Genomic DNA, 72089 nt, shown 5'->3' on the forward strand with positions numbered 1-72089 from the left:
CTGAAAACATTCTACGACGAGTGTTTGGAGTTCAGAGAAACTAATTTTCTGTCGATGTAAGGTCTTCCTTAAACATTTCTCGACAGTCCCTATCATACGTTCGTAGAACCCACCTTGCTAGGGGGCTCTGGGAGCTATAAATTTCCAGTGGAATTGTCGTCTCTGCATGACAGATTGCACTTCTGGATGATGTCATATCTCTCGTAGGCAGGCTTCTCCTGCCACAAAATTTGAACCATTATCGGATATCATTAGTTTGGGACAGGATCTGCGAGCTGCAAATCTACAAAAAGCTTGGATGAAGGCTTCGGCACTCATGTCAGAAGTCTCTTCTAGATGTACGCCTCGTGTGGTAGCACACGTGAAGAGGCAAATATAAGCTTTCGCTGGTATCTTATCTGGAGTGCCAGTGAGAAGCAAGGCTCCTGTGTAATCGACACCAGTGGTCTCAAAGGGACGAAGATGGACTACTCTCTCCTTAGGGAGTGGTGGAGGTCCTGGGTAAGGACACACTCGAGCGTCATATCTTTTGCAGATTACACAGAACTTAATGAGGGATTTGACAGTTTGACGACCTTGATGAAGCCAATATTTTTGTCTCAAGTCGGTGAGTGTGTCCAACACTCCACCATGCAAAGTACCATATTGATGATGATGTAAAACTAGAAGTTTTGTAATAATGTGGTGACGTGGTAGAAGGATCGGATTCTTTGTATCCAAATCAATTTCTGCATGAAGCAGACGTCCTCCACACCTTAATTTATTATGAGTGTTGGTATCATACCAGATACCTAGAGACTTAGTTAATTTATCTGGAAGATTTTCATATTCACTTCCATACGTCTCTTGTGCACGTTTGATCCAGTAGAGGATAGGATTGGGAAACTTATGCCTGATTCCTATCTTAGCAAGAAAGTCAAACACATGTGCTGTCACTCTTAATAACTTACTCGAGTTGGAATAATTGTGAGGATTAATGGCTGAGATTTGATGAGGTTCTGGGTCTTTCATGGGAGTAGTGATACTGGTCACTATGACTTGTGGTTTCTGTTTGGGTCACTGACCACTAACAAGCCATGAAGGTCCATTAAACCACATCGAAGACTTGATTAGTTGTTTTAAGGTTAACCCTCTTGATAAGTAATCTGCAGGATTGTCCTTAGTGGGGACATGTTTGAATTTATATCCAGCAGATAATTCATGAATTTCCCTAACACGATTACTAACGTAGGGAGTTTTATTGTTGTTATTTCTTACCCATTATAAGACTGCCTCATTGTCTGACCACACGACGATTTCACCAAAGTGAATATTATTGAGTGTCTTGGTCAGGCAATGAGCTAATCTTACTCCCACCAGCAATGCAGTTAACTCCATTTGAGGTAAAGATCTCTTCTTGATTGGAGCAACTCTTGCTTTTGATGTGAGTAAAAATGATTGTGCACTATTAACTAAGTAGGCTGCAGCGCCATACGCTTTGCCAGAGGCATCGCAAAAAAACGTGCAAATTTGTGGGCAAGTTTTGTCCTGAAGCATTACGAGGAAATTTCAAAACACCTAATTGATTGAAATCCGTTGCAAGTATTTGCCATTTATCTTGCAACTCATTTGGCAACGGATCATCCCATCCCATATGTTTCTGCCAGCATTCCTGCATGAGAAGTTTGCCCCTTATTAATATAGGGCTAAGTAAGCCTAAAGGGTCAAATGGTTGACTGACATACGAGAGTAATTTTCTCATGGTAAGGGATGAATTATTGGTTTGAACTGACTTGACATTCATCTCGTCAGTACCTGTGTTCCATTCCACGCCCAGAACTTTTAATTGATTAGGCACCTGATAACCCGGAAATTCTTTCTCGATTATCTGGTTTAATGATTTATTGTTTGAGGCCCATGATTGAAGTGGCATATTGGCTCCTAACAACTCACGGTTAGCATCATGGTAGATTTCTACCAATTTGAATATGTCATTAGTAGTTCCCTGGAAATTATCGACATACAAGTTGTCACTTATCTCCGTTTTATAAGTGTTATTTGACTTCTTCAAATGTGTATCTAATGTGGCTTGAAGTAGAAACGGTGAAGAAGTCGCTCCGAATAGCACAGAGGCAAACCAGTAGGTTATGACATCACTGTCAGGATCCAGTGGGTCCTTAATCCAGAGAAATTTGGTGTAATTACGATCCTCCTCTTGCAAGCCTACTCTAAGGAAAGCTTTACTGATATCAGTAGTATAAGCGAAAATACCAGTGCGGAATCTTAATAATACATCATGTAGCCTTTGTGTTAGGCTAGGTCCCGTTTGGAGACATTCATTCAAAGACACGCTGTTTGCCTTCAATTTGGCACTACAGTTGGAGACGATACGTATTGGCGTGGTCAATGAATCTTTCACCACAGCGTGAAGGGGTAAATAGTGACCTGTTTTTCGGTCATCATTATCAACAACTTCGATAAATTTACTGTTGAGTTGTTGTTGAATTAATTGATGATACATGTTCAATTTATCTGGCCGTTTCTTCAGCCGTATTAATTGAGATTGTAATTGAGAGGCTGCCATAAAATAATTAACTGGAAGTTGCGGATGATTCAACTTCCATGGCAGTCTCACCCTGTTATGGCCCTACTGGGACGCAACCGGGTTCTTCTCTGATGGTAGTAGAGTTTTGGGAATCCGGCCCCAAGTTAGTAAAGGCTTTCAAGGGGTGAGCTCCATAATACAAGTAAAATTAACGGGGAAGGTATACAAGTACACTAAATTATGAGAATTTTCCTTCAAATATATTTGCCACCACCCTATATATATATATATATAAAACAAGTCACACACGGGGATTATAACTACACAGTGTGTAGTTATAATCACACTGTGATTATAATCACACTACACAGTGATTATAACTATACAGTGTGTCTTCCTCCGAAGACACTGGATACTCGGCGATGCTCACTCTGGGTAGCCCTGGTTCCTTCTTCCGTGGCTCACGATGAATCCACGCTGACTACCCTGAATCTACCCTGGCCACAGGCCAGCCAAATCAGTCCCACTGGGTGCTTCGTCGTGGAGGCCTTCAACCACAATCCAGCCTGTAGCTGGCAGGTACCGATCAGCTCCGCTGTATAGGCCACTCCACGACCAATACTAGGGTTGCGAGCCCTAGCCAGGAGCCTCGTGTGACTCGCTGGTCACTCTCCTCATACAGCATCCCAGTGGGTGGTCTCTTCCACCAGCCAACCCCGGGTAAGGCGATTCCCGACACTGCCAGTCCTCAGGCAGGCTATTATACTCTCAACAGAGTTCGTCCGGGGGTGGCTCACAGCTTCTTCAAAGCAGACTGATGAAGAGACCTTGGCTGCCTTGGGTAGACTGACTCATCGTCCAACACTGCAGTCCCAAGTCGACTCTGAAACCAGACACGTCATTAATACTGGGACGCTCTAGGAAACATCACTCGCTTAGACAGAAACGTCCACCTCTTCACTCCATAGATGGCGTTCACTGTCTAAGCACTACCTCACCAGAGGTCAGCAGCGGCTACTCCACTAGTCAATTAAGACAGGAATCCAGCTCCTATTGCCAGCATATCCTGTCACCACTAGATGGCGTCGTCCATTTGGCGGGGGTTTCGGGAGCGGACTCACAGATGGCGTTGTCGTCCCTGCTCCGTGCTCCGACGATGGACTCGGGTCCGTAACACACCCAGTATTGTTTGTCTTTATAGACAACTGTGTCCAGATATTGCTTGTAACACCCAGGACCCCCCCCCCCTTAGAGTTCACACCCAGGGAAGCCTTCTCCAAAAGGTCAGCCCAGATGACCTCCGGTTTATCTTGTATATTGATTAAAAATTCCTGGGTTAGTCTTAGTCAGCATAGTTTCAAGTATGTAATATTTCATGCAAGGAAATTAGACTCCAGATTCTTATGTGTAAACATCCCTGGATCTCCCCCTTTTGGCCAGGTCAGAGGTCAGTCACATGTAATTAATAACTCCTCTCTTAAAGAGTGTAGGGTGAATGTCAAACAAGCTTTTTGAAATATTTCTTGAGTGTTTGTACACTTTTGGTGGGTAGCAACAGCAGATCTCCCCCTCCCCCTGTGGGGGTTGTATATAGAGGTCCTTTAGGGACTTAGGGAACGCAGAGTGCGGTACGCCGGGATCGAGAGTGGGTCTGTGAAGAACATCTCAGCCAGGGAGAGACAGAGGTCTTAAGGTAATGTGTGTGATCTCTGAAGTTTTGTTCCATGTCCAAATTTCTTAACTTTGCCCGTGTTAGAGTAGGATTTATAAGTGGTGATTGACATAATTTTGGTCTCAATAAACTTTTGTTAAATTTCCCGTCTGTGTCAATTGTTGAATCCTCTTAGCCTTTTGGATATAGTGGCTGACAACCGTTTTCATAATTAATGACAGTCATAGAAAGTACTCTCCAAGTCAAGCAATGTTTCTTGCCTCGTTGCTTGATATAGTTTCAATGGTCAAAGGCAGATGGTGGCAGCGTATTTAATCCTGGTGTTAGCATTTCCTTATTGGCAGTGTAACTTTTGGTTCCGGTGTAACCATCATATGTCAGCTCACATTACTGTGTTTCATAACAGTGTCATCAAGTGCAACCGATGAGGAAGTGTTACTCAGGATAAGTTGTGTTCCATTATAGTGGTGTTCCATAGAGCAGTGGGGCATTAGGGTGGTTTTACAATGGTGCTAGCGGTGGTCCAATAAATTGTGGGTGTGTTCACACTTTATTGGAGTCCTGCGCGCCGGCTGCTCAGTGGCCACGTCGTTGTTTGTTAGTTTAGGCGGGCTCGCGATTTCGTTGCTCCGGGCCGCACGTATTTTAAGTGTTATGATTAGTGCGACATACGGGAAACTAGATGACAGTTTGGGGTATGCTCTCCGCTCTGAAATCTATGGACAGAAATTAGTTCTCGTTTCTCTGCATAGCTTCCAGGGGTGTACAACCCAGTTATAGGTTGTACAGCAATCTGTTCGGCAGGTTGTCTAGGAAATTATGAGTGAAGGACGCTTACTGATATATTTCTGAGGTACATGGAGTTGCCTCGAGTTCTAGATCTTAACGATAAGGCCGCAGACGGTGCTCCGTCACCTAGAGTGTAGCTGAGTTATCATCATAGAGGGGGTCATGTTGGCAGTGAGACTGACCTCAAACATTCTGGTCGTGAATTGTGTCTTAGGAAGGACGGCTGCTAGTGTTGGATGTTTTTCCCCAAGGGCGGGTCAGACGTAGTTAGCAGGCGTAGCTTACCGAGGAACAATCGTAGATTTAATCACCACGAGAGTAGTCTTACAATTAGTTAAGGGAATTCATAATTAATTATACTATAACTTTTTGTTTTATTATTTTACTCAGATTTTTTTATAAGTGTAAGGAATTTCAGTGTCGATAAGGTTGTATGTGCACCTGACCGTCTCTTGTGTGCACATATGTGTACATGTGTTTCTCATGCGCCGATCTGAGAGATTGTTTATACTAAGTTATCAACACCTGTTTCATCTTGGGCGCGCAGTCATAACTCTTGTCCACTCAGGAAGGGTACTGTCGTATGTCCCTTCATCTTTCTGCAGACGCTCCGCGCGGTGTATATTGTGTTTACAGTGAGTGTGCGTTTGTTCTGATTTACTTTTTAATGTTCATTCGTTACATAGAACATTGTGTTCAATTTTCATGTTAATATGACGCTCGGTGACAAAGTTACAGATATTGTGTTATTTTGTGGAATTATATCATTATTGGCAATTTGTTTGATTTTATATGTCCACTCCGATGTTATCGGAATGGAAGGGGTTCTCCATAGGGTTGCAATCCCCCTCTATTCCCTCTCAGTTCCCGCCTCAAGTTCCCTACACCTACCCCACCCAGTTCCCTCCCACCCTACCCGCCCATGTTCCCTCCACCCACTCTGCTCCACTTCCTCCCACCGTCCCCACTATCCCCACTCAAGGTCACTCCACCCACACCTTGCTTGTTCAGCCCCTCCCCTCTCAGTATTGTCCCACTCCACCCGTCCACCCTCACCCTCCTTCCCCTCAGTTTCCACTCCTCCCGCCCCACCCCGAGTCGGTGTCACTCATCCACGCGCCCTCCACTCTCCCTCCACTTCCATCCTCCCCGCCCTGCGCCCAGTCCCTCAACCCCCCACTAGCCCTCCCCGCCTCCCTCATACCTCCTGCCATAACCACCCCCTCCGACATTCCCCACCCCCACCCTGCTTCCCCCGCCCATCCCCCCAGTGTTGCCTCCCCGGGGGTAGTTTGTACTTGTGGTAAGATTTCTTATACATTAAGTAGTATTAGTAAGGAGAAGTGTTGGACCTGTCATGGAAAAGGTAATTTTAGGAAAGCGTGTACGAGTGTTCGGCTTAAGGAAGTGCCGTCACCAGATTACTTTAAGGATGGTCGCCCTACTTTTGAAGTCAAGGTTGAGGGTGAGATTTTGATTGCGTTCTTGGACACGGGTAGCCAAGCAACACTCATTAAGAGTTCAGCCTTCAGCAAATTCAAACAAGCACGGATTAAACGTTGTTATAAACAGCTCACAGCAGTTAATGGGGGACAAATTGACATCTTGGGTCAGGCCACAATTAATTTTGAAATAGGTCATGATGGGTCGTACCCTCACACTTGTACAGTGGTTCAGAACCTTGCTTATCCGGGAGATATCTTGATTGGCATGGATTTCTTACACAGGTTTTCATATTCTCTGTCTGCTGAGAAAGGGGCGAGACATTGCCGGTTGAAATTAGGAACTATATCCTATCCGGTGACATTGACTGACCATCCCCCGGTTGTAGCTTCCATCCAGCGGAAGCAGAAACATCATGCCAATCACGCGAAATTTTTGTTTCAGTCTCCTCCAGACAATAATAAGAAGTCGTGTATTTTACATGCTTTTGACAAGCAGACTTGCCTACCACGATCATTTAGGTTCCTTAGGGTGGCCGTGGGTCGTCATATCCAGCCTGGTACTACCCTTCTGGTGGCCGGCAGGTTTGATAAACTATTAATTCCCCACCACTTAATTGTTGTCCTGGACAAAGGTGCTCTCATACCTGTAGTCAATCTCTCGCACAAGACCTACCGCTTCAGAGTGGGTGATCGAGTGTCTCAGGGTATTATCTTAGAGGAGACATCGATCTTTCAATCAGATCCATCGGAAACTATTACAGACACTAAACAATGTGGCGCTCTTAATGTTAGAGACACTAGTATGACTGCGGAGCACGGCACAACGGTGCTCACGCCACCTGGCGATACCAACAATTTGAATAAATTAATATCAGCACTAGACTTACAGCACATTCCACAGTTAGAGAGGAAACGGATGCGGGAAGTTTTGCGGATGTTCCCCAAATTATTTGCAACGGACGACGATCAAATTGGGTTGTTAGACAGAATTGAGCACACCATTCCAACAGGTGATCACGAGCCCGTGTACACGAGACAATGGAGGCTCCCGGAACAGGCTAAGAAAACTATCAGAGAGGAGTGTCAGAAGATGTTAAGACAGGGAGTTATAGAACCAAGTACTTCACCATGACTGTCTCCGGTGGTGCTGGTGCGCAAACCGGATGGTAGTTACCGGTTTTGTGTCGACTATCGGAAAGTTAATGAAATTACAAAGGGGGACGTGTACCCCTTACCTCGGATTCAGGAAATTATAGATCAGTTCGCGGCAGCTAAGTATTTCTCCACTCTGGATGCTAAGTCAGCATATTGGGCCATTCCGGTGGCAGTTAAGGACCGTGAGAAAACAGCATTCTCTGATGGGGTTCACCAGTTTCAGTTTAAGCGCATGCCTTTTGGGCTCAAGACAGCCCCTTCCTCATTTCAGAGGGCTATTAACTACATCCTCAGCCCTGTGCTAGGTAGGCATTCATTAGCATACCTGGATGACGTGGTTATCTATTCCAGGTCATTTGAGGAGCACCTGAGGGACTTGACTGAGACACTGTCATTGTTAGACAAGGCAGGGTTCAAATTGAATATCCAAAAATGCACTCTGGCATCTCAGAAATTCAAATTTCTGGGGTTCCAGGTGAGCACAGATGGCATCCGCCCTGACCCAGACTCATGCCGCGCCATTGGTGAGATGCCCAGGCCTAGGTCAGCAAGGGATGTGCGCCGGTTTCTGGGAGCAGCCGGATACTTCCGCCGCCATATTGAGGGATTTGCTAGTATAACAGCGCCTTTAACTGACCTTGTAAAGAAGAATGCTAAATTTATGTGGACCTTAGAACACGATGAGGCTTATACTAAACTCAAAAGTCAATTAATTACCGCCCCAGTATTAGCTGTGCCTGACTTTGATAAGGAGTGGGAGGTGCATACAGACGCTAGTGGTATTGCCATAGGAGGGTGCTTAATGCAGCGTGATTCAGAGCACCATCCTCACCCTGTGGCGTATTTCAGCAGAAAAGTGAAGGGACCTGAAGTTAGATACTCAGCAACAGACAAGGAAGCACTTGCTGTGGTCGAAAGTGTTCGTTATTTTGAGCCTTACCTATTCCAACGTCATTTTGTTATTTTCACAGATCACAGAGCCCTCACATATATTTAAAAAGAAAACAAAGTGTCCCCGGATGTCCCGTTGGTCTCATGAGTTGTCAGCTCACTCGTTTCAGATCCTTTATAAGCCTGGACCATCTCACGTTGTGCCAGACACGTTGAGTAGAAACGTCGCGTCAGTTAACGTAAATGTCAACATTGAAACTATTGCAAGTGATAAAATGAGAGGATTTCAAATGGGAGAACAGCGATGGAAGGAAATAATTGAATATTTGGAGGGTGGTAAATACCCTATGAAGAAAGGTAACTTTCCCCTGCAGCATTTTGACCTGCAGAAAGGTGTCCTATATTATGTTAACGACATGAAAGATCGTGCAGTTTACCAGTTAGTCATCCCCGACGTGTTAAGATCCTCAGCCGTGAAACTTGCGCATGCATCTAAGATCGCTGGTCACCCTGGGGTCTTTAAGACCTATATGAGAGCTAAAACGTTATTCTATTTTCCTAGAATGTTATCTTATATCACTAAGTTTGTCAGATCGTGTCCGAATTGTCAAAGGAGAAAAGGTACCCCTAAGGTACAGGCGCCACTACAAGAGTTCCCTGACATTTTTGAGCCTTTAGATCGAGTGGGAGCGGATTTGATTGATTTACATAGTAGTCATTCTGGTAATCGCTACGTGTTGGTGCTAGTGGACCATCTGTCCCGGTTCACTACCTTGGTTGCTCTTCCTCGTAAGGACGCGCAGACTGTTGCAGACGCTTTCTTAAGTAAATTTGTCACTGTGTTTGGACCACCTAAAGTATTAATATCTGACAGAAGTCAAGAGTTCGTTAGTAACACTTTTAAAGAGGTTTGTAAAATTTTAGAAACAACAACAGCCCTCACGACTGCTTACCATCCGCAAGCAAACGGTATGACGGAAAGAACCAATCGTACAATTAAGGATATGCTAGCAATTCTTGCAGAGAAAGATGCTGCCACCTGGGACGAACAACTCCCCTATGTTCAACTAGCCTTGAACACTGCCATTCATCAGTCAATTAACACACAACCACTGCTGCTTTTCACGGGGCGCTCATGTAACTTCCCATCAGGTCTGCTTAACAGACACGAGGTTGTGTACGGTGAGGATTATCCTTCAGAAATCCTCTCTAAAATGAGAAATGCTTGGAGGATTGCTGCTGAGGCTTCTAAGACAGCGAGGAGCCGGTATGCGCACTATTATGATAAGAAGGTTCAACCGTTGACACTTAGAGAGGGAAGCTTGGTTATGAGGTTAAATGAAAAGACTCCTGCCAATCAAAGTAGGAAGCTAGCACCTAGATGGCGTGGACCATATAGAGTAATTAAGAAGCTTGGACCAGTTAATTTTCTGATCAGGGGAATCTTTGATGACCAGAGTGACACAACTATTCATGTCAACAAATTAAAGTGTTACGTTGCCAGGGAGGAACTGGAACTGCCTTCAGCGATTCCCATTCCTGACCCTTCTGAGTTGACTGACCCAGCTGGGCGTACCCAGGATGGGGAGGAGGACCTTCTGTCAACTCTCATTGGCACCCAGGGTCAGCCTTGTCACCCTATGTTAACGAGGTCACGGGCGAGGCAGGGAGAGTTTCAGTAAGCTGTCTCGTCCCTTAGTAGTTGTTTTTTTTTATCAGAGTTTTTAAACTGGCAATTGTTTTGAGATTTTGTCATGGTTGTATTCAGAGAACATGCCTTACCTACCCTTGGGCTGTACCCTGTCACCAAAGCCCAGGGAAGAGTCCTTGCTTCCGCCAGTCGGAGAGTTATTCTGTCTTCCCCAGGTCTGCTTGTCCACACCGCTCTGTCCCCGGTACCAGCTACTCGTGAACCAACATTGAGGCCAGAGAGGTCACCCCTCTGGTACATTGGTGAGGGGGTTACGTTACACCCCACCCCCCTCCCAACACTCCCGGTAACCCCACCACTCGGTTACCTGGGACGGTGATAATGACACCATTCACCCAGCCGACACCTCCCACCACACGAGGTTGTCCAGGCCAGAGTTCCTGCCAGCAGAGCACAGCTGTCCAGATGTCAACGTATCATGGTGGGCCCCAGTCTTGCAGTTCATCATCAGAGGCACCCACCTGCCTGCTGCGACACACCGTGCAGGCACACCGGAAGTGGAGGCGCGAGGTCAACAAGCGGGTATGCCAGCAGCAGTCACCTACCAGTTCCCCCTCGTCCTTGGGGATGCCACATCACTGACTCCACCAAGATGCGCAACGAGGCGGTCACATTCCAACGGCACCTCCCTACTGAGTGTGCTTGACTCGCCAATAGGGTGCACGTTTCGCACCATCGGCCCAAGGTCAGGCACATTAGGGCATGCGCGATAAGGCGTACCGGCTCAGTAGAATGTGACACAAGCAACGCCTGTGTAGTGATGGGCCCCAGGAGCTGAAGTCGGGATCCACCTGGCCTGCCGCCACGCCACCCACGCCCCAACATCTGCACCTGCTACTTCTATTGGCAAGACATCGTCGACGTCACACTCTCTGCCCTGCTGTCACGACTCCTGCTATGTAGCTGCTGTCACTCATCATCGACCGTCAGCTTCAAGCAACTGGAGGTGAGATGTGCCTCCATACATCTCTCCTAACACCGTTCACCTGTGACCGGCCAAGTCCCTGGCCGCTGTCACTTGCCGCTGCTCTTCACACCACCACCTTCGAGCAGTTTGATAGCTTGACGAGGAGTCTGTCACCAGTAGACTCGCTCTGTCACCAGACGTACCCCCAGAGCTGTTACAAGAAGATCTCAGGGTATATCCAGGCATCATCGACGGGCAGACGCTGGACCAACATCTGGTCTCCAACATCGGGACCTCCAACATCGTTTCCAACATCAGGTCTCCAACATCGGGTCTCCAACATCGCCACCAACATCACGTCTCCAACATCAGGCCACCACGCGAGAGTATAACGGATGCACGATAGAAAACGCGTATATAAACACGAACATTAATGTGTCAAGATTTACGAATGATGGTTCAGAGAAATGACTATTATTAACGGTGTCAAATAGTTTTGTCTAATTTTGTCTAATTTATGGGGATATAAAGTCACTAGGTCTAGAAAAAGTGGTCCTAGACAGTGTTCGTAGCTAGATGACTTGGGTCTCTAGCACAAACTTTTCTTGAAATTTATTTTGTTTCATGTATGTATCTATTTTATTTTGTTTCATGTATGTATCTATTTCATTTTGTTTCATGTATGTATCTATGAGATAAGTCTGTCCTGGTGATGAGTGTCCAGGTTCCCTATTTGTTACCAGTGTATGGGTACATAATTTTTTTATATTTGCATGTCTTTTTATTTCATTAAAATGTTGTAATGTTAAGTAATGTTTCTGTTGTGGTAAGAGGTAGTCTTACTTTCAGTGTGTGCAGGGTGCATGGAGATTGACCCTGGCACTATTGTCTTGTGCGGTATATGGATTGGCCCACAAGTATTCTGTTAACGTACGGTTCTATTGATGAGTCTTCATGTCTATTGTTGTATTTTTACCATGTTTTATAACTTGTATAACTCATACGTTTGGCTGTGGGTCATGAGGTACCCAGCAGATGTTTGGAATATGCTCACTTAGGTATAATGTTTCCTGTTATTTTTAATTAGTTAGATTTAAATGTTAGAGTAGGAATATTACTTATATATATTTTTTTTTCATGTTGCTGTTCATTTTTTTTGTATGTTTTGTTCCTTAGACCTTCTGAGGAAGGCTTGCTAGCCTGCCTAGTGTGCAGGCAGGATATGTCATTGTTTCATAGTATTCGTTATTGCCATGTATTGTCACTCAGGGTTGTATTATGTAGCCTTGTGTTATTCCTTGTATTTTGACATTATATTATCTTTAGTTACTTGTAATTTTCCTGTTCCATTAGGAATTTTTTTTTTTTTTATGTCATGCTAGTTTTAAGGCGATTTTTTGTTTTGGTCTTCCAGCCTTCTGAGGGAGCCTTGCTGGACTGACTCGGTGCAGTCGGGATTTGCGATTTTTTTTTTTCATTGATATACCTTATTGTCATATTAGGATATCAGACTTGTATCATGTGTGAGGGTATCATTGCTGGTTCTTTTGCCAGGATTCTTTTTGTACTTTTGTGTCTCATTATACATTTATGTTTTGTTCTTACTGCAGTATAACTGTATAATGTACTTTGCTTCATGTTAATTTAGTTAGCTTACTTTTCTCATTGTCACTGGCAATTTTTTTTTCTTTTAGGGTTAGTTGTGGTATTTTGGATGAGTTAGGATAAGACAAAATTGGGCTTAATTAGCATACACCCGATTTTGTCTTAACTCCGGGGAAAGGGAGCTGTAACACCCAGGACCCCCCCCCCCCCTTAGAGTTCACACCCAGGGAAGCCTTCTCCAAGAGGTCAGCCCAGATGACCTCCGGTTTATCTTGTATATTGATTAAAAATTCCTGGGTTAGTCTTAGTCAGCATAGTTTCAAGTATGTAATATTTCATGCAAGGAAATTCGACTCCAGATTCTTATGTGTAAACATCCCTGGATCTCCCCCTTTTGGCCAGGTCAGAGGTCAGTCACACATGTAATTAATAACTCCTCTCTTGAAGAGTGTAGGGTGAATGTCAAACAAGCTTTTTGAAATATTTCTTGAGTGTTTGTACACTTTTGGTGGGTAGCAACAGCAGATCTCCCCCTCCCCCTGTGGGGGTTGTATATAGAGGTCCTTTAGGGACTTAGGGAACGCAGAGTGCGGTACGCCGGGAACGAGAGCGGGTCTGTGAAGAACATCTCAGCCAGGGAGAGACAGAGGTCTTAAGGTAATGTGTGTGATCTCTGAAGTTTTGTTCCATGTCCAAATTTCTTAACTTTGCCCGTGTTAGAGTAGGATTTATAAGTGGTGATTGACATAATTTTGGTCTCAATAAACTTTTGTTAAATTTCCCGTCTGTGTCAATTGTTGAATCCTCTTAGCCTTTTGGATATAGTGGCTGACAACCGTTTTCATAATTAATGACAGTCATAGAAAGTACTCTCCAAGTCAAGCAATGTTTCTTGCCTCGTTGCTTGATATAGTTTCAATGGTCAAAGGCAGATGGTGGCATCGTATTTAATCCTGGTGTTAGCATTTCCTTATTGGCAGTGTAACTTTTGGTTCCGGTGTAACCATCATATGTCAGCTCACATTACCGTGTTTCATAACAGTGTTATCAAGTGCAACCGACGAGGAAGTGTTACTCAGGATAAGTAGTGTTTACATTAGTAACCATTTTTTATGTTCCATTATAGTGGTGCATTTTAGTGGCGGTGTTACTTTAGAGCGGTGTTACATGCTGATAAGTCCACATATCATCAGGGCTTGGTTTATCAGGGACAATACCTAAAGTGTCTAAATCCCACAGACGATGTACAGGTGGATCAGACTCATTATCTTCAGATATTTCTCTGAAATGTAGGGGTGACTGTTCCAAGCCTAGTCACGCCACTATTGAATTGTTAGTTTGTTTGTTGGTTGACGCTGTTTGTTGTTGGAAAAGCGCCGGTCCAGTGAACAATTTGCCTCCAGCAGATGACAACAAATTCATTCCGTGTTGTCTGGTGCATCCTGTTATAAATTTATAATAATAGTCAGCGCCTATTAGGATACCAACATCTGTGAGGCAGTCAGAATTTATTTTGTGATCTGCTAGCTTCATGCGGTTACATTTGAGATATCTCGCAGTGCGAGCTAGTCCTGTGACCTGCAGGTCTGAAAGAAGTTTATCTACTACTACTGCTTGTATTGGACTAGTGGAAGATCCAAGTCTCACTAACACCTTGACTACTTGGTATTCACGAGGTCCACTATTAGTCAAGAACCCAGAAATATTCAGTCTCACTCTTTTGGCAGGTTTTAATTTCAACTGCTCGACTAATTGTTGTGTGATGAAGGTTTTCTGTGATCCTTGATCAAAGAGACCTCTAGTGTTAACTCTAGACTTCCTATCAATTAGTTTAAGTTGAGCCGTAGGCAAAATAGTATTATTGCCTGACTCAGTAGCAAGTACATTTATTTCTTGGTGTACCTTGCAATATTGTAATGTGGTAGAATTCATAGAATCCTCCCTAGGTGTCACAGATTGTGTAGAAGTTTTTCTACATAAGGCATAATGATGCACACCTTTGTTGCATCTACTGCACAACCGTAGATGCACTACACATTTACTGGGATCATGAGAACCCATGCACTTGGTTCATCTGTGTAATTCTTGTAGCCGTTTAATCCTGGTATTAAAGTTAGGATAAACATTGCATTTGTAGGTGACATGTTCTTGATCACAGAACAGACACTTTCTCTGGCTGAGTTTGTCCCTTTAGTAGACATATCAGTTGTAGCGTCAGAGGGAGATACAGAATAAATACCTACACTACCACTCCTTTTTCCAGTGGATGAAGTAGTCTTAGGTTTGGATTTATTGGACTTATTCAAAGTCGATTTGGGTTTGACTGAGTTGTCAAGGTTAGGTTGTTTAGACTCAGACTTAATCTTATCATGAGTCTTCAACCTGTTAACCGTTATTCTCAGTACCTCGAATATTTGCTCGAGAGTGAGAAACTCGGTTTTATAGTGTGAGCAGATTTCTGCTAAGATATTTCGAGGTAATTTCCTCTGAAAAAGTAACTTAATTGACCATTCTGAGGCTGGTACATCAACTTTAGTACCTAAGGCCTTCACTAGAGACTCTACTTCTAGCCTGAAGCTTTGAAGTGAGTCTGGTCAGTTACTTGGTGCATTCAGATCCAGCAACTGATAATACAGGTTAGCTATACTCAACTCCTTGTTGCAATAGTTCAACTTTAGTAGTTTTATAGCTTCCTCATAATTACTCTCAGTGAGAGCTAGGTTATTTATGACCTTTTGAGCCTCCCCTTTGAGAAGACTATTCAGGTAAGAGAATTTAGAAATTCTGTCAAGAGAAGATTTTTTATGTATATGAACTTTAAATGAAGTCCAAAATGTGTCCCAATTTTTTTCATCCAGCCCTGCAAATGTAGGTAAGTCTAAAGTAGGCAGACGAACCTCAGGTAATTGATTACTGGATTCAGACATAGTAGTATTTGCATTGTATTTATATTGATTTACTATATTGGATAGTACATCAAGTTTATCTTGAGTCTCATCTTCATACTGAGAAATATCTGCTAGAATTTGATCTATTTCATCATGATCAGTTTCAGTTGCATTCAGTAGGTTGAGATAAGACTGGCTTGTAGATCTGACTTGATCAAATTTGAGATCAGCTACTCTCAATGATGTTTCTAGTTGATAGTAATCAATGGGAGTTGCTTTAGACAAAGTATCAGACTTATTAAGTAGTCTGGTTAAATGACCTTTAAGGGTTAAGGAAAATATAGGTTCTCCTTAATTGTTCAGGAGTAGCCATGTTGGCTTTAAGTCCAAGTTTCATAGGACTTGAATAAGTATTACTAATGAAGCTAGGGTACTTGCTCATTAGTTGACAAGTAATATTGAATATAGACTAAATTAATCTAGACAAATTACACTCTACCTCACTCTAGGTTAAATGTACCTACCTAACAATAAGTAGCTAAGGATTTTGAGCAGTGCTTGAAGGTCACCATTAACTTTCTTCCGGCTAGCTCTTCTTTATCACCATTAGATTTAATAGTGATCATTCAGCAGCACTCAAAATTCATACACACAAATAATTGATATGGATATACAGGCGATGAGTCACAATAACGTGGCTGAAGTATGTTGACCAGACCACACACTAGAAGTTGAAGGGACGACGACGTTTCGGTCCGTCCTGGACCATTCTCAAGTCGATTGTGATGAGGACAGGTAGGGACAGGCAATAAATAGGCAAGAGAGAGCTGAGGAGGAAAGTAAGGTGTAGGGGATAGTAGTAATAATGAGAACTGCAGAAGGCCTATTGGCCCATACGAGGCAGCTCCTATTATAACCACCGAAGGGGAAGTAATGGGAATAAGAAGAGGATAGCAAGGGAGCGTAGGAGAAGACAATGCACAGAAAAGGGGAGAAGAGAGAAAGAAAAGGAAAGAGAAAAAGAGAAAGATAAATGGAAGGGGAAAGCTTATCTTAAGTCACGTTTGTTAGAAAGATTAGAGCATTTGAGTATATACTGTGAAAGGGAAGAGTCCACAGCAACAAAGCCAGGACTCAAGTTCATGTTGGGTACTTTGTGTATAAGAGCCGATTCTACAAGACGGCGTCTGTGTAGAGTAGAGGCAGGAAAGATTATTTTGGAGGAAGACCAATCAATGGGATGATTAGAATCCCTCACATGTCAGAAGAGAGCATTGTTAGTGTCTGCAGACTTAACACTTCTCTTGTGTTCTTTAAGTCTGTCATTCAGTGTACGGCCAGTTTCGCCAAAGTATTGGAGAGGACAAGAAGAACAGGAAATAGAGTAGACACCAGCAGCATTAGAAGCAGGAGGAGCAGTGTGAACTAGATTGCTACGAAGTGTGTTAGTTTGTCGAAAGGCGAGTTTCATGTCAAGAGGACGAAAGGTATTGGTAAAAGTTTTGAGTTCAGATATGAAGGGAAGGCATAGTACAGTGCTACTAGTGTTGGAAGCAGGTTTAGGATAAAAGAAATTTCGTTTAGCTTGAGAGTGGGCAAGGTTGATGAAATGCAAAGGATAACCAAGGCGAGAGAATGATTTGTAGATAAAGGCAATTTCAGAATCAAGAAACTGAGGGTCGCTGATGCGTAGAGCGCGGAGGAAGAGAGAGACGAGGACACTTTTCTTAACAGAAAGAGGATGGTAGGAAAAGAAGTGAATGTACATGCCACTATGCATGGGTTTACGGTAGACAGAGAAAGAGAACCCAGACACAGAGCTGTGAACATGAACAACAAGAAAAGGAAGGAGGGAATTAGATTCCCACTCAACTTTGAAATGGATAGAAGGAGCCAGATTGTTAAGAGAGGCGAGGAAAGGCTGGAAAAGATTAAGGTCATGAGGCCATAAAGCAAAAATGTCATCAACATAGCGAAGCCAGAGAGAGGGACGAGTATCAATAGAAGGAAGAAGAACAGTTTCGAAGTATTCCATGTAGAAATTGGCAAGAACAGGGGAGAGAGGGGAACCCATAGCGACACCGAAAGTTTGAGTGTAATATTTACCGTTGAAAGAGAAAGAGTTAGATTCAACACAGAGTCTAATGAGATCGAGGAAAACGTCAGTGGAAAGAGGGAGAGGAAGGAGGCCCTCTGACGCCTTCTGTCTAAGGAAAGAGAGAACGTCATCGAGCGGAACATTAGTGAACAGAGTCGACATCAAGACTAAGCATCTTACAAGAGGGTTGCAGGCGCAGTCTTTCTATGAAGTCCTGAGAGTGGCGAAGGTGGGCAGGGGAAAAAGTGCCAAGGTAAGGTGTCAGGGTTTTAGCGAGCCAGGAGGCAAGAGGATAGCTGACAGAGCCCCGTGAAGAAATGATAGGACGAAGAGGAACACCAGGTTTATGAGTCTTAGGAAGACCATAGAAATATGGAAGAGAAGGGCAGATGACACGGAAACGTTTAATGAGATCAAAGTCAGGGGGGCAAAGACTAGAGAGCTGTCTTAGTTTGCGGTTAAAGGAAGTTTTGAGGCGATCCAAAGGGTTAGAAGTCAGGGGAGCATAAGTGCGAGAATCAGAGAGCAAGACATCTGCTTTTCGGAGGTAGTCCTCACGGTCAAGGACAACCACCGAATTGCCTTTGTCGGAAGGAAGGATAAGAATAGAGTTGTTAGATTTTAGTGAGGCAAGGGCAAGCTGGAAGCGACGAGGAAGGTGGTTATTTTTAGAAAACAAGCTGTCAAAAACGGGGATAAGGGCCCCTCTAAAGGCAGACAGGTCCGAAAGAGTACTAGAGTTAGAATTAACAAACCTGTCAAAGGAAGTAATGAGATCAATGCCACAGCGTGGGCCAGCGGAAGTAGCAAAAGACAGACCATGACCAAGAAGTTCTTGCTGGTGCTTAGAAAGAGAGTAGGACGAAAGGTTGGTAACACAGTCAGAGAGAGATTATTTGACCCAAGGACTGTTGGAGATCAGGCGTTGAAGTTTGTTGTGTAGTGTGGAGGAGTGGTGGGAAGAGGAGACGTGAGCAGTGTCAAATGCAATTGGAAAAATGATATTGCATAGATCACTGGGAAGAGAAGAGGACAGAAAGCGTTGCTGTTGACGAACAGCAAGAAAAGCCTCGTCAACTTGCAAGGAGGTGGCATGAATAAGTTCTTGAAGAAGAAGGCGGGCATGTTCAGGGAAAGGAGATCCCGAAGTGTTGAACTGGAGAAAGTGAGATAAAGAAAGAGGGAGAACTTGCTCAGCAAGACAGTCTTTAAGAAACCTGAGCTGGTTCTTTCGACGCTTGGCGGCAAGAAGGGAAGATTCAAAGGCGCGAAAAGGCCGTTTGAAGGAAGGTAGAGCATCGAAGAAATTAAACAGAGTAAGACGCGTACGTGTGGTATCCATATGCAGGCGATGAGTCACAATAACGTGGCTGAAGTATGTTGACCAGACCACACACTAGAAGTTGAAGGGACGACGACGTTTCGGTCCGTCCTGGACCATTCTCAAGTCGATTGTGATGAGGACAGGTAGGGACAGGCAATAAATAGGCAAGAGAGAGCTGATATGGATATACTCTAATCAGAGTTACTATAAAATTTGAATCCCACCCTTGGTAGGGTCAGCACAAGAATGAATAATGTATGCACTACTGACTAGTCCAAGACTAGTTGTAAGAATTTCTACCTAATTAACTACTAATTTATTTAGTCTGCATTTGTGCAAAACTCAGCACAATCATAGCCTAAATTCCTACCTAATTAAGGTTGGCATAGATTAATTTATAGTGCAATATTGAATATAAAATTAAGCTGTGTTTTTGGGTTTTTTAGTTTTTATAGTTTATATAAATGTGCACTTGCACACACAGGTGAAAATACAGATAGGTACAGTTAATTTTGGCTTGCTAGCCACGGCCTTTTATGATGGTTGATTGTGTTGACTAACTTGTCAACTACATGTAACCTAGACTCACTTGACAGGTGTACACCATCTCTTGCCAGGTTTTGCCTGTATGGTCTGGCTGTAAATTGAATGTAAGTGGCATCCAATCGTACTATCTTCCTCAGCCTAAAGTTTATATATTTGGCAGCTCTTTGGTAATATTCTGGACTCACTCCCCAATGATTATTATTGCTTAGTTGGCGAGGTTCCACCAATGTGAACACTACTGAACTGCTAACAAGTTTAAATGAGGAAATTATTGTTTTGAGGTGATTAATTACCTCAGCTGGGTATCGAGTAGGATGGATGTCATTACCACCTAAATAAATAATAGTTAGATGGTGAGGCACTCTAACGCTAGTGTTAGTGTGGAGTTATTATAGAAATTGTGAGCTGTTGCTCCTGGTGACCTGAAGATTCTTACCTCAGTGTGAGTTATAGGTCTTAGTGTTGTGGGTAATTGACTGTGTCCCACTAGTGCTACTTTATACATGATGTGGGAAATTTTTACCCACCATATCTAATTATCATCTAAGAAATGTATAATTTTTGTATCCTATTAAAATCATATCTAAAATCATATCAAATCGTATCAAAATCATATCAGAATCATTATAGATTCATTATACAACTTGATCCTAGAAGATAATGTCACTTGGATCCCGTACGCATAGGGCCCTATAGATGCCTACGTGACTTTGTGCATGATCTCTTATGGATCCAGAAGCTTCTATAAGGATTTTTTAATTAAAAAATTATTGGATCATTGATTCAATATCCGGTAGGGATAAAAATCGAATCCTTATTAATAATCAGTGGTACTATCAAGTACTACTTATAATCTTTATATCCTATATCAAATTATATTATAATCACATCTTATCTCAATCATAAGTCTAGACTGTAAAAATAATCAATCAATATTCATAGAAGACTTCCGTGCTCTGGGAGCATGGGAGGGGATTGGGGGCAGAAGCGCCCACGAGAGCCCAGGAAGACGACGCGTTTGTTGACAACTGTGAACACGTGTGACAGATTCTTAGCGAATATTACCAGCTCAAGGACACCCTTTCTAATAATTATCACCAGTGAACACTCTCCAGAACTGGGGGAGTACCTGGACAATATCTACAAGGAAAATCCTAGAACATTTCTATAAAATAGGAGTGTATAGTGGAGCTCACAGTGACACAGTTTCCACCACCTTCATTCCTAATCTTCATCAACTATCATTCTTCTGCAACTGCAGGGAAAATCACGTAGCAACGCTACCAGTACATCATACAGCAGCGCTGTGACAAAAAATATCGTGCCTAAACTCAACAAGAGAAAGTTAATCAGTCTGGCACCTTGTCAGACAAGGCACTCCGATTGGCAGAGAAGTATATTGAAGGTTATTTTGGTATATGATTGGCCAATTGTATGCTTGTGTGACTTTAATATCCTATAATTCTGTCTGTCGGTTAAAAAGCGAGGCAAAGCCTCACATTTCAGTAAGTTTATTAATATTGTAGAAGAGCAGCAGGTCCTTATCCAGGCACTAGACCTCATGAGTGTCCAGGTGTGTCAGAAAAAGATTGTCGCAATGCGAAAATAAAGTCTCATGAGTGTCCATTGTGTGGAAAAGGATTCAGTCAAGCTGACTGTACCCTAATCAAATAAGTTGAATATAAATATGTCTGCATATATATTTGAATATATAAATTAAGTTAACAATTGCTTGCTTAGTTATTTTTAAGTTATCATACAAGTTCATTTAATTGAATAATTTCTAGTACTTAGACTACATTTAAAGTCATTTATTATACTTTTGCAATTTAATTTGTTGTTTATAGTATAAGAACATATTGGCTGTTAATAGTTATGGTGTTAGGTTAGACTATGTATGTTTAAATCCCTGATTTAAACAGAGCCAGTGTTCAGTCATATAACTGAATTTATCAAATCTTATCCTTGTATAAAATACAAGTTGATGTGAGATCCCTGTCTACAGGTGGACTGGAACTTCTATCAACTAATTCATTCACCCCACCTGTCCCTTACAGCCCACAATCTGTCATTAGGAAAAGAGGGGCTAGGATTTACGACCCTAGCTAGAGATTTTAGGAATTAATTTGCAGACAGTAATTTTTAATTTAGTTCAGTCCAAGTCTCTAGTAGTCTCCTCTTATATCAATCCCAGCAGGTTTTTCCCACATTAATGGTCCTTCGAACCTAGATATTTATGGTCATTCGTTTACCAAATATCATTCCAGCAAATACATAAGAAACTTCTTGAGTTTGCATTGGAATAATTTTTACATATTCTAGCCTAACCTAGCTATCAGCCAATATATATCATAGCTATATATCTAAGTAAACATATTGTTTGCAGTGGCTTAAGCCACCATATCCATTACCTAGTAAGCATTCATAGCATACTAATATTGTTCTGTGTTAAGAAACCACAGTACTTAATTATATCAGTGTCAAAGACACAACTGCATCTTAATCATAAATACCATCTACCTCACTTGTGGTAACATTATATACATATTTAAGTGTATTATCTAGCATTATCTCTAATCAACTGATTTTCAGAGCTGCTCATTACATAATATTCGTTAAAAAAGGGTTTTTATCACTGTAAGAGCATTTCATTACAATCTAACTATAATCAACTGTATCAAATCCTATTACAGGTAAAACCAGTAGACATTCTACTGTATTTTATCAAGCAACTATTAGGGTAACAGATCTTGTAATAACTTTGCAAAAATAGTGCCATTTACTATTTTTAAAAAATTATTACAGGATTTACCAACTTGGCGTATTCGTGCATTCGGATCACAAACCAAATTATTACAGTACCTTTGATAATTGAACACCTGCTACATCCAGATTCCAGGGAGGAAATGAAGGACGATCTTTGGAATCATTACCTAAGTAGACAGGAAAGCTCATTTATCAAAATATATTAACATCATACATATTTATCAGAAAAGAGAAAATATCTCGGAATCTCCGAAACTCGGAAAAGGTCAAAATGGCTGACAGTATTCCACCAGCAGCTGAAACAGGAAATAGAAGGACACTTATTGGTCTACAAAATCATCTATCTCAACTGATTGACAAATGTCAAAAGTTGGCTAGACAACCATCTCCTGATTTAATAATTCTGAATACCAGAGTAAATGCAGCTGTTGTGGACATATCATATCAAATAACAAAGTGGACATATCAAACGCCATGCAGAGATTTATCTAACAGAAATGGCTACTGCAGATTTAACCCGAAGGGAACTTCAGGAAATCATTGCTGAAATGACAATGTATGAAGATAAAATCCAAGATCAACTTAATCCTTTAATCAAACAAATATCTCAAGCAGGAACCCAATCCAATGTAAGCTCATCCACTCAACAGAGCAATGCAACTATCACACATATAGCAGCAGAGCTCCCAAAGGTACATTTACCATATTTTGAGGGCAAGGATGAAGACGATTGGGATACCTTCTGGAGAGCCTTTGATTCTATAATAAACTCCAACGCTTCTTTAAAAAAAGCGACGAAGTTTCAATATTTGCAAGGCCAGTTACGAGGAGAGGCAAGGCAGGTCATTGCTAATTTGTCATTAACAGATGATGATTACGACCATGCCTTACAATTGTTACATGATAACTACAGTGATAAGGAGACTGCAATTGCCCGTCTCTCATACAAATTATTGGATTTACCCTCTCCAAATAAAAGTTATGAGTCACTACAATCATTTCGATTGTCTATAGAATCAATCATCAAAGCCCTCAGTACAAAAGTACCTGTAGGAAATGCAGAGTGGCTTACAAAGTTAATCATTCAAAGGAAACTTCCTAATGAGGTCATAGACAGCCTATGCACCCATTATAACACCAACATCTTATCACAGAGCCAAATCTTTGATGGACTTCGAGCTTACGTACAAAGATTACGAAGCGAGGAAAACTTAGATCACAAGAAAAAATCACTAAAAGTGAATCCATGGACAAAAACAAAAATGTCCAAACTGGCAGTCAAAAATCAAGGCAACATAACTCCTCTTATTCAAAGTGGAAACAGAGTAATATTGGTTCCTATGCTATATCCCCCACAGTTAACAGAACTGTAGGAAATAAAACTCCCAAGACAGATAAGACAGAAGGAGCTGCAAGTGCCCTAAAATGTTTATTCTGTCAAGAAGCACATACCATTTATCAATGCACAGTTTATGAAGGCCGTGCCAGTCGAATCAATCGACTGAAATCTCTAAACAGGTGCATCCGTTGTTTATGGAAGCATGATACAAGTGAATGTAATACTCAATTGCAGAACTGCCAATATTGTCATAAAAGTGTACATCACACAGCACTCTGTGGTGATATCAACACTCAATCCAGATCACAGACATCCAATAATCAACCTGCATCTCAGGCAAAGCCCAAAGATGATAATAACACAACAGCCGTACAATTCTGTACAGTAATGAGTAATGTCAATGCCTTAGGTACAGAAATTGTTACAACAGCCATATTGCCTACTGCACAGCTAGATCTATGCAATCAAGGAATTTGTATTCAAACAAGAGGCTTTTTTGATCAAGGTTCGCAGAAAACCTTTATCAGTAAAAAGATGGCAGAAGATTTACAACTTAAATCTTCAAAGCAAATATCTACATCCATATCAGGGTTTTTTACCAGTTCAGGTCGTAGAACCTTTCCAGTAGTACAACTCATTGTCTGTCTAGGTACATCCCAAAGGACAGTCGAAGCCATAGTAGTTGATAAAATTCCTACTGAAATGGAAGTGACGGGTCTGGCAGCAACAATTAAATTCCTAAAAGAAAAAGGAATCCAATTAGCAGATCCTCTACTCGATTCTGACTACATAGGAGATATCGGAATCCTGATTGGAGCTGACTACTATCATCGATTCATTCTGGGATCAGAGGAATGTATGGGTATGAATATACTCAAATCAGAAGGAGGCATATTGATGACAGGACCTATACTAGATCTTGAACCTTCAACTCCTGAAAAATCACATCATATAGAAACTGTAATTGTGGCATGGCTAGGCAAAGAACAGTCACCACTTAATATCCCTCACATGATTGATGATGGATTGGAATCTGTACATCAATTGTGGGAACTTGATGCCATAGGAATAATTCCTGAACAACCAAGTCCTGATGATGTCTGTGCATACAATCAGTACTTGGAAACTGTACAGTACCATGATGGACAATACTGGGTAAGGCTACCATGGAAAATCAACCATAAAACCTTACCTACCAATTATCACATGGCTTATAGCCAATTTAAATCTCAATTAGCAAAGCTAAGAAAAAAGCCTGAGCATTTAAAACTCTATCATGAGATTATTGCTCAACAATTAAAGAATAAATTCATCGAAGTCGTGAAACACGACAATAAGCAAACAGGCCATTTTTTACCACACATGGCTGTAATGAGAGATTCAAAAACGACTCCTTTACGGAGAGTTTTTAATTGTAGCTCTAAATCTGGACCCCAAGGAACCAGTCTAAATGATTGTTTGCAAACAGGTCCAAGTCTAACTCAGAAATTGTATGACATACTGTTGAAGTTTAGACTTAACAAATATGCTTATTCAGCAGATATAAGTAAGGCCTTTCTAAGAGTTGGCTTGCAGGAAGAAGATAGAGACTTCACTAAGTTTCTATGGGTAGAGAACCCAGAAGATATCAATAGTCCTATAGTGACCTACAGATTCTCATCAGTTCTTTTTGGCACGACAAGCAGTCCATTTCTATTGCAAGCAACTCTAGATACTCATCTGAAGAAATCATCAAGTCCCTATAAGGCTGAAATCAGTCAGAATCTATATGTAGATAATTTTCAAGGGACAGTTAACAGTACTACTGAACTGTTACAATTATATCAAGACGCCAACAAGGAACTACAAGGTGCCAACATGCCACTACAGTCTTGGGCCTCTAATAATACAACATTGAATAATCAAATAGCAAGAGATTACCCTGAATATCATGTACCAGAATCACAAAATGTGTTAGGTATAGAGTGGGATTTAATCTTGGACACAATTCAGATCAGAGCTGTACCAGTAAATTATTGCATTGCTACAAAAAGGGATTTGCTTTCACAAGTTAGCCAAGTATTCGACCCACTTGGTCTACTAAATCCTTTGACTATCAAGTGGCGTTTATTGGTGCAAGAAGCTTGGAAGACTAAAGTTGGTTGGGATGATCCACTACCATTCCAGTTACAAAAAGCTTGGATGGAAGTGGCTCAAGAACAAACTTTAGTCGAAAAGATAATCTTTCCAAGACACATAGTCGAGGAAAATGATGAAATATCACTACATGTATTCGCAGACTCGTCAGCCAAAGCCTTTGGAGCTTGTGCTTACTTAGTGACTTCTAATCAATCATATCTTATCACCTCTAAGGCCAGAGTCGCTCCATTAAAAAAGAGGACTTTGCCTCAGATGGAACTAACTGCATTGCTAACTGGCACACGCTTAGCACTGCATATCAAACAAGTCTTGTCTACCATGAACATCAAAGATGTCATTATATGGTCTGACAATGAAGCTGTATTACAATGGGTATGAAACGACAACTGTTCAACTCCATATGTAAAAAATCGCGTCTCGGAAATTAAAGAAATTTCCGCAGGCTTTCAATTGTTGCATGTACCAACAAAAGATAATCCAGCGAATCTTTTATCAAGAGGTATGACATTTAAACAATTTGCAAAGGCAGATATTTGGTTTCATGGGCCTCGATGGTTAGTGAATGGTAGTTGGCCTGAACAAAAGCCACACGTCATTACGACACAAACCATAACTAACACCAGGCAGCAAGCTCAAATATCAGTCTTGGATTGTACTCGTTACTCCTCGCTCATCAAATTAATCAATGTAACACAGAACGTGTTTCATTATCTCAGGAAAAAAGGTATAAAATACACTTTTCCAGATGCACTTATCTATTGGGTAAGACAAGCCCAGAGAGAAACTTATGGGAATAACTATGAAAATCTTCCGCATAAGTTAAAACACAATCTCGGTCTGTGGATAGACCAAGAAAATCATAACATTCTGCGTTGTGGAGGGAGACTTAAACACGCAGATATCAATCTAGATACTGTGCATCCATGGTTTTTACCAAAAAAATCATTGGATCACCAGATTGATTGTGTTACATACACATCAACAAATCATCAAACATGGAGGAGTGTTAGACACATCAGACAGCAGTACTGGATTCCTCAGGGAAGACAGTCAGTCAAATCAATCTTGAAGATTTGCATGATATGCCGAAGGTACGATGCAAGAACTTGCTCTTATCCAGGGCCACCACCTCTACCAAAGGAACGAGTGGTCCATCTACACCCTTTCGAAACGACAGGAGTAGATTATACAGGAGCAATATATCTAACAGGGACTCCAGATAAGCAACCTATCAAGGCATACATCTGTCTGTTCACCTGTGCTGCCACCAGGGCAGTACATTTAGAGGTAACACCCGATATGACTGCTCAATCATTTATACAAGCTTTCTGCAGGTTCGCAGCACGCCGTTCATGCCCCAAGCTGATGATTTCAGATAACGGAGCAAACTTGGTAGCTGGAGAAGCATGTCTATGGGAAATTTGTTCCCATCCTGCAGTTACTTCCACACTGGAACAGCGTCATTGCAGATGGAAATTTATCCCTCCGAGAGCCCCATGGCACGGAGGATTTTATGAACGGTTAATAAGAACTGTCTAAAGATCCTTGAGAAAATCTCTACACCGTCAGAAAATCAATCTTCAAGAACTCCAGACAGTAATCACGGAAATAGAATCAAGGGTGAATAACCGGCCGTTGACTTACTTGTCTGATGATCCTACTCAACATGAGCTATTAAGTCCTGCCCACCTAATGTATGGAAGACTTCTGACTCCAGTACCATCTCTAGTGGATGATGAGATCAGAGATCCCTCATATGTGGGTCAGAGAGAGTTAGTTCAGGGGTATAAGCATCTGTCCAGCATAATCCAAAAATGGAATGATGTTTGGACAAAAGAATATCTTACATCTCTACGAGAACATCACTATGGGGTCGATGTCCCACATAATATATCTAATCTCCAACCTGGCGATATTGTGTTGGTAGACAGTGATGGCCCTAGGGCTGACTGGCCATCAGGTAAAGTTGTCTCAGTCCATCCAGATAGCCAGGGGATTTTGAGAATAGTCAAAATCCTGTCTAAAGGAACAACTTCCCTAAAGACATTGGACAAACTCATCCACATGGAATCAGTGAGCCAGCTGCAGTTAGATCCTGAGAGACCTCAAGACACTCTAACTCCACATGACCCACAGACTCCTAACAGACACAATCGTCCACAACGGACAGCTGCACAAAAGTGCAAGAAAAATTTGCACTTGTATTATCAATCCGATGGAGAGTAAATAAATACATATGGTTACTACTGTCCTTAGTATTGGACTCTGTGCCAGTTCTCTCCCTCTGGAAGATGTGGGAAATTTTTACCCACCATATCTAATTATCATCTAAGAAATGTATAATTTTTGTATCATATCAAAATCATATCAAATCGTATCAAAATCATATCAAATCGTATCAAAATCATATCAGAATCATTATAGATTCATTATACAACTTGATCCTAGAAGATAATGTCACTTGGATCCTGTACGCATAGGGCCCTATAGATGCCTACGGGACTTTGTGCATGATCTCTTATGGATCCAGAAGCTTCTAGAAGGATTTTTTAATTAAAAAATTATTGGAACATTGATTCAATATCCGGTAGGGATAAAAATCGAATCCTTATTAAGAATCAGTGGTACTATCAAGTACTACTTATAATCTTTATATCCTATATCAAATTATATTGTAATCACATCTTATCTCAATCATAAGTCTAGACTGTAAAAGTAATCAATCAATATTCATAGAAGACTTCCGTGCTCTGGGAGCATGGGAGGGGATTGGGGGCAGAAGCGCCCACGAGAGCCCAGGAGGACCACGCGTTTGTTGACAACTGTGAACACGTGTGACGGATCCTTAGTGAACATTACCAGCTCAAGGACACCCTTTCTAATAATTATCACCAGTGAACACTCTCCAGAACTGGGGGAGTACCTGGACAATATCTACAAGGAAAATCCTAGAACATTTATATAAAATAGGAGTGTATAGTGGAGCTCACAGTGACACGGTTTCCACCACCTTCATTCCTAATCTTCATCAACTATCATTCTTCTGCAACTGCAGGGAAAATCACGTAGCAACGCTACCAGTACATCATACAGCAACGCTGTGACAAAAAATATCGTGCCTAAACTCAACAAGAGAAAGTTAATCTGTCTGGCACCTTGTCAGTGTTACGGCCCTACTGGGTCGCAACGAGTTCTTTCTCTGATGTTATTAGAGTTCGGGTATCCGGCCCCAAGCTAGTAGTGGCTTTCTAGGGGTGTGTTCCGTAATGCAAGTAAATTAAAGGGGAAGGGATACAAATTCTCTAAACTTAAATATATAATTACCATCACCATAAATAAATATATAAATTATCACACGGGGGGGTATAAACACTATAATGTACAATATGGTCTTCCTCTGAAGACGCGGAGTGTTCCACGGTGCTCAACGATGCTTAGCCCTTGGTCCTCTTCTTGTGGCCTCACGACGAATCCAGAGATTCTCTAGACGAGTCTACCCCGGCCACAGGTCAGCCAAATCACTGTCCCACTGGGTGCACTGTCGTGGAGGCCTTCAACCACAAATCCAGCCTGTAGCTGGCAGGTTCCAATCAGCTATGCTGCGTAGGCCACTCCACGACCGATACTACGGTTGCGAGCCCTAGGCAGGAGTCTCGTGTGATTTCCACAGATCACTTTCCTCACCACAACACCCCAGTGGCTAGTCTTCTCCGCCAGTCAGCCCCGGGTACGACAATCCCTGGTTCTGCCATCTCACAGGCAGGCTAACACAACAGTGTTCATCCGGGGGGTGACTCACAGCTTCTGCAGCAAATGCGTGAAGATACTACGGCTGCCTTGGGTAGACTGATCCAACGTCCACTACAGCAGTCCCAGGTCGACTCTGTAATCAGACACGTCATCAGTACTAGTTACCCTCTAGGGCACCTCACTTACAGGCTTAGACACAAACACCCACGTATCCACTCCATAGATGGCGTTGCTGTCTAAGCGTCACCTCACCAGATGTCAGCAGCAGCTATGTTACGAGCTGATTAGGACGGGAAACCAGCCCCTGTGGCCAGTATATCCTGTCCTCACTAGATGGCGTCGTCCATTTGGAGGGGGTTTCAGGAGCTGACCCACAGATGGCGCGGTCGTCACTGCTCCGTGCTCGGACGCTGGGCTCGGGTCCATAACAGTCAGACAAGGCACTCCGACTGGCAGAGAAGTATATTGAAGGTTATTTTGGTATATGATTGGCCAATTGTATGCTTGTGTGACTTTAATATCTTATAAATCTGTCTGTCGGTTAAAAAGCAAGGCAAAGCCTCACATTTCAGTAAGTTTATTAATATTGTAGAAGAGCAGCAGGTCCTTATCCAGGCACTAGACCTCATGAGTGTCCAGGTGTGTCAGAAAAAGATTCAGTCGCAATGCGAAAATAAAGTCTCATGAGTGTCCATTGTGTGAAAAAGGATTCAGTCAAGCTGACTGTACCCTAATCAAATAAGTTGAATATAAATGTCTGCATATATATTTGAATATATAAATTAACTTAACAATTGTTTGCTTAGTTATTTTTAAGTTATCATACAAGTTCATTTAATTTAATAATTTCTAGTACTTAGTTAAGTGCTTTGACTACATTTAAAGTCATTTATTATACTTTTGCAATTTAATTTGTTGTTTATAGTATAAGAACATATTGGCTGTTAATAGTTATGGTGTTAGGTTAGACTATGTATGTTTAAATCCCTGATTTAAACAGAGCCAGTGTTCAGTCATGTAACTGAATTTATCAAATCTTATCCTTGTATAAAATACAAGTTGATGTGAGATCCCTGTCTACAGGTGGACTGGAACTTCTATCAACTAATTCATTCACCCCACCTGTCCCTTACAGCCCACAATCTGTCATTAGGAAAAGAGGAGCTAGGATTTACGACCCTAGCTAGAGATTTTAGGAATTAATTTGCAGACAGTAATTTTTTAATTTAGTTCAGTCCAAGTCTCTAGTAGTCTCCTCTTATATCAATCCCAGCAGGTTTTTCCCACACATGAGGTATAAGCAGCAAATAAATTGGTGTATACTAGGTTGACCTATGTGGTACACTGCCGGTAGCCACAATTAATAAAATGTGGTTAGCCTAGATTACTACACACAGTAATTAGTTATGATTATGGTATTAATTGTAATACTTCCGGTTTGATAAGGACCATATTTTTGTGTTGGGAAGACAGCTTACTCTCTATTGATTGACTAATATTTAATTAATAGATTAATTTAAATTAATCGAAGGACCACCCTATTTTGACTGAAAAGGGAAACAGGTAAAGTTAAATGATAAGGACTGAAACACCAGTGCCTATGGATAAGAAACTATTAAAGATTATTCTTTAAACTTCAATGGGCTGTATAATATTAATGTTTGAGAATAAACTTTCCATCCTTCACAAAATGGGGGATTAATACCAAAAGTAATCTATTCCCAGTACGCTTCATCGAGGCTAGTTCTTCCTCGAATAAAATTAGTAAATTCTACTAAATACTATATTAAGAAACATTAGATAAATTGATTAATGGTAAAAAGATTATATGTTGATTCACCATGAAATTATTCTCATTTGATTTTTATGAGGCTATCATATTACGTTAAATATCTCAAATCAAATAAACTAAATGTCTTCGACTGATAATCGATTCTAGAATTTTCTCAATCAAAGAAATAATAGAAAAGGGTTCAGCTGCTTAGCTGTAATAGTGAACGGAGAGGTACAGATGCAATGGAGTCGTCTGCTATTTGCTGGAACACGTGAGCTCGAGCATGGCGTGGGAACATGAGAACCACGACCGCTTACAACACAAGCTGAAATTTCAACTGAATATACTAATTGTTTACACCTACTATTTAGTATCCTCACTATGCCATAGAAGGAACAAATTAATTCTTTTTGGACGCACTTATTGTTTGGGGAGGTCGCGTGGCATAACGATGGACAGTGCACAGTAAAAAGATATATAGAGAGATCTCAAGATATAAATAATACTAGGGCACTTAACCTGCTGGTCGTCCAACGAAGTCCTACTGACTACTGGCGTCACTGCTGCCCTACTGACCACTGGTGTCTCTGCTTCCCTACTTACCACTGGTGTCCCTGCTGCCCTAATGACCAATGGTGTCCGTGCTGCCCTACTGACCACTGATGTCCCTGCTGCCCAACTGACCACTGGTGTCCCTGCAGCCCAACTGACCACTGGTGTCCCTGCTTCTCTACTGACCACTGGTGTCCCTGCTGCCCTACTGACCACTGGTATCCCTGCTTCTCTTCTGACCATTGATGTCCCTGCTGCCCAATTGACCACTGGTGTTTTTGCTTCCCTAATGAACACTGGTGTCCCTGCTGTCCTACTGACCACTGGTGTCCCTGCTGCCCTGCTGACCACTGGTGTCTTGCTGCCCTACTGATCACTGAGGTTACTGTTGCCCTACTTGACCAATGGTTTCCCTGCTGCCCTACTGACCACTGGTCTCCCTGATTCCTACTGACCACTGGTGTCCCATCTGCCCTACTGACCACTGGTGTACCTGCTGCCCTACTGACTACTGGTGTCCCTGCTGCCCTACTGACCACTGGTGTCCCTGCTGCCCTACTGACCACTGGTGACCCTGCTGCCCTACTGACCACTGGTGTCCCTGCTGACCTAGTGACCACTTGTGTCCCTGCTGCACTACTGACCACTAGCGTCCCTGATGCCTTACTGACTACTGGGGTCAATGCCTACCTACTGACCACTGGTGTCCCTGTTGCCTTACTGACCACTGGTGTCCCTGTTGCCTTACTGACCACTGGTTTCCCTGTTGCTCTGCTGACCACTGGTGTCCCTGCTGCCCTACTGACCACTGGTGTCCCTACTGCCCTACTGACCACTGGTGACCTTGCTTCCCAACTGACCACTGGTGTCCCTGCTGCCCTGCTGACCACTGGTGTCCCTGCTGCCCTACTGACCACAGGTGTCCCTGTTGCCCTGCTGACCACTGGTGTCCCTGCTGCCCTACTGACCACTGGTGTCCCTGCTGCCCTACTGACCACTGGTGTCATTGCTGCCCTACTGACCACTAGTGTCCCTGCTGCCCTACTGACCACTGGTGTCCCTGCTGCACTAGTGACCACTGGGGTTTTTGCTGCCCTACTGACCACTGGTGTCCCTGCTGCCCTACTGACCACTGGTATCCCTGCTGCCTAAATGACCACTGGTGTCCCTGCTTCCCTACTGACCACTGGTATCCCTGCTGCCCTACTGACCACTGGTGTCCCTGCTACCCTACTGACCACTGGTGTCCCTGCTGCCCTACTGATCACTTGTGTCCCTGCTGTCCCACTGAAAACTGGTGTCCCTGCTGCCCCACTGAAAACTGGTGTCCCTGCTGCCTTACTGACCACTGGTGTCCCTGCGTCTCTATTGACTACTGGTGTCCCTGCTGCCGTACTAACCACTGGTGTCCCTGCTTACTTCCTGACCACAGGTGTCCCTGCTGCCATACTAACCACTGGTGTCCCTGCTGCCCTACTGATCACTGGTGTACCTGCTGCCGTACAGACCACTGATGTCCCTGCTGCCCTACTGACCACTGGTGTCCCTGCTGCCCTAATGACCACTGGTGTCCCTGCTGCCATATTGACCACTGACGTCCCTGCTGCCCAACTGACTACTTGTGTCCCTGCTACTCTACTGACCACTGGTGTCCCTGCTACCCTACTGACCACTGGCACTGGTGTTCTTGCTTACCTACTGACCACTAGTGTTCCTGCTGCCCTAAACCACTGGTGTCCTTGCTGCCTTACTGACCACTGTTGTCCCTCCTGACCTACTGACCACTGGTGTCCCTGCTGCCCCGCTGAAAACTGGTGTCCCTGCTGCCCTATTGACCACTGGTGTCCCCGCTGCCTAACTACCACAGGTGTCCCTGCTTCTCTACTGACCACTGGTGTCCCTGCTGCCGTACTGACCACTGGTGTCCCTGCTGCCGTACTGAACACTGGTGTCCCTGCTGCCCTACTGACCAGTGGTGTACCTGCTGCCCTATTGACCACTGGTGTCCCTGCTGCCTTACTACCATAGGTGTCCCTGCTTCTCTACTGACCACTGGTGTCCCTGCTGCCGTACTGACCACTGGTGTCCCTGCTGCCCTACTGACCACTGGTGTACCTGCTGCCGTACTGACCATTGATGTCCCTGCTGCCCTACTGACCACTGGTGTCCCTGCTGCCCTAATGACCACTGGTGTCCCTGCTGCCCTACTGACCACTGGTGTCCCTGGTGCCTAACTGACTACTGGTGTCACTGCTTCTCTACTGACCACTGGTTTCCCTGCTGCCCTACTGACCACTGGTGTTCTTGCTTCCCTACTGACCACTGGTGTCCCTGCTGCCCTAAACCACTGGTGTCCCTGCTGCCCTACTGACTACTTGTGTCCCTGCTGCCCCACTGAAAACTGGTGTCCCTTCTGCCCCACTGAAAACTGGTGTCCCTGCTGCCTTACTGACCACTGGTGTCCCTGCTTCTCTGCTGACTACTGGTGTCCCTGCTGCCGTACTAACCACTGTTGTCCCAGCTTCCCTCCTGACCACTGGTGTCCCTGCTGCCGTACTGACCACTGGTGTCCCTGCTGCCCTACTGACCACTGGTGTACCTGCTGCCGTACTGACCACTGATTTCCCTGCTGCCCTACTGACCACTGGTGTCCCTGCTGCCCTACTTACCACTGTTGTCCCGGCTGCCCTACTGACCACTGGTGTCCCTGCTGCCCTAATGACCACTGAGGTCCCGGCTGCCCAACTGACTACTTGTGTCCCTGCTCCTCTACTGACCACTGGTGTCCCTGCTGCCCTACTGACCACTGGTGTCCCTGCTGCCCTAATGACCACTGCTGTCCCTGCTGCCCTATTGACCACTGACGTCCCTGCTGCCCAACTGACTACTTGTATCCCTGCTACTCTACTGACCACTGGTGTCACTGCTACCCTACTGACCACTGGTGTTCTTGCTTACCTACTGACCACTGGTGTCCCTGCTGCCCTAAACCATTGGCGTCCTTACTGCCTTACTGACCACTGTTGTCCCTACTGACCTACTGACCACTGGTGTCCCTGCTGCCCCACTGAAAACTGGTGTCCCTGCTGCCCTATTGACCACTGGTGTCCCCGCTGCCTAACTACCACAGGTGTCCCTGCTTCTCTACTGACCACAGGTGTCCCTGCTGCCTGCTGACCATTGGTGTCCCTGCTGCCCTACTGACCACTGGTGTCCCTGCTGCCCTACTGACCACTGGTGTCCCTGCTGCCCCACTGAAAACTTGTGTCCCTGCTGCCCTATTAACCACTGGTGTCCCTGCTGCCCTATTGACCACTGGTGTCCCTGCTGCCTTACTAAAATAGGTGTCCCTGCTTCTCTACTGACCACTGGTGTCCCTGCTGCCGTACTGACCACTGGTGTCCCTGCTGCCCAACTGACCACTGGTGTACCTGCTGTCGCACTGACCATTGATGTCCCTGCTGCCCTACTGACCACTGGTGTCCCTGCTGCCCTAATGACCACTGGTGTCCCTGCTGCCCTACTGACCACTGGTGTCCATGGTGCCTAACTGACTACTGGTGTCACTGCTTCTCTACTGACCACTGGTGTCCCTGCTGCCCTACTGACCACTGGTGTCCCTGATGCCTAACTGAGTACTGGTGTCACTGCTTCTCTACTGACCACTGGTGTCCATGCTGCCCTACTGACCACTGGTGTTCTTGCTTCCCTACTGACCACTGGTGTCCCTGCTGCCCTACTGACCACTGGTGTTCTTGCTTCCCTACTGACCACTGGTGTCCCTGCTGCCCTAACGCACTGGTGTCCCTGCTGGCCTAATGACCACTGACGTCCCGGCTGCCCAACTGACTACTTCTGTCCCTGCTCCTCTACTGACCACTGGTGTCCCTGATGCCCTACTGACCACTGGTGTTCTTGCTTACCTACTGACCACTGGTGTCCCTCCTGACCTACTGACCACTGGTGTCCCTGCTGCCCCACTGAAAACTGGTGTCCTTGCTGCCCTATTGACCACTGGTGTCCCCGCTGCCTAACTACCACAGGTGTCTCTGCTTCTCTACTGACCACTGGTGTCCCTGATGCCGTACTGACCACTGGTGTCCCTGCTGCCCTACTGACCACTGTTGTACCTGCTGCCGTACTGACCACTGTTGTCCCTGCTGCCCTACTGACCACTGGTGTCCCTGCTGCCCCACTGAAAACTGGTGTCCTTGCTGCCCTATTGACCACTGGTGTCCCCGCTGCCTAACTACCACAGGTGTCTCTGCTTCTCTACTGACCACTGGTGTCCCTGCTGCCCTACTGACCACTGGTGTTCATGCTGCCTTACTGACCACTGGTGTCCCTGCTGCCCTACTGACCACTAGTGTCCCTGCTGCCCCACTGAAAACTTGTAGCTTTGCGGCCCTATTGACCACTGGTGTCCCTGCTGCCCTACTGACCACTGGTGTTCATGCTGCCTTACTGACCACTGGTGTCCCTGATGCCTAACTGAGTACTGGTGTCACTGCTTCTCTACTGACCACTGGTGTCCCTGCTGCCCTACTGACCACTGGTGTCCTTGCTTCCCTACTGACCACTGGTGTCCCTGCTGCCCTAAAGCACTGGTGTCCCTGCTGTCCTAATGACTACTGACGTCCCGGCTGCCCAACTGACTACTTCTGTCCCTGCTCCTCTACTGACAACTGGTGTCCCTGCTGCCCTACTGACCACTGGTGTCCCTGCTGCCCTAAAGCACTGGTGTCCCTGCTGCCCTAATGACCACTGACGTCCCGGCTGCCAAACTGACTACTTGTGTCCCTGCTCCTCTACTGACCACTGGTGTCCCTGCTGCCGTACTGACCACTGGTGTTCTTGCTTACCTACTGACCACTGGTGTCCATGCTGCCCTAAACCACTGGTGTCCTTGCTGCCTTACTGACCACTGGTGTCCCTCCTGACCTACTGACCACTGGTGTCCCTGCTGCCCCACTGAAAACTGGTGTCCTTGCTGCCCTATTGACCACTGGTGTCCCCGCTGCCTAACTACCACAGGTGTCCCTGCTTCTCTACTGACCACTGGTGTCCCTGCTGCCGTACTGACCACTGGTGTCCCTGCTGTTCTACTGACCACTGTTGTACCTGCTGCCGTACTGACCACTGGTATCCCTGCTGCCCTACTGACCACTGGTGTCCCTGCAACCCTACTGACCACTGGTGTCCCTGCTGCCTTACTGACCACTGGTGTCCCTGTTGCCCTACTGACCACTTGTGTCCCTGCTGCTCCATTGAAAACTGGTGTCCCTGCTGCCCTATTGACCACTGGTGTACCGGCTGCCCCATTGACAACTGGTGTCCCTGCTGCCTTACTGACCACTGGTGTCCCTGCTTCTCTACTGACCACTGGTGTCCCTGCTGCCGTACTAACCACTGGTGTCACTGCTTCCCTCCTGACCACTGGTGTCCCTGCTGCTGTACTGACCACTGGTGTCCCTGCTGTCCTACTGACCACTGGTGTACCTGCTGCCGTATTGACCACTGATGTCCCTGCTGCCCTACTGACCACTGGTGTCCCTGCTGCCCTAATGACCACTGGTGTCCCTGCTGCCCAACTAACTACTGGTGTCTCTGCTCCTCTACTGACCACTGATGTCCCTGCTTCCCTACTGACCATTGGTGTTCTTGCTTCCTACTGACCACTGGTGTCCCTGCTGCCCTAAACCACTGTTGTCCCTGCTGCCTTACTGACCACTGGTGTCCTTGCTGCCCTACTGACCACTAGTGTCCCTGCTGCCCCACTGAAAACGTGTGTCCCTGCTGCCCTATTGACCACTGGTGTCCCTGCTGACTTACTACCATAGGTGTCCCTGCTTCTCTACTGAGCACTGGTGTCCTTGCTGCCGTACTGACAACTGGTGTCCCTGCTGCCCTACTGACCACTGGTGTACCTGCTGCCGTACTGACCACTGATGTTCCTGCTGCCCTACTGACCACTGGTGTCCCTGCTGCCCTAATGACCACTGGTGTCCCTGCTGCCCTACTGACCACTGGTGTGCCTGGTGCCTAACTGACTACTGGTATCACTGCTTCTCTACTGACCACTGGTGTCCCTGCTGCCCTACTGACCAATGGTGTCTCTGGTTCCTAACTGACTACTGGTATCACTGCTTCTCTACTGACCACTGTTGTCCCTGCTGCCCTACTGACCACTGGTGTCCTTGCTTCCCTACTGACTACTGGTGTCCCTGCTGCCCTAAAGCACTGGTGTCCCTGCTATCCTAATGACCACTGACGTCCCGGCTGCCCAACTGACTACTTGTGTCCCTGCTCCTCTACTGACCACTGGTGTCCCTGCTGCCCTACTGACCACTGGTGTTCTTGCTTACCTACTGACCACTGGTGTCCCTGCTGCCCTAAACCACTGGTGTCCTTGCTGCCTTACTGACCACTAGTGTCCCTCCTGACCTACTGACCACTGGTGTGCCTGCTGCCCCACTGAAAACTGGTGTCCTTGCTGCCCTATTGACCACTGGTGTCCCCGCTGCCTAACTACCACAGGTGTCCCTGCTTCTCTACTGACCACTGGTGTCCCTGCTGCCGTACTGACCACTGGTGTCCCTGCTGCCCTACTGACCACTGTTGTACCTGCTGCCGTACTGACCACTGGTGTCCCTACTGCCCTACTGACCACTGGTGTCCCTGCTGCCCAACTGACCACTGGTGTCCATGCTGCCCTACTGACCACTGGTGTCCCTGGTGCCTAACTGACTACTGGTGTCACTGCTTCTCTACTGACCACTGGTGTCCCTGCTGCCCTACTGACCACTGGTGTCCCTGATGCCTAACTGAGTACTGGTGTCACTGCTTCTCTACTGACCACTGGTGTCCCTGCTGCCCTACTGACCACTGGTGTCCTTGCTTCCCTACTGACCACTGGTGTCCCTGCTGCCCTAAAGCACTGGTGTCCCTGCTGTCCTAATGACTACTGACGTCCCGGCTGCCCAACTGACTACTTCTGTCCCTGCTCCTCTACTGACAACTGGTGTCTTTGCTGCCCTACTGACCACTGGTGTCCCTGCTGCCCTAAAGCACTGGTGTCCCTGCTGTCCAAATGACTACTGACGTCCCGGCTGCCCAACTGACTACTTCTGTCCCTGCTCCTCTACTGACAACTGGTGTCCCTCCTGACCTACTGACCACTGGTGTCCCTGCTGCCCCACTGAAAACTGGTGTCCTTGCTGCCCTATTGACCACTGGTGTCCCCGCTGCCTAACTACCACAGGTGTCTCTGCTTCTCTACTGACCACTGGTGTCCCTGCTGCCCTACTGACCACTGGTGTTCATGCTGCCTTACTGACCACTGGTGTCCCTGCTGCCCTACTGACCACTAGTGTCCCTGCTGCCCCACTGAAAACTTGTGGCTTTGCGGCCCAATTGACCACTGGTGTCCCTGCTGCCCTACTGACCACTGGTGTTCATGCTGCCTTACTGACCACTGGTGTCCCTGCTGCCCTATTGACCACTTGTGTCCCTGCTGCCTTACTACCATAGGTGTCCCTGCTTCTTTACTGACCGCTGGTATCCCTACTGCCTAAATGACCACTGGTGTCCCTGCTTCCCTACTGACCACTGGTATCCCTGCTGCCCTACTGACCACTGGTGTCCATGCAACCCTACTGACCACTGGTGTCCCTGCTGCCTTACTGACCACTGGTGTCCCTGTTGCCCTACTGACCACTTGTGTCCCTGCTGCCCTACTGGTCAGGAACCTGACCACTTGTGTCCCCAGGAGGCCTGGTCGACGACCGGGCCGCGGGGACACTAAGCCCCGGAAGCACCTCAAGGTAGGTAGCCCCATAGAAAACTGGTGTCCCTGCTGCCCTATTGACCACTGGTGTTCCGGCTGCCCCATTGACAACTGGTGTCCCTGCTGCCTTACTGACCACTGGTGTCCCTGCTTCTCTACTGACCACTGGTGTCCCTGCTGCCGTACTAACCACTGGTGTCACTGCTTCCCTTCTGACCACTGGTGTTCCTGCTGCTGTACTGACCACTGGTGTCCCTGCTGTCCTACTGACCACTGGTGTACCTGCTGCCGTATTGACCACTGATGTCCCTGCGGCCCTACTGACCACTGGTGTCCCTGCTGCCCTAATGACCACTGGTGTCCCTGCTGCCCTACTGACCACTGATGTCCCTGCTGCCCAACTAACTACTGGTGTCTCTGCTCCTCTACTGACCACTGGTGTCCCTGCTGCCCTACTGACCATTGGTGTTCTTGCTTCCTACTGACCACTGGTGTCCCTGCTGCTTTAAACCACTGTTGTCCCTGCTGCCTTACTGACCACTGGTGTCCCTGCTGCCCTACTGACCATTGGTGTTCTTGCTTCCTACTGACCACTGGTGTCCCTGCTGCTTTAAACCACTGTTGTCCCTGCTGCCTTACTGACCACTGGTGTCCTTGCTGCCCTACTGACCACGAGTGTCCCTGCTGCCCCACTGAAAACTTGTGTCGCTGCTGCCCTATTGACCACTGGTGTCCCTGCTGACTTACTACCATAGGTGTCCCTGCTTCTCTACTGAGCACTGGTGTCCTTGCTGCCGTACTGACCACTGGTGTCCCTGCTGCCCTACTGACCACTGGTGTACCTGCTGCCGTACTGACCACTGATGTCCCTGCTGCCCTACTGACCACTGGTGTCCCTGCTGCCCTAATGACCACTGGTGTCCCTGCTGCCCTACTGACCACTGGTGTCCCTGGTGCCTAACTGACTACTGGTATCACTGCTTCTCTACTGACCACTGGTGTCCCTGCTGCACTACTGACCACTGGTGTCCCTGGTGCCTAACTGACTACTAGTGTCACTGCTTCTCTACTGACCACTGGTGTCCCTGCTGCCCTACTGACCACTGGTGTTCTTGCTTCCCTACTGACCACTGGTGTCCCTGGTGCCTAACTGACTACTAGTGTCACTGCTTCTCTACTGACCACTGGTGTCCCTGCTGCCCTACTGACCACTGGTGTTCTTGCTTACCTACTGACCACTGGTGTCCCTGCTGCCCTAAACCACTGGTGTCCTTGCTGCCTTACTGACCACTAGTGTCCCTCCTGACCTACTGACCACTAGTGTGCCTGCTGCCCCACTGAAAACTGGTGTCCATGCTGCCCTATTGACCACTGGTGTCCCCGCTGCCTAACTACCACAGGTGTCCCTGCTTCTCTACTGACCACTGGTGTCCCTGCTGCCGTACTGACCACTAGTGTCCCTGCTGCCCTACTGACCACTGTTGTACCTGCTGCCGTACTGACCACTGGTGTCCCTGCTGCCCTACTGACCACTGGTGTCCCTGCTGCTCTACTGACCACTGGTGTCCATGCTGCCTTACTGACCACTGGTGTCCCTGCTGCCCTACTGACCACTAGTGTCCCTGCTGCCCCAATGAAAACTTGTGTCTTTGCGGCCCTATTGACCACTGGTGTCCCTGCTGCCCTATTGACCACTTATGTCCCTGCTGCCCTACTGACCACTGGTATCCCTGCTGCCCTACTGACCACTGGTGTCCTTGCTTCCCTACTGACCACTGGTATCCCTGCTGCCCTACTGACCACTGGTGTCCCTGCAACCCTACTGACCACTGGTGTCCCTGTTGCCTTACTGACCACTGGTGTCCCTGTTGCCCTACTGACCACTTGTGTCCCTGCTGCTCCATTGAAAACTGGTGTCCCTGCTGCCCTATTGACCACTGGTGTACCGGCTGCCCCATTGACAACTGGTGTCCCTGCTGCCTTACTGACCACTGGTGTCCCTGCTTCTCTACTGACCACTGGTGTCCCTGCTTCCCTCCTGACCACTGGTGTCCCTGCTGCTGTACTGACCACTGGTGTCCCTGCTGTCCTACTGACCACTGGTGTACCTGCTGCCGTATTGACCACTGATGTCCCTGCTACCCTACTGACCACTGGTGTCCCTGCTGCCCTAATGACCACTGGTGTCCCTGCTGCCCAACTAACTACTGGTGTCTCTGCTCCTCTACTGACCACTGATGTCCCTGCTGCCCTACTGACCATTGGTGTTCTTGCTTCCTACTGACCACTGGTGTCCCTGCTGCCCTAAACCACTGTTGTCCCTGCTGCCTTACTGACCACTGGTGTCCTTGCTGCCCTACTGACCACTAGTGTCCCTGCTGCCCCACTGAAAACTTGTGTCCCTGCTGCCCTATTGACCACTGGTGTCCCTGCTGACTTACTACTATAGGTGTCCCTGCTTCTCTACTGAGCACTGGTGTCCTTGCTGCCGTACTGACAACTGGTGTCCCTGCTGCCCTACTGACCACTGGTGTACCTGCTGCCGTACTGACCACTGATGTCCCTGCTGCCCTACTGACCACTGGTGTCCCTGCTGCCCTAATGACCACTGGTGTCCCTGCTGCCCTACTGACCACTGGTGTGCCTGGTGCCTAACTGACTACTGGTATCACTGCTTCTCTACTGACCACTGGTGTCCCTGCTGCCCTACTGACCACTGGTGTCCTTGCTTCCCTACTGACCACTGGTGTCCCTGCTGCCCTAAAGCACTGGTGTCCCTGCTGCCCTAAAGCACTGGTGTCCCTGCTGTCCTAATGACTACTGACGTCCCGGCTGCCCAACTGACTACTTCTGTCCCTGCTCCTCTACTGACAACTGGTGTCCCTGCTGCCCTACTGACCACTGGTGTCCCTGCTGCCCTAAAGCACTGGTGTCCCTGCTGCCCTAATGACCACTGACGTCCCGGCTGCCAAACTGACTACTTGTGTCCCTGCTCCTCTACTGACCACTGGTGTCCCTGCTGCCCTACTGACCACTGGTGTTCTTGCTTACCTGCTGACCACTGGTGTCCATGCTGCCCTAAACCACTGGTGTCCTTGCTGCCTTACTGACCACTGGTGTCCCTCCTGACCTACTGACCACTGGTGTCCCTGCTGCCCCACTGAAAACTGGTGTCCTTGCTGCCGTATTGACCACTGGTGTCCCCGCTGCCTAACTACCACAGGTGTCCCTGCTTCTCTACTGACCACTGGTGTCCCTGCTGCCGTACTGACCGCTGGTGTCCCTGCTGCCCAACTGACCACTGTTGTACCTGCTGCCGTACTGACCACTGGTGTCCCTGCTGCCCTACTGACCACTGGTGTCCCTGCTGCCCTCCTGACCACTGGTGTCCATGCTGCCTTACTGACCACTGGTGTCCCTGCTGCCCTACTGACCACTAGTGTCCCTGCTGCCCCACTGAAAACTTGTGGCTTTGCGGCCCTATTGACCACTGGTGTCCCTGCTGCCCTATTGACCACTTGTGTCCCTGCTGCCTTACTACCATAGGTGTCCCTGCTTCTTTACTGACCACTGGTATCCCTACTGCCTAAATGACCACTGGTGTCCCTGCTTCCCTACTGACCACTGGTATCCCTGCTGCCCTACTGACCACTGGTGTCCCTGCAACCCTACTGACCACTGGTGTCCCTGCTGCCTTATTGACCACTGGTGTCCCTGTTGCCCTACTGACCACTTGTGTCCCTGCTGCCCCATTGAAAACTGGTGTCCCTGCTGCCCTATTGACCACTGGTGTTCCGGCTGCCCCATTGACAACTGGTGTCCCTGCTGCCTTACTGACCACTGGTGTCCCTGCTTCTCTACTGACCACTGGTGTCCCTGCTGCCGTACTAACCACTGGTGTCACTGCTTCCCTTCTGACCACTGGTGTCCCTGCTGCTGTACTGACCACTGGTGTCCCTGCTATCCTACTGACCACTGGTGTACCTGCTGCCGTATTGACCACTGATGTCCCTGCTGCCCTACTGACCACTGGTGTCTCTGCTGCCCTAATGACCACTGGTGTCCCTGCTGCCCTACTGACCACTGATGTCCCTGCTGCCCAACTAACTACTGGTGTCTCTGCTCCTCTACTGACCACTGGTGTCCCTGCTGCCCTACAGAACATTGGTGTTCTGGCTTCCTACTGACCACTGGTGTCCCTGCTGCCCTAAACCACTGTTGTCCCTGCTGCCGTACTGACCACTGGTGTCCTTGCTGCCCTACTGACCACTAGTGTCCCTGCTGCCCCACTGAAAACTTGTGTCCCTGCTGCCCTACTGACCACTGGTGTCCCTGCTGCCCTAATGACCACTGGTGTCCCTGCTGACTTACTACCATAGGTGTCCCTGCTTCTCTACTGACCACTGGTGTCCTTGCTGCCGTACTGACCACTGGTGTCCCTGCTGCCCTACTGACCACTGGTGTACCTGCTGCCGTACTGACCACTGATGTCCCTGCTGCCCTACTGACCACTGGTGTCCCTGCTGCCCTAATGACCACTGGTGTCCCTGCTGCCCTACTGACCACTGGTGTCCCTGGTGCCTAACTGACTACTGGTATCACTGCTTCTCTACTGACCACTGGTGTCCCTGCTGCCCTACTACCACTGGTGTCCCTGGTGCCTAACTGACTACTAATGTCACTGCTTCTCTACTGACCACTGGTGTCCCTGCTCCTCTACTGACCACTGGTGTCCCTGCTGCCCTACTGACCACTGGTGTTCTTGCTTACCTACTGACCACTGGTGTCCCTGCTGCCCTAAACCACTGGTGTCCTTGCTGCCTTACTGACCACTAGTGTCCCTCCTGACCTTCTGACCACTGGTGTGCCTGCTGCCCCACTGAAAACTGGTGTCCTTGCTGCCCTATTGACCACTGGTGTCCCCGCTGCCTAACTACCACAGGTGTCCCTGCTTCTCTACTGACCACTGGTTTCCCTGCTGCCGTACTGACCACTGGTGTCCCTGCTGCCCTACTGACCACTGTTGTACCTGCTGCCGTACTGACCACTGGTGTCCCTGCTGCCCTACTGACCACTGGTGTCCCTGCTGCCCTACTGACCACTGGTGTCCATGCTGCCCTACTGACCACTGGTGTCCCTGGTGCCTAACTGACTACTGGTGTCACTGCTTCTCTACTGACCACTGGTGTCCCTGCTGCCCTACTGACCACTGGTGTCCCTGATGCCTAACTGAGTACTGGTGTCACTGCTTCTCTACTGACCACTGGTGTCCCTGCTGCCCTACTGACCACTGGTGTCCTTGCTTCCCTACTGACCACTGGTGTCCCTGCTGCCCTAAAGCACTGGTGTCCCTGCTGTCCTAATGACTACTGACGTCCCGGCTGCCCAACTGACTACTTCTGTCCCTGCTCCTCTACTGACAACTGGTGTCCCTGCTGCCCTACTGACCACTGGTGTCCCTGCTGCCCTAAAGCACTGGTGTCCCTGCTGCCCTAATGACCACTGACGTGCCTGCTGCCAAACTGACTACTTGTGTCCCTGCTCCTCTACTGACCACTGGTGTCCTTGCTGCCCTACTGACCACTGGTGTTCTTGCTTACCTACTGACCACTGGTGTCCATGCTGCCCTAAACCACTGGTGTCCTTGCTGCCTTACTGACCACTGGTGTCCCTCCTGACCTACTGACCACTGGTGTCCCTGCTGCCCCACTGAAAACTGGTGTCCTTGCTGCCCTATTGACCACTGGTGTCCCCGCTGCCTAACTACCACAGGTGTCCCTGCTTCTCTACTGACCACTGGTGTCCCTGCTGCCGTACTGACCACTGGTGTCCCTGCTGTTCTACTGACCACTGTTGTACCTGCTGCCGTACTGACCACTGGTATCCCTGCTGCCCTACTGACCACTGGTGTCCCTGCAACCCTACTGACCACTGGTGTCCCTGCTGCCTTACTGACCACTGGTGTCCCTGTTGCCCTACTGACCACTTGTGTCCCTGCTGCTCCATTGAAAACTGGTGTCCCTGCTGCCCTATTGACCACTGGTGTACCGGCTGCCCCATTGACAACTGGTGTCCCTGCTGCCTTACTGCCCACTGGTGTCCCTGCTTCTCTACTGACCACTGGTGTCCCTGCTGCCGTACTAACCACTGGTGTCACTGCTTCCCTCCTGACCACTGGTGTCCCTGCTGCTGTACTGACCACTGGTGTCCCTGCTGTCCTACTGACCACTGGTGTACCTGCTGCCGTATTGACCACTGATGTCCCTGCTGCCCTACTGACCACTGGTGTCCCTGCTGCCCTAATGACCACTGGTGTCCCTGCTGCCCAACTAACTACTGGTGTCTCTGCTCCTCTACTGACCACTGATGTCCCTGCTTCCCTACTGACCATTGGTGTTCTTGCTTCCTACTGAGCACTGGTGTCCCTGCTGCACTAAACCACTGTTGTCCCTGCTGCCTTACTGACCACTGGTGTCCTTGCTGCCCTACTGACCACTAGTGTCCCTGCTGCCCTACTGAAAACTTGTGTCCCTGCTGCCCTATTGACCACTGGTGTCCCTGCTGACTTACTACCATAGGTGTCCCTGCTTCTCTACTGAGCACTGGTGTCCTTGCTGCCGTACTGACAACTGGTGTCCCTGCTGCCCTACTGACCACTGGTGTACCTGCTGCCGTACTGACCACTGATGTCCCTGCTGCCCTACTGACCACTGGTGTCCCTGCTGCCCTAATGACCACTGGTGTCCCTGCTGCCCTACTGACCACTGGTGTGCCTGGTGCCTAACTGACTACTGGTATCACTGCTTCTCTACTGACCACTGGTGTCCCTGCTGCCCTACTGACCAATGGTGTCCCTGGTTCCTAACTGACTACTGGTATCACTGCTTCTCTACTGACCACTGGTGTCCCTGCTGCCCTACTGACCACTGGTGTCCTTGCTTCCCTACTGACCACTGGTGTCCCTGCTGCCCTAAAGCACTGGTGTCCCTGCTATCCTAATGACCACTGACGTCCCGGCTGCCCAACTGACTACTTGTGTCCCTGCTCCTCTACTGACCACTGGTGTCCCTGCTGCCCTACTGACCACTGGTGTTCTTGCTTACCTACTGACCACTGGTGTCCCTGCTGCCCTAAACCACTGGTGTCCTTGCTGCCTTACTGACCACTAGTGTCCCTCCTGACCTACTGACCACTGGTGTGCCTGCTGCCCCACTGAAAACTGGTGTCCTTGCTGCCCTATTGACCACTGGTGTCCCCGCTGCCTAACTACCACAGGTGTCCCTGCTTCTCTACTGACCACTGGTGTCCCTGCTGCCGTACTGACCACTGGTGTCCCTGCTGCCCTACTGACCACTGTTGTACCTGCTGCCGTACTGACCACTGGTGTCCCTGCTGCCCTACTGACCACTGGTGTCCCTGCTGCCCTACTGACCACTGGTGTCCATGCTGCCCTACTGACCACTGGTGTCCCTGGTGCCTAACTGACTACTGGTGTCACTGCTTCTCTACTGACCACTGGTGTCCCTGCTGCCCTACTGACCACTGGTGTCCCTGATGCCTAACTGAGTACTGGTGTCACTGCTTCTCTACTGACCACTGGTGTCCCTGCTGCCCTACTGACCACTGGTGTCCTTGCTTCCCTACTGACCACTGGTGTCCCTGCTGCCCTAAAGCACTGGTGTCCCTGCTGTCCTAATGACTACTGACGTCCCGGCTGCCCAACTGACTACTTCTGTCCCTGCTGCTCTACTGACAACTGGTGTCCCTGCTGCCCTACTGACCACTGGTGTCCCTGCTGCCCTAAAGCACTGGTGTCCCTGCTGTCCTAATGACTACTGACGTCCCGGCTGCCCAACTGACTACTTCTGTCCCTGCTCCTCTACTGACAACTGGTGTCCCTCCTGACCTACTGACCACTGGTGTCCCTGCTGCCCCACTGAAAACTGGTGTCCTTGCTGCCCTATTGATCACTGGTGTCCCCGCTGCCTAACTACCACAGGTGTCCCTGCTTCTCTACTGACCACTGGTGTCCCTGCTGCCCTACTGACCACTGATGTCCCTGCTGCCCAACTAACTACTGGTGTCTCTGCTCCTCTACTGACCACTGGTGTCCTTGCTGCCCTACTGACCACTAGTGTCCCTGCTGCCCCACTGAAAACTTGTGTCCCTGCTGCCCTACTGACCACTGGTGTCCCTGCTGCCCTAATGACCACTGGTGTCCCTGCTGACTTACTACCATAGGTGTCCCTGCTTCTCTACTGACCACTGGTGTCCTTGCTGCCGTACTGACCACTGGTGTCCCTGCTGCCCTACTGACCACTGGTGTACCTGCTGCCGTACTGACCACTGATGTCCCTGCTGCCCTACTGACAACTGGTGTCCCTGCTGCCCTAATGACCACTGGTGTCCCTGCTGCCCTATTGACCACTTATGTCCCTGCTGCCCTACTGACCACTGGTATCCCTGCTGCCCTACTGACCACTGGTGTCCTTGCTTCCCTACTGACCACTGGTATCCCTGCTGCCCTACTGACAACTGGTGTTCCTGCAACCCTACTGACCACTGGTGTCCCTGCTGCCTTACTGACCACTGGTGTCCCTGTTGCCCTACTGACCACTTGTGTCCCTGCTGCTCCATTGAAAACTGGTGTCCCTGCTGCCCTATTGACCACTGGTGTACCGGCTGCCCCATTGACAACTGGTGTCCCTGCTGCCTTACTGACCACTGGTGTCCCTGCTTCTCTACTGACCACTGGTGTCCCTGCTGCCGTACTAACCACTGGTGTCACTGCTTCCCTCCTGACCACTGGTGTCCCTGCTGCTGTACTGACCACTGGTGTCCCTGCTGTCCTACTGACCACTGGTGTACCTGCTGCCGTATTGACCACTGATGTCCCTGCTACCCTACTGACCACTGGTGTCCCTGCTGCCCTAATGACCACTGGTGTCCCTGCTGCCCAACTAACTACTGGTGTCTCTGCTCCTCTACTGACCACTGATGTCCCTGCTGCCCTACTGACCATTGGTGTTCTTGCTTCCTACTGACCACTGGTGTCCCTGCTGCCCTAAACCACTGTTGTCCCTGCTGCATTACTGACCACTGGTGTCCTTGCTGCCCTACTGACCACTAGTGTCCCTGCTGCCCCACTGAAAACTTGTGTCCCTGCTGCCCTATTGACCACTGGTGTCCCTGCTGACTTACTACCATAGGTGTCCCTGCTTCTCTACTGAGCACTGGTGTCCTTGCTGCCGTACTGACAACTGGTGTCCCTGCTGCCCTACTGACCACTGGTGTACCTGCTGCCGTACTGACCACTGATGTCCCTGCTGCCCTACTGACCACTGGTGTCCCTGCTGCCCTAATGACCACTGGTGTCCCTGCTGCCCTACTGACCACTGGTGTGCCTGGTGCCTAACTGACTACTGGTATCACTGCTTCTCTACTGACCACTGGTGTCCCTGCTGCCCTACTGACCAATGGTGTCCCTGGTTCCTAACTGACTACTGGTATCACTGCTTCTCTACTGACCACTGGTGTCCCTGCTGCCCTACTGACCACTGGTGTCCTTGCTTCCCTACTGACCACTGGTGTCCCTGCTGCCCTAAAGCACTGGTGTCCCTGCTGTCCTAATAACCACTGACGTCCCGGCTGCCCAACTGACTACTTGTGTCCCTGCTCCTCTACTGACCACTGGTGTCCCTGCTGCCCTACTGACCAATGGTGTTCTTGCTTACCTCCTGACCACTGGTGTCCCTGCTGCCTTACTGACCACTAGTGTCCCTCCTGACCTACTGACCACTGGTGTGCCTGCTGCCCCACTGAAAACTGGTGTCCTTGCTGCCCTATTGACCACTGGTGTCCCCGCAGCCTAACTACCACAGGTGTCCCTGCTTCTCTACTGACCACTGGTGTCCCTGCTGCCGTACTGACCACTGGTGTCCCTGCTGCCCTACTGACCACTGTTGTACCTGCTGCCGTACTGACCACTGGTGTCCCTGCTGCCCTACTGACCACTGGTGTCCCTGCTGCCCTACTGACCACTGGTGTCCATGCTGCCCTACTGACCACTGGTGTCCCTGGTGCCTAACTGACTACTGGTGTCACTGCTTCTCTACTGACCACTGGTGTCCCTGCTGCCCTACTGACCACTGGTGTCCCTGATGCCTAACTGAGTACTGGTGTCACTGCTTCTCTACTGACCACTGGTGTCCCTGCTGCCCTACTGACCACTGGTGTACCTGCTGCCGTACTGACCACTGATGTCCCTGCTGCCCTACTGACCACTGGTGTCCCTGCTGCCCTAATGACCACTGGTGTCCCTGCTGCCCTACTGACCACTGGTGTCCCTGGTGCCTAACTGACTACTGGTATCACTGCTTCTCTACTGACCACTGTTGTCCCTGCTGCCCTACTACCACTGGTGTCCCTGGTGCCTAACTGACTACTAATGTCTCTGCTTCTCTACTGACCACTGGTGTCCCTGCTCCTCTACTGACCACTGGTGTCCCTGCTGCCCTACTGACCACTGGTGTTCTTGCTTACCTACTGACCACTGGTGTCCCTGCTGCCCTAAACCACTGGTGTCCTTGCTGCCTTACTGACCACTAGTGTCCCTCCTGACCTTCTGACCACTGGTGTGCCTGCTGCCCCACTGAAAACTGGTGTCCTTGCTGCCCTATTGACCACTGGTGTCCCCGCTGCCTAACTACCACAGGTGTCCCTGCTTCTCTACTGACCACTGGTTTCCCTGCTGCCGTACTGACCACTGGTGTCCCTGCTGCCCTACTGACCACTGTTGTACCTGCTGCCGTACTGACCACTGGTGTCCCTGCTGCCCTACTGACCACTGGTGTCCCTGCTGCCCTACTGACCACTGGTGTCCATGCTGCCCTACTGACCACTGGTGTCCCTGGTGCCTAACTGACTACTGGTGTCACTGCTTCTCTACTGACCACTGGTGTCCCTGCTGCCCTACTGACCACTGGTGTCCCTGATGCCTAACTGAGTACTGGTGTCACTGCTTCTCTACTGACCACTGGTGTCCCTGCTGCCCTACTGACCACTGGTGTCCTTGCTTCCCTACTGACCACTGGTGTCCCTGCTGCCCTAAAGCACTGGTGTCCCTGCTGTCCTAATGACTACTGACGTCCCGGCTGCCCAACTGACTACTTCTGTCCCTGCTCCTCTACTGACAACTGGTGTCCCTGCTGCCCTACTGACCACTGGTGTCCCTGCTGCCCTAAAGCACTGGTGTCCCTGCTGCCCTAATGACCACTGACGTCCCGGCTGCCAAACTGACTACTTGTGTCCCTGCTCCTCTACTGACCACTGGTGTCCTTGCTGCCCTACTGACCACTGGTGTTCTTGCTTACCTACTGACCACTGGTGTCCATGCTGCCCTAAACCACTGGTGTCCTTGCTGCCTTACTGACCACTGGTGTCCCTCCTGACCTACTGACCACTGGTGTCCCTGCTGCCCCACTGAAAACTGGTGTCCTTGCTGCCCTATTGACCACTGGTGTCCCCGCTGCCTAACTACCACAGGTGTCCCTGCTTCTCTACTGACCACTGGTGTCCCTGCTGCCGTACTGACCACTGGTGTCCCTGCTGTTCTACTGACCACTGTTGTACCTGCTGCCGTACTGACCACTGGTAACCCTGCTGCCCTACTGACCACTGGTGTCCCTGCAACCCTACTGACCACTGGTGTCCCTGCTGCCTTACTGACCACTGGTGTCCCTGTTGCCCTACTGACCACTTGTGTCCCTGCTGCTCCATTGAAAACTGGTGTCCCTGCTGCCCTATTGACCACTGGTGTACCGGCTGCCCCATTGACAACTGGTGTCCCTGCTGCCTTACTGACCACTGGTGTCCCTGCTTCTCTACTGACCACTGGTGTCCCTGCTGCCGTACTAACCACTGGTGTCACTGCTTCCCTCCTGACCACTGGTGTCCCTGCTGCTGTACTGACCACTGGTGTCCCTGCTGTCCTACTGACCACTGGTGTACCTGCTGCCGTATTGACCACTGATGTCCCTGCTGCCCTACTGACCACTGGTGTCCCTGCTGCCCTAATGACCACTGGTGTCCCTGCTGCCCAACTAACTACTGGTGTCTCTGCTCCTCTACTGACCACTGATGTCCCTGCTTCCCTACTGACCATTGGTGTTCTTGCTTCCTACTGACCACTGGTGTCCCTGCTGCCCTAAACCACTGTTGTCCCTGCTGCCTTACTGACCACTGGTGTCCTTGCTGCCCTACTGACCACTAGTGTCCCTGCTGCCCCACTGAAAACTTGTGTCCCTGCTGCCCTATTGACCACTGGTGTCCCTGCAGACTTACTACCATAGGTGTCCCTGCTTCTCTACTGAGCACTGGTGTCCTTGCTGCCGTACTGACAACTGGTGTCCCTGCTGCCCTACTGACCACTGGTGTACCTGCTGCCGTACTGACCACTGATGTCCCTGCTGCCCTACTGACCACTGGTGTCCCTGTTGCCCTAATGACCACTGGTGTCCCTGCTGCCCTACTGACCACTGGTGTGCCTGGTGCCTAACTGACTACTGGTATCACTGCTTCTCTACTGACCACTGGTGTCCCTGCTGCCCTACTGACCAATGGTGTCCCTGGTTCCTAACTGACTACTGGTATCACTGCTTCTCTACTGACCACTGGTGTCCCTGCTGCCCTACTGACCACTGGTGTCCTTGCTTCCCTACTGACCACTGGTGTCCCTGCTGCCCTAAAGCACTGGTGTCCCTGCTATCCTAATGACCACTGACGTCCCGGCTGCCCAACTGACTACTTGTGTCCCTGCTCCTCTACTGACCACTGGTGTCCCTGCTGCCCTACTGACCACTGGTGTTCTTGCTTACCTACTGACCACTGGTGTCCCTGCTGCCCTAAACCACTGGTGTCCTTGCTGCCTTACTGACCACTAGTGTCCCTCCTGACCTACTGACCACTGGTGTGCCTGCTGCCCCACTGAAAACTGGTGTCCTTGCTGCCCTATTGACCACTGGTGTCCCCGCTGCCTAACTACCACAGGTGTCCCTGCTTCTCTACTGACCACTGGTGTCCCTGCTGCCGTACTGACCACTGGTGTCCCTGCTGCCCTACTGACCACTGTTGTACCTGCTGCCGTACTGACCACTGGTGTCCCTGCTGCCCTACTGACCACTGGTGTCCCTGCTGCCCTACTGACCACTGGTGTCCATGCTGCCCTACTGACCACTGGTGTCCCTGGTGCCTAACTGACTACTGGTGTCACTGCTTCTTTACTGACCACTGGTGTCCCTGCTGCCCTACTGACCACTGGTGTCCCTGATGTCTAACTGAGTACTGGTGTCACTGCTTCTCTACTGACCACTGGTGTCCCTGCTGCCCTACTGACCACTGGTGTCCTTGCTTCCCTACTGACCACTGGTGTCCCTGCTGCCCTAAAGCACTGGTGTCCCTGCTGTCCTAATGACTACTGACGTCCCGGCTGCCCAACTGACTACTTCTGTCCCTGCTCCTCTACTGACAACTGGTGTCCCTGCTGCCCTACTGACCACTGGTGTCCCTGCTGCCCTAAAGCACTGGTGTCCCTGCTGTCCTAATGACTACTGACGTCCCGGCTGCCCAACTGACTACTTCTGTCCCTGCTCCTCTACTGACAACTGGTGTCCCTCCTGACCTACTGACCACTGGTGTCCCTGCTGCCCCACTGAAAACTGGTGTCCTTGCTGCCCTATTGACCACTGGTGTCCCCGCTGCCTAACTACCACAGGTGTCCCTGCTTCTCTACTGACCACTGGTGTCCCTGCTGCCCTACTGACCACTGATGTCCCTGCTGCCCAACTAACTACTGGTGTCTCTGCTCCTCTACTGACCACTGGTGTCCTTGCTGCCCTACTGACCACTAGTGTCCCTGCTGCCCCACTGAAAACTTGTGTCCCTGCTGCCCTACTGACCACTGGTGTCCCTGCTGCCCTAATGACCACTGGTGTCCCTGCTGACTTACTACCATAGGTGTCCCTGCTACTCTACTGACCACTGGTGTCCTTGCTGCCGTACTGACCACTGGTGTCCCTGCTGCCCTACTGACCACTGGTGTACCTGCTGCCGTACTGACCACTGATGTCCCTGCTGCCCTACTGACAACTGGTGTCCCTGCTGCCCTAATGACCACTGGTGTCCCTGCTGCCCTATTGACCACTTATGTCCCTGCTGCCCTACTGACCACTGGTATCCCTGCTGCCCTACTGACCACTGGTGTCCTTGCTTCCCTACTGACCACTGGTATCCCTGCTGCCCTACTGACCACTGGTGTTCCTGCAACCCTACTGACCACTGGTGTCCCTGCTGCCTTACTGACCACTGGTGTCCCTGTTGCCCTACTGACCACTTGTGTCCCTGCTGCTCCATTGAAAACTGGTGTCCCTGCTGCCCTATTGACCACTGGTGTACCGGCTGCCCCATTGACAACTGGTGTCCCTGCTGCCTTACTGACCACTGGTGTCCCTGCTTCTCTACTGACCACTGGTGTCCCTGCTGCCGTACTAACCACTGGTGTCACTGCTTCCCTCCTGACCACTGGTGTCCCTGCTGCTGTACTGACCACTGGTGTCCCTGCTGTCCTACTGACCACTGGTGTACCTGCTGCCGTATTGACCACTGATGTCCCTGCTACCCTACTGACCACTGGTGTCCCTGCTGCCCTAATGACCACTGGTGTCCCTGCTGCCCAACTAACTACTGGTGTCTCTGCTCCTCTACTGACCACTGATGTCCCTGCTGCCCTACTGACCATTGGTGTTCTTGCTTCCTACTGACCACTGGTGTCCCTGCTGCCCTAAACCACTGTTGTCCCTGCTGCATTACTGACCACTGGTGTCCTTGCTGCCCTACTGACCACTAGTGTCCCTGCTGCCCCACTGAAAACTTGTGTCCCTGCTGCCCTATTGACCACTGGTGTCCCTGCTGACTTACTACCATAGGTGTCCCTGCTTCTCTACTGAGCACTGGTGTCCTTGCTGCCGTACTGACAACTGGTGTCCCTGCTGCCCTACTGACCACTGGTGTACCTGCTGCCGTACTGACCACTGATGTCCCTGCTGCCCTACTGACCACTGGTGTCACTGCTGCCCTAATGACCACTGGTGTCCCTGCTGCCCTACTGACCACTGGTGTGCCTGGTGCCTAACTGACTACTGGTATCACTGCTTCTCTACTGACCACTGGTGTCCCTGCTGCCCTACTGACCAATGGTGTCCCTGGTTCCTAACTGACTACTGGTATCACTGCTTCTCTACTGACCACTGGTGTCCCTGCTGCCCTACTGACCACTGGTGTCCTTGCTTCCCTACTGACCACTGGTGTCCCTGCTGCCCTAAAGCACTGGTGTCCCTGCTGTCCTAATAACCACTGACGTCCCGGCTGCCCAACTGACTACTTGTGTCCCTGCTCCTCTACTGACCACTGGTGTCCCTGCTGCCCTACTGACCAATGGTGTTCTTGCTTACCTACTGACCACTGGTGTCCCTGCTGCCTTACTGACCACTAGTGTCCCTTCTGACCTACTCACCACTGGTGTGCCTGCTGCCCCACTGAAAACTGGTGTCCTTGCTGCCCTATTGACCACTGGTGTCCCCGCAGCCTAACTACCACAGGTGTCCCTGCTTCTCTACTGACCACTGGTGTCCCTGCTGCCGTACTGACCACTGGTGTCCCTGCTGCCCTACTGACCACTGTTGTACCTGCTGCCGTACTGACCACTGGTGTCCCTGCTGCCCTACTGACCACTGGTGTCCCTGCTGCCCTACTGACCACTGGTGTCCATGCTGCCTTACTGACCACTGGTGTCCCTGCTGCCCTACTGACCACTAGTGTCCCTGCTGCCCCACTGAAAACTTGTGGCTTTGCGGCCCTATTGACCACTGGTGTCCCTGCTGCCCTATTGACCACTTGTGTCCCTGCTGCCTTACTACCATAGGTGTCCCTGCTTCTTTACTGACCACTGGTATCCCTACTGCCTAAATGACCACTGGTGTCCCTGCTTCCCTACTGACCACTGGTATCCCTGCTGCCCTACTGACCACTGGTGTCCCTGCAACCCTACAGACCACTGGTGTCCCTGCTGCCTTACTGACCACTGGTGTCCCTGTTGCCCTACTGACCACTTGTGTCCCTGCTGCCCCATTGAAAACTGGTGTCCCTGCTGCCCTATTGACCACTGGTGTTCCGGCTGCCCCATTGACAACTGGTGTCCCTGCTGCCTTACTGACCACTGGTGTCCCTGCTTCTCTACTGACCACTGGTGTCCCTGCTGCCGTACTAACCACTGGTGTCACTGCTTCCCTTCTGACCACTGGTGTCCCTGCTGCTGTACTGACCACTGGTGTCCCTGCTGCTGTACTGACCACTGGTGTCCCTGCTATCCTACTGACCACTGGTGTACCTGCTGCCGTATTGACCACTGATGTCCCTGCTGCCCTACTGACCACTGGTGTCTCTGCTGCCCTAATGACCACTGGTGTCCCTGCTGCCCTACTGACCACTGATGTCCCTGCTGCCCAACTAACTACTGGTGTCTCTGCTCCTCTACTGACCACTGGTGTCCCTGCTGCCCTACTGAACATTGGTGTTCTGGCTTCCTACTGACCACTGGTGTCCCTGCTGCCCTAAACCACTGTTGTCCCTGCTGCCGTACTGACCACTGGTGTCTTTGCTGCCCTACTGACCACTAGTGTCCCTGCTGCCCCACTGAAAACTTGTGTCCCTGCTGCCCTACTGACCACTGGTGTCCCTGCTGCCCTAATGACCACTGGTGTCCCTGCTGACTTACTACCATAGGTGTCCCTGCTTCTCTACTGACCACTGGTGTCCTTGCTGCCGTACTGACCACTGGTGTCCCTGCTGCCCTACTGACCACTGGTGTACCTGCTGCCGTACTGACCACTGATGTCCCTGCTGCCCTACTGACCACTGGTGTCCCTGCTGCCCTAATGACCACTGGTGTCCCTGCTGCCCTACTGACCACTGGTGTCCCTGGTGCCTAACTGACTACTGGTATCACTGCTTCTCTACTGACCACTGGTGTCCCTGCTGCCCTACTACCACTGGTGTCCCTGGTGCCTAACTGACTACTAATGTCACTGCTTCTCTACTGACCACTGGTGTCCCTGCTCCTCTACTGACCACTGGTGTCCCTGCTGCCCTACTGACCACTGGTGTTCTTGCTTACCTACTGACCACTGGTGTCCTTGCTGCCTTACTGACCACTAGTGTCCCTCCTGACCTACTGACCACTGGTGTGCCTGCTGCCCCACTGAAAACTGGTGTCCTTGCTGCCCTATTGACCACTGGTGTCCCCGCTGCCTAACTACCACAGGTGTCCCTGCTTCTCTACTGACCACTGGTGTCCCTGCTGCTGTACTGACCACTGGTGTCCCTGCTGCCCTACTGACCACTGTTGTACCTGCTGCCGTACTGACCACTGGTGTCCCTGCTGCCCTACTGACCACTGGTGTCCCTGCTGCCCTACTGACCACTGGTGTCCCTGCTGCCCTACTGACCACTGGTGTCCCTGGTGCCTAACTGAGTACTGGTGTCACTGCTTCTCTACTGACCACTGGTGTCCCTGCTGCCCTACTGACCACTGGTGTCCTTGCTTCCCTACTGACCACTGGTGTCCCTGCTGCCCTAAAGCACTGGTGTCCCTGCTGTCCTAATGATTACTGACGTCCCGGCTGCCCAACTGACTACTTCTGTCCCTGCTCCTCTACTGACAACTGGTGTCCCTGCTGCCCTACTGACCACTGGTGTCCCTGCTGCCCTAAAGCACTGGTGTCCCTGCTGCCCTAAAGCACTGGTGTCCCTGCTGCCCTAATGACCACTGACGTCCCGGCTGCCAAACTGACTACTTGTGTCCCTGCTCCTCTACTGACCACTGGTGTCCCTTCTGCCCTACTGACCACTGGTGTTCTTGCTTACCTACTGACCACTGGTGTCCATGCTGCCATAAACCACTGGTGTCCTTGCTGCCTTACTGACCACTGGTGTCCCTCCTGACCTACTGACCACTGGTGTCCCTGCTGCCCCACTGAAAACTGGTGTCCTTGCTGCCCTATTGACCACTGGTGTCCCCGCTGCCTAACTACCACAGGTGTCCCTGCTTCTCTACTGACCACTGGTGTCCCTGCTGCCGTACTGACCACTGGTGTCCCTGCTGTTCTACTGACCACTGTTGTACCTGCTGCCGTACTGACCACTGGTATCCCTGCTGCCCTACTGACCACTGGTGTCCCTGCAACCCTACTGACCACTGGTGTCCCTGCTGCCTTACTGACCACTGGTGTCCCTGTTGCCCTACTGACCACTTGTGTCCCTGCTGCCCCATTGAAAACTGGTGTCCCTGCTGCCCTATTGACCACTGGTGTTCCGGCTGCCCCATTGACAACTGGTGTCCCTGCTGCCTTACTGACCACTGGTGTCCCTGCTTCTCTACTGACCACTGGTGTCCCTGCTGCCGTACTAACCACTGGTGTCACTGCTTCCCTTCTGACCACTGGTGTCCCTGCTGCTGTACTGACCACTGGTGTCCCTGCTGCTGTACTGACCACTGGTGTCCCTGCTATCCTACTGACCACTGGTGTACCTGCTGCCGTATTGACCACTGATGTCCCTGCTGCCCTACTGACCACTGGTGTCTCTGCTGCCCTAATGACCACTGGTGTCCCTGCTGCCCTACTGACCACTGATGTCCCTGCTGCCCAACTAACTACTGGTGTCTCTGCTCCTCTACTGACCACTGGTGTCCCTGCTGCCCTACTGAACATTGGTGTTCTGGCTTCCTACTGACCACTGGTGTCCCTGCTGCCCTAAACCACTGTTGTCCCTGCTGCCGTACTGACCACTGGTGTCCTTGCTGCCCTACTGACCACTAGTGTCCCTGCTGCCCCACTGAAAACTTGTGTCCCTGCTGCCCTACTGACCACTGGTGTCCCTGCTGCCCTAATGACCACTGGTGTCCCTGCTGACTTACTACCATAGGTGTCCCTGCTTCTCTACTGACCACTGGTGTCCTTGCTGCCGTACTGACCACTGGTGTCCCTGCTGCCCTACTGACCACTGGTGTACCTGCTGCCGTACTGACCACTGATGTCCCTGCCGCCCTACTGACCACTGGTGTCCCTGCTGCCCTAATGACCACTGGTGTCCCTGCTGCCCTACTGACCACTGGTGTCCCTGGTGCCTAACTGACTACTGGTATCACTGCTTCTCTACTGACCACTGGTGTCCCTGCTGCCCTACTACCACTGGTGTCCCTGGTGCCTAACTGACTACTAATGTCACTGCTTCTCTACTGACCACTGGTGTCCCTGCTCCTCTACTGACCACTGGTGTCCCTGCTGCCGTACTAACCACTGGTGTCACTGCTTCCCTTCTGACCACTGGTGTCCCTGCTGCTGTACTGACCACTGGTGTCCCTGCTGCTGTACTGACCACTGGTGTCCCTGCTATCCTACTGACCACTGGTGTACCTGCTGCCGTATTGACCACTGATGTCCCTGCTGCCCTACTGACCACTGGTGTCTCTGCTGCCCTAATGACCACTGGTGTCCCTGCTGCCCTACTGACCACTGATGTCCCTGCTGCCCAACTAACTACTGGTGTCTCTGCTCCTCTACTGACCACTGGTGTCCCTGCTGCCCTACTGAACATTGGTGTTCTGGCTTCCTACTGACCACTGGTGTCCCTGCTGCCCTAAACCACTGTTGTCCCTGCTGCCGTACTGACCACTGGTGTCCTTGCTGCCCTACTGACCACTAGTGTCCCTGCTGCCCCACTGAAAACTTGTGTCCCTGCTGCCCTACTGACCACTGGTGTCCCTGCTGCCCTAATGACCACTGGTGTCCCTGCTGACTTACTACCATAGGTGTCCCTGCTTCTCTACTGACCACTGGTGTCCTTGCTGCCGTACTGACCACTGGTGTCCCTGCTGCCCTACTGACCACTGGTGTACCTGCTGCCGTACTGACCACTGATGTCCCTGCTGCCCTACTGACCACTGGTGTCCCTGCTGCCCTAATGACCACTGGTGTCCCTGCTGCCCTACTGACCACTGGTGTCCCTGGTGCCTAACTGACTACTGGTATCACTGCTTCTCTACTGACCACTGGTGTCCCTGCTGCCCTACTACCACTGGTGTCCCTGGTGCCTAACTGACTACTAATGTCACTGCTTCTCTACTGACCACTGGTGTCCCTGCTCCTCTACTGACCACTGGTGTCCCTGCTGCCCTACTGACCACTGGTGTTCTTGCTTACCTACTGACCACTGGTGTCCTTGCTGCCTTACTGACCACTAGTGTCCCTCCTGACCTACTGACCACTGGTGTGCCTGCTGCCCCACTGAAAACTGGTGTCCTTGCTGCCCTATTGACCACTGGTGTCCCCGCTGCCTAACTACCACAGGTGTCCCTGCTTCTCTACTGACCACTGGTGTCCCTGCTGCTGTACTGACCACTGGTGTCCCTGCTGCCCTACTGACCACTGTTGTACCTGCTGCCGTACTGACCACTGGTGTCCCTGCTGCCCTACTGACCACTGGTGTCCCTGCTGCCCTACTGACCACTGGTGTCCCTGCTGCCCTACTGACCACTGGTGTCCCTGGTGCCTAACTGAGTACTGGTGTCACTGCTTCTCTACTGACCACTGGTGTCCCTGCTGCCCTACTGACCACTGGTGTCCTTGCTTCCCTACTGACCACTGGTGTCCCTGCTGCCCTAAAGCACTGGTGTCCCTGCTGTCCTAATGATTACTGACGTCCCGGCTGCCCAACTGACTACTTCTGTCCCTGCTCCTCTACTGACAACTGGTGTCCCTGCTGCCCTACTGACCACTGGTGTCCCTGCTGCCCTAAAGCACTGGTGTCCCTGCTGCCCTAAAGCACTGGTGTCCCTGCTGCCCTAATGACCACTGACGTCCCGGCTGCCAAACTGACTACTTGTGTCCCTGCTCCTCTACTGACCACTGGTGTCCCTTCTGCCCTACTGACCACTGGTGGTCTTGCTTACCTACTGACCACTGGTGTCCATGCTGCCATAAACCACTGGTGTCCTTGCTGCCTTACTGACCACTGGTGTCCCTCCTGACCTACTGACCACTGGTGTCCCTGCTGCCCCACTGAAAACTGGTGTCCTTGCTGCCCTATTGACCACTGGTGTCCCCGCTGCCTAACTACCACAGGTGTCCCTGCTTCTCTACTGACCACTGGTGTCCCTGCTGCCGTACTGACCACTGGTGTCCCTGCTGTTCTACTGACCACTGTTGTACCTGCTGCCGTACTGACCACTGGCATCCCTGCTGCCCTACTGACCACTGGTGTCCCTGCAACCCTACTGACCACTGGTGTCCCTGCTGCCTTACTGACCACTGGTGTCCCTGTTGCCCTACTGACCACTTGTGTCCCTGCTGCTCCATTGAAAACTGGTGTCCCTGCTGCCCTATTTACCACTGGTGTACCGGCTGCCCCATTGACAACTGGTGTCCCTGCTGCCTTACTGACCACTGGTGTCCCTGCTTCTCTACTGACCACTGGCGTCCCTGCTGCCGTACTAACCACTGGTGTCACTGCTTCCCTCCTGACAACTGGTGTCCCTGCTGCTGTACTGACCACTGGTGTCCCTGCTGTCCTACTGACCACTGGTGTACCTGCTGCCGTATTGACCACTGATGTCCCTGCTGCCCTACTGACCACTGGTGTCCCTGCTGCCCTAATGACCACTGGTGTCCCTGCTGCCCAACTAACTACTGGTGTCTCTGCTCCTCTACTGACCACTGATGTCCCTGCTGCCCTACTGACCATTGGTGTTCTTGCTTCCTACTGACCACTGGTGTCCCTGCTGCCCTAAACCACTGTTGTCCCTGCTGCCTTACTGACCACTGGTGTCCTTGCTGCCCTACTGACCACTAGTGTCCCTGCTGCCCCACTGAAAACTTGTGTCCCTGCTGCCCTATTGACCACTGGTGTCCCTGCTGACTTACTACCATAGGTGTCCCTGCTTCTCTACTGAGCACTGGTGTCCTTGCTGCCGTACTGACAACTGGTGTCCCTGCTGCCCTACTGACCACTGGTGTACCTGCTGCCGTACTGACTACTGATGTCCCTGCTGCCCTACTGACCACTGGTGTCCCTGCTGCCCTAATGACCACTGGTGTCCCTGCTGCCCTACTGACCACTGGTGTGCCTGGTGCCTAACTGACTACTGGTATCACTGCTTCTCTACTGACCACTGGTGTCCCTGCTGCCCTACTGACCAATGGTGTCCCTGGTTCCTAACTGACTACTGGTATCACTGCTTCTCTACTGACCACTGGTGTCCCTGCTGCCCTACTGACCACTGGTGTCCTTGCTTCCCTACTGACCACTGGTGTCCCTGCTGCCCTAAAGCACTGGTGTCCCTGCTATCCTAATGACCACTGACGTCCCGGCTGCCCAACTGACTACTTGTGTCCCTGCTCCTCTACTGACCACTGGTGTCCCTGCTGCCCTACTGACCACTGGTGTTCTTGCTTACCTACTGACCACTGGTGTCCCTGCTGCCCTAAACCACTGGTGTCCTTGCTGCCTTTCTGACCACTAGTGTCCCTCCTGACCTACTGACCACTGGTGTGCCTGCTGCCCCACTGAAAACTGGTGTCCTTGCTGCCCTATTGACCACTGGTGTCCCCGCTGCCTAACTACCACAGGTGTCCCTGCTTCTCTACTGACCACTGGTGTCGCTGCTGCCGTACTGACCACTGGTGTCCCTGCTGCCCTACTGACCACTGTTGTACCTGCTGCCGTACTGACCACTGGTGTCCCTGCTGCCCTACTGACCACTGGTGTCCCTGCTGCCCTATTGACCACTGGTGTCCATGCTGCCCTACTGACCACTGGTGTCCCTGGTGCCTAACTGACTACTGGTGTCACTGCTTCTCTACTGACCACTGGTGTCCCTGCTGCCCTACTGACCACTGGTGTCCCTGATGCCTAACTGAGTACTGGTGTCACTGCTTCTCTACTGACCACTGGTGTCCCTGCTGCCCTACTGACCACTGGTGTCCTTGCTTCCCTACTGACCACTGGTGTCCCTGCTGCCCTAAAGCACTGGTGTCCCTGCTGTCCTAATGACTACTGACGTCCCGGCTGCCCAACTGACTACTTCTGTCCCTGCTCCTCTACTGGCAACTGGTGTCCCTGCTGCCCTACTGACCACTGGTGTCCCTGCTGCCCTAAAGCACTGGTGTCCCTGCTGTCCTAATGACTACTGACGTCCCGGCTGCCCAACTGACTACTTCTGTCCCTGCTCCTCTACTGACAACTGGTGTCCCTCCTGACCTACTGACCACTGGTGTCCCTGCTGCCCCACTGAAAACTGGTGTCCTTGCTGCCCTATTGACCACTGGTGTCCCCGCTGCCTAACTACCACAGGTGTCCCTGCTTCTCTACTGACCACTGGTGTCCCTGCTGCCGTACTGACCACTGGTGTCCCTGCTGCCCTACTGACCACTGGTGTCCCTGCTGCCGTACTGACCACTGATGTCCCTATAGCCCTACTGACCACTGGTGTCCCTGCTGCCCTTCTAACCCTTGGTGTCCCGGCTGCTGCCCTACTGTCCTCTGGTGTCCCGGCTTCCCTTCTTACCACTGGTGTCCCTGCTGCCCTACTGACCACTGATGTCCCTGCTGCCCAACTAACTACTGGTGTCTCTGCTCCTCTACTGACCACTGGTGTCCCTGCTGCCCTACTGAACATTGGTGTTCTGGCTTCCTACTGACCACTGGTGTCCCTGCTGCCCTAAACCACTGTTGTCCCTGCTGCCGTACTGACCACTGGTGTCCTTGCTGCCCTACTGACCACTAGTGTCCCTGCTGCCCCACTGAAAACTTGTGTCCCTGCTGCCCTACTGACCACTGGTGTCCCAGCTGCCCTAATGACCACTGGTGTCCCTGCTGACTTACTACCATAGGTGTCCCTGCTTCTCTACTGACCACTGGTGTCCTTGCTGCCGTACTGACCACTGGTGTCCCTGCTGCCCTACTGACCACTGGTGTACCTGCTGCCGTACTGACCACTGATGTCCCTGCTGCCCTGCTGACCACTGGTGTCCCTGCTGCCCTAATGACCACTGGTGTCCCTGCTGCCCTACTGACCACTGGTGTCCCTGGTGCCTAACTGACTACTGGTATCACTGCTTCTCTACTGACCACTGGTGTCCCTGCTGCCCTACTACCACTGGTGTCCCTGGTGCCTAACTGACTACTAATGTCACTGCTTCTCTACTGACCACTGGTGTCCCTGCTGCTCTACTGACCACTGGTGTTCTTGCTTCCACAACTGACCACTGGTGTCCCTGCTGCCCTAAACCACTGGTGTCCCTGCTGCCCTAATGACCACTGATGTCCCGGCTGCCCAACTGACTACTTGTGTCCCCGCTCCACTACTGACCACTGGTGTCCCTGCTGCCCTTCTGACCACTGGTGTCCCTGGTGCCTAACTGACTACTGGTATCACTGCTTCTCTACTGACCACTGGTGTCCCTGCTGCCCTACTGACCTCTGGTGTCCCTGGTTCCTAACTGACTACTGGTGTCACTGCTTCTCTACTGACCACTGGTGTCCCTGCTGCCCTAATGACCACTGACGTCCCGGCTGCCCAACTGACTACTTGTGTCCCTGCTCCTCTACTGACCACTGGTGTCCCTGATGCCCTACTCACCAATGGTGTTCTTGCTTACCTACTGACCACTGGTGTCCCTGCTGCCCTAAACCACTGGTGTCCTTGCTGCCTTACTGACCACTAGTGTCCTTCCTGACCTACTGACCACTGGTGTGCCTGCTGCCCCACTGAATACTGGTGTCCTTGCTGCCCTATTGACCACTGGTGTCCCCGCTGCCTAACTACCACAGGTGTCCCTGCTTCTCTACTGACCACTGGTGTCCCTGCTGCCGTACTGACCACTGGTGTCCCTGCTGCCCTACTGACCACTGTTGTACCTGCTGCCGTACTGACCACTGGTGTCCCTGCTGCCCTACTGACCACTGGTGTCCCTGCTGCCCTACTGACCACTGGTGTCCATGCTGCCTTACTGACCACTGGTGTCCCTGCTGCCCTACTGACCACTAGTGTCCCTGCTGCCCCACTGAAAACTTGTGTCTTTGCGGCCCTATTGACCACTGGTGTCCCTGCTGCCCTATTGACCACTTGTGTCCCTGCTGCCCTACTGACCACTGGTATCCCCGCTGCCCTACTGACCACTGGTGTCCTTGCTTCCCTACTGACCACTGGTATCCCTGCTGCCCTACTGACCACTGGTGTCCCTGCAACCCTACTGACCACTGGTGTCCCTGCTCCCTTACTGACCACTGGTGTCCCTGTTGCCCTACTGACCACTTGTGTCCCTGCTGCTCCATTGAAAACTGGTGTCCCTGCTGCCCTATTGACCACTGGTGTACCGGCTGCCCCATTGACAACTGGTGTCCCTGCTGCCTTACTGACCACTGGTGTTCCTGCTTCTCTACTGACCACTGGTGTCTCTGCTGCCTTACTACCATAGGTGTCCCTGCTTCTCTACTGAGCACTGGTGTCCTTGCTGCCGTACTGACCTCTGGTGTCCCTGCTGCCCTACTGACCACTGGTGTACCTGCTGCCGTACTGACCACTGATGTCCCTGCTGCCCTACTGACCACTGGTGTCCCTGCTGCCCTAATGACCACTGGTGTCCCTACTGCCCTAATGACCACTGGTGTCACTGCTTCTCTACTGACCACTGGTGTCCCTGCTGCCCTACTGACTACTGGTGTTCTTGCTTCCCTACTGACCACTGGTGTCCATGCTGCGCTAAACCACTGGTGTCCCTGCTGCCTTACTGACCACTGGTGTCCCTGCTGCCCTACTGAATACGTGTGTCCCTGCCGTCCCACTGAAAACTGGTGTCCCTGCTGCCCCACTGAAAACTGTTGTCCCTGCTGCCTTACTGACCACTGGTATCCCTGCGTCTCTACTGACTACTGGTGTCCCTGCTGCCGTACTAACCACTGGTGTCCCTGCTTCCCTCCTGACCACTGGTGTCCCTGCTGCCATACTAACCACTGGTGTCCCTACTGCCCTACTGATCACTGGTGTACCTGCTGCCGTACAGAACACTGATGTCCCTGCTGCCCTACTGACCACTGGTGTCCCTGCTGCCCTACTGACCACTGATGTCCCTGCTGCCCTACTGACCACTGGTGCCCCTGCTGCCCTAATGACCACTGGTGTCCCTGCTGCCCTATTGACCACTGACGTCCCTGCTGCCCAACTGACTACTTGTGTCCCTGCTACTCTACTGACCACTGGTGTCCCTGCTGCCCTACTCACCACTGGTGTTCTTGCTTACCTACCGACCACTGGTGTCCCTGCTGCCCTAAACCACTGGTGTCCTTGCTGCCTTACTGACCACTGTTGTCCTTCCTGACCTACTGACCCCTGGTGTCCCTTCTGACCTACTGAACACTGGTGTCCCTGCTGCCCTACTGACTATTGGTGTCCCTGCTGCCCTATTGACCACTGGTGTCCCTTCTGCCTTACTGACCACTGGTGTCCCTGCTGCCCTACTGACCATTGGTGTCTCTGCTGCTCTACTGACCATTGGTGTCTCTGCTGCTCTACTGACCACTGGTGTCCCTGCTTCCCTACTGACCACTGGTGTCCCTGCTTCCCTACTGACCACTGGTGTCCTTGCTGCCGTACTGACCACTGGTGTCCCTGCTTCCCTACTGACCACTGGTGTCCCTGCTGCCGTACTGACCACTGGTGTCCCTGATGCCCTACTGACCACTGGTGTCCCTGCTTCCCTTCTTACCACTGGTGTCCCTGTTGCCCTAATGACCACTGGTGTCCCTGCTGCCCTACTGACCACTGATGTCCCTGCTGCCCAAGTGACCACTGATGTCCCTGCTACTCTACTGACCACTGGTGTCCCTGCTGCCCTACTGACCACTGGTGTCCCTGCTTCTCTTCTCACCATTGATGTCCTTGCTGCCCTACTGACCACTGGTGTCCCTGCTGCCCTACTTACCACTGGTGTTTTTGCTTCCCTACTGACCACTGGTGTTTTTGCTTCCCTACTGACAATTGGTGTCCCTGATGCTTTGTTGACTACTAGTGTCCCTACTGCCCTACTTACCACTGGTGTCACTGTTCCCCTGCTGACAACTGGTGTTTTTGCTTCCGTACTGACCACTGGTATCCCTGCTGCTCTACTGACCACTGGTGTCCCTGCTGCCCTACTGACCACTGGTGTCCCTGCTTCCTTACTGACCACTGGTGTCCCTGCTGCCCTACTGACCACTGGTGTCTCTGCTACTCCAAAGACAACTGGTGTCCTTGCGGCCCTATTGACCAATGGTGTCCCTGCTGCTTTACTGACCACTGGTGTCTCTGCTGCCTTACTGACCCCTGGTGTCCCTGCTGACTCACTGAACACTGGTGTTCCTGCTGCCCTACTGACCATTGGTGTCCCTGCTTCCCTATTGACCACTGGTGTCCCTTCTGCCTTACTGACCACTGGTGTCCCTGCTGCCCTACTAACTATTGGTGTCTCTGTTGCTCTTCTGACCATTGGTGTCTCTGCTGCCCTACTGACCACTGGTGTCCCTGCTTCCCTACTGACCACTGGTGTCCCTGCTTCCCTACTGACCACTGGTGTCCCTGCTGCCCAACTGACCATTGGTGTCCCTGCTGCCCTATTGACCACTGGTGTCCCTTCTGCCTTACTGACAGCTGGTGTCCCTGCTGCCCTTCTGACCATTGGTGTCTCTGCTGCTCTACTTACCATTGGTGTCTCTGCTGTTTTACTGACCACTGGTGTCCCTGCTTCCCTACTGACCACTGGTGTCCCTGCTTCCCTACTGACCACTGGTGTCCCTGCTCCCGTACTGACCACTGGTGTCCCTGCTTCCCTACTGACCACTGGTGTCCCTGCTGCCGTACTGACCACTGGTGCCCCTGCTGCCCTACTGACCACTGGTGTCCCTGCTGCCGGACTGACCACTGATGTCCCTGTTTCCCTACTGACCACTGGTGTCCCTGCTGCCTTCTAACCACTGGTGTCCCTGCTGCCCTACTGACCACTGGTCTCCCTGCTGCTTTACTGACCCCTGGTGTCCCTTCTGACCACTGGTGTCCTTGCCGCCCCACTGACTATTGGTGTCCCTGCTGCCCTATTGACCACTGGTGTCCCTTCTGCCTTACTGACCACTGGTGTACCTGCTGCCCTACTGACAATTGGTGTCTCTGCTGCTCTACTGACCATTGGTGTCTCTGCTGCTCTACTGACCACTGGTGTCCCTGCTTCCCTACTGACCACTGGTGTCCCTGCTTCCCTACTGACCACTGGTGTCCTTGCTGCCGTACTGACCACTGGTGTCCCTGCTTCCCCACTGACCACTGGTGTCCCTGCTTCCCTTCTTACCACTGATGTCCCTGCTACTCTACTGACCACTGGTGTCCCTGCTGCCCTACTGACTACTGGTGTCCCTGCTTCTCTTCTGACCATTGATGTCCCTGCTGCCCTACTTACCACTGGTGTTTTTGCTTCCCTACTGACCACTGGTGTTTTTGCTTCCCTACTGACAATTGGTGTCCCTGATGCTTTGTTGACTACTAGTGTCCCTGCTGCCCTACTTACCACTGGTGTCACTGTTGCCCTTACTGACCACTGGTGTTTTTGCTTCCCTACTGACCACTGGTATCCCTGCCTCTCTGCTGACCACTGGTGTCCCTGCTGCCCTACTGACCACTGGTGTCCCTCCTTCCTTACTGACCACTGGTGTCCCTACTCCTCTACTGACTACTGGTGTTTTTGCTTCCCTACTGACCACTGGTATCCCTGCTGCCCTATTGACCACTGGTGTCCCTGCTGCCCTACTGACCATTGGTGTCCCTGCATCCTTACTGACCACTGGTGTCCCTGCTGCCCTACTGACCACTGGTGTCTCTGCTACTCCACTGACAACTGGTGTCCTTGCGGCCCTATTGACCAATGGTGTTCCTGCTGCTTTACTGACCACTGGTGTCTCTGCTGCCTTACTGACCCCTGGTGTCCCTGCTGACTTACTGAACCCTGGTGTTCCTGCTGCCCTACTGACCATTAGTGTCCCTGCTTCCCTATTGACCACTGGTGTCCCTTCTGCCTTACTGACCACTGGTGTCCCTGCTGCCCTACTAACCATTGGTGTCTCTGTTGCTCTTCTGACCTTTGGTGTCTCTGCTGCCCTACTGACCACTGGTGTCCCTGCTTCCCTACTGACCACTGGTGTCCCTGCTTCCCTACTGACCACTGGTGTCCCTGCTGCCCTACTGACCATTAGTGTCCCTGCTGCCCTATTGACCACTGGTGTCCCTTCTGCCTTGCTGACAGCTGGTGTCCCTGCTGCACTTCTGACCATTGGTGTCTCTGCTGCTCTACTTACCATTGGTGTCTCTGCTGTTTTACTGACCACTGGTGTCCCTGCTTCCCTACTGACCACTGGTGTCCCTGCTTCCCTACTGACCACTGGTGTCCCTGCTCCCGTACTGACCACTGGTGTCCCTGCTTCCCTACTGACCACTGGTGTCCCTGCTGCCCTACTGACCATGCACAGGTGTCCCTGCTGCCGTACTGACAACTGATGTCCCTGTTTCCCTACTGACCACTGGTGTCCCTGCTGCCCTTCTAACCACTGGTGTCCCTGCAACCCTACTGACCACTGGTGTCCCTGCTGCCTTACTGACCCCTGGTGTCCCTTCTGACCTACTGAACACTGGTGTCCCTGCTGCCCTACTGACTATTGGTGTCCCTGCTGCCCTATTGACCACTGCTGTCCCTTCTGCCTTACTGACCACTGGTGTCCCTGCTGCCCTACTGACAATTGGTGTCTCTGCTGCTCTACTGACCATTGGTGTCTCTGCTGCTCTACTGACCACTGGTGTCCCTGCTTCCCTACTGACCACTGGTGTCCCTGCTTCCATACTGACCACTGGTGTCCTTGCTTCCGTACTGACCACTGGTGTCCCTGCTTCCCTACTGACCACTGGTGTCCCTGCTGCCGTACTGACCACTGGTGTCCCTGCTGCCCTACTGACCACTGGTGTCCCTGCTTCCCTTCTTACCACTGGTGTCCCTGCTGCCCTAATGACCACTGGTGTCCCTGCTGCCCTACTGACCACTGTTGTCCCTGCTGCCCAAGTGACCACTGATATCCCTGCTACTCTACTGACCACTGGTGTCCCTGCTGCCCTACTGACCACTGGAGTCCCTGCTTCTCTTCTGACCATTGATGTCCCTGCTGCCCTACTGACCACTGGTGTCCCTGCTGCCCTACTTACCACTGGTGTTTTTGCTTCCCTACTGACCACTGGTGTTTTTGCTTCCCTACTGACAATTGGTGTCCCTGATGCTTTGTTGACTACTAGTGTCCCTGCTGCCCTACTTACCACTGGTGTCACTGTTGCCCTGCTGACCACTGGTGTTTTTGCTTCCCTACTGACCACTGGTATCCCTGCTGCTCTACTGACCACTTGTGTCCCTGCTGCCCTACTGACCACTGGTGTCCCTCCTTCCTTACTGACCACTGGTGTCCCTACTCCTCTACTGACTACTGGTGTTTTTGCTTCCCTACTGACCACTGGTATCCCTGCTGCCCTTTTGACCACTGGTGTCCCTGCTGCCCTACTGACCACTGGTGTCCCTGCTTCCTTACTGACCCCTGGTGTCCCTGCTGACTTACTGAACACTGGTGTTCCTGCTGCCCTATTGACCATTGGTGTCCCTGCTTCCCTATTGACCACTGGTGTCCCTTCTGCCTTACTGACCACTGGTGTCCCTGCTGCCCTACTAACCATTGGTGGTCTCTGTTGCTCTTCTGACCATTGGTGTCTCTGCTGCCCTACTGACCACTGGTGTCCCTGCTTCCCTACTGACCACTGGTGTCCCTGCTTCCCTACTGACCACTGGTGTCCCTGCTGCCCTACTGACCATTGGTGTCCCTGCTGCCCTATTGACCACTGGTGTCCCTTCTGCCTTACTGACAGCGGGTGTCCCTGCTGCCCTTCTGACCATTGGTGTCTCTGCTGCTCTACTTACCATTGGTGTCTCTGCTGTTTTACTGACCACTGGTGTCCCTGCTTCCCTACTGACCACTGGTGTCCCTGCTTCCCTACTGACCACTGGTGTCCCTGCTCCCGTACTGACCACTGGTGTCCCTGCTTCCCTACTGACGACTGGTGTCCCTGCTGCCGTACTGACCACTGGTGTCCCTGCTGCCCTACTGACCATGCACTGGTGTCCCTGCTGCCGTACTGACCACTGATGTCCCTGTTTCCCTACTGACCACTGGTGTCCCTGCTGCCCTTCTAACCACTGGTGTCCCTTCAGCCCTACTGACCACTGGTGTCCCTGCTGCCTTACTGACCCCTGGTGTCCCTTCTGACCTACTGAACACTGGTGTCCCTGCTGCCCTACTGACTATTGGTGTCCCTGCTGCCCTATTGACCACTGCTGTCCCTTCTGCCTTACTGACCACTGGTGTCCCTGCTGCCCTACTGACAATTGGTGTCTCTGCTGCTCTACTGACCATTGGTGTCTCTGCTGCTCTACTGACCACTGGTGTCCCTGCTTCCCCTACTGACCACTGGTGTCCCTGCTTCCCTACTGACCACTGGTGTCCTTGCTGCCGTACTGACCACTGATGTCCTTGCTTCCCTACTGACCACTGGTGTCCCTGCTGCCGTACTGACCACTGGAGTCCCTGCTGCCCTACTGACCACTGGTGTCCCTGCTTCTCTTCTGACCATTGATGTCCCTGCTGCCCTACTGACCACTGGTGTCCCTGCTGCCCTACTTACCACTGGTGTTTTTGCTTCCCTACTGACCACTGGTGTTTTTGCTTCCCTACTGACAATTGGTGTCCCTGATGCTTTGTTGACTACTAGTGTCCCTGCTGCCCTACTTACCACTGGTGTCACTGTTGCCCTGCTGACCACTGGTGTTTTTGCTTCCCTACTGACCACTGGTATCCCTGCTGCTCTACTGACCACTGGTGTCCCTGCTGCCCTACTGACCACTGGTGTCCCTCCTTCCTTACTGACCACTGGTGTCCCTACTCCTCTACTGACTACTGGTGTTTTTGCTTCCCTACTGACCACTGATATCCCTGCTGCCCTTTTGACCACTGGTGTCCCTGCAGCCCTATTGACCACTGGTGTCCCTGCTTCCTTACTGACCATTGGTGTCCCTGCTGCCCTACTGACCACTGGTGTCTCTGCTACTCCACTGACAACTGGTGTCCTTGCGGCCCTATTGACCAATGGTGTCCCTGCTGCTTTACTGACCACTGGTGTCTTTGCTGCCTTACTGACCCCTGCTGTCCCTGCTGA

This window comes from Procambarus clarkii, chromosome 26 (assembly GCF_040958095.1).
Source record: "Procambarus clarkii isolate CNS0578487 chromosome 26, FALCON_Pclarkii_2.0, whole genome shotgun sequence".
In the NCBI taxonomy this organism is placed as follows: Eukaryota; Metazoa; Arthropoda; class Malacostraca; order Decapoda; family Cambaridae; genus Procambarus; species Procambarus clarkii.